The sequence below is a fragment of the Sturnira hondurensis genome, unplaced genomic scaffold (assembly GCF_014824575.4).
Source record: "Sturnira hondurensis isolate 20B ecotype Veracruz unplaced genomic scaffold, ASM1482457v3 Scaffold0015793, whole genome shotgun sequence".
NCBI lineage: Eukaryota > Metazoa > Chordata > Mammalia > Chiroptera > Phyllostomidae > Sturnira > Sturnira hondurensis.
In genome coordinates this window covers 645679-717767 of record NW_028088424.1, presented here as the reverse complement: position 1 = coordinate 717767, position 72089 = coordinate 645679, and the positions used below count along the sequence as shown (strand labels likewise).

Sequence of the window (72089 nt, the reverse complement as noted above, 5' to 3'; positions counted from 1 at the left end):
TGAGGGCAGCAGACACTCTGCCTGTGAACTTGCCTTCCTCTAGAGAACTGGATGGCAGCTTGCTGGCTGAGCTCTGTGCATCTCTAGACCACTTCAGTTGTCTGTGGTGGGTGCATTCCACTCCCAGCCACTCTCTCACCTGCCTGCCCTTGAGCTCCCCTTGCTGAGTCAGCAACAACCCCCTGCTGTCTTAGCATTTTGCAGCCAAGCTAAACCAAGTCTGTTACAGTGAGTTGGTTGATTTGGAAGCTCACATCCTGTACTCTTTTTCAAGGTGAAATCTAGCCAACTGGCACCCATTAATGAAGAGCAGCCTTGGGGATTGAGGCTGGTGAAGACTCATGTCCTCACACAAGCCAACAGCAGGGGCCGTGCTGAAGGGAAGGCTGTCCTGCTGCCAGGCTGTGCTCTCTGCTCCATCTTGGTTCCTGTCTAGCAGCACATGGCTCTGGCTGGCAGTCAGCAATCCACTGCTGGTGCTTGTCGGCGGCTTGGCTCTCCTCCATCTCACCAGGGTATTTGGATCTTTTTTCTATGTTCTGCTTATGGGCTTGGGAAGCAAGCCAGTAGTTCCCTTGGAAATTGCCTTCATCAATGTTATTTACCATCCTAATCCCAAGGGAGGCATGATTCTTTTGTTTTTTTTTCCACACTGACACCTTCTCTTGCTCTTGGTTGAACTGCAGAGACCTCAAGTTATACCAGTGCTGTGGGGAGGAGAAGAGATGAAGGGGCACATGCAAGAAATAAGGTTAGGTTGGTAACCCGTGCTGAATGAAGCTTTAAATCTCCAGACTTATAAGTCAGCCAAGTAGGGAGATATCACAGGCCTCTTTCTTGGAACCTGAGTTGATTGGCTGTGGCTTGTGTCAGGAACCCTCTGGTGCTTCTGTGAGCACCTGTGTTGATGACCTCTATTGTGGGCAGAACTGTGTCTCTTTGCCCTCCCCCCACTTCAATTCATATGTTGAAAACCTAACCCCAGTACCTCAGAGTATGACTACGCTTAGAGTCTTAAAAAAGGTAATTAAGGTAAAATGAGGTCATGGAGGGCCTTAATCCAATATGACTGGTGTTCTTATGAGAAGAGGAGATGAAAGGAAAGACCATGTGAAGGCGCAGGGAGAAGGCAGTTATCTGCATGCCAATGAGAGAGGTCCTCAGAAGAAGCCGATCCTACTGATCTTGATCTTAGACTTCCAGTCCCAGGATTGTAAGATAATAATTATCTGTTGTTAAACCATCCGGTCTTTGTTATGGCCATTTTAGCATGTGATACAATCTTCTCCAGACATAGCAAAGGTTTGCAAAAAGGCCAAGAGAGCAGTAGCTGAGATGATCTCATTTTGACTGATTTCAGGGGGTCTCAAGATTGGCAATATCCCTCTGGCTTCTCTGGTACTCTCCCCTTCCAGCAGCCACCAGCCTCATCTTGTCTGGGTGTTTCTCCAAATGTCGACCATTATTGGTGGCTAATTAATAAAGCATTTCTGCTCTTATTTTATTTCCCCTTTGTGAAAACCTTATGATATGAGCTGCAGAATCTCACTGTCACCCGGCATGGTGAGAAAGAAAGACACGAAGCCCATTTCATGTTAACATGTAGGTGCCATGATAGGGGCCAGCAGAGGGATAGAGGACCACAGAGAAAGGCAGCCTGAGCCTGCCCGAGGAGGTCACGGAAGGCTTCTTGGGGTGATACACAGCTGGAAGCCTGTTGCTTCTACAAAGGCAGAAACTTGGTCGTCACCTTCTTTCACCCACAGATTCTGACACAGTACTTTGCAAATAGTAAATGTTCATGTAGTTTGTTGGGTAAATGACTCTCTCGAAGTACCTTCCAGCTTTATGATTCCATGATTCTGTAACCTTAGAGGCCCACAGCAGTCAGACACTGGAAGGTGCAATAGGCAGACAGTGTGAAGATGAACAGATAGGAGGTCTGTAGTATGCAAAGTCATTGATGAGCAACTGAACTGGAAGTGAGGGAGGAGAGCATAATAAGCTTCCCTTCTTAGCGTTTCTGGGAGAATCCTTGGGCGTGACGATAGGAACCCAGCCAGTGCACCTGCCCCACAGGCATGATCAGAGGCGACATCTCATTCTCCACAAAGCAAAGGTTGGTCAAGCTCCTCACAGCTGTTTCCCGCAGAGAGGAAAGCCCCTAAGTTCCCAGGCTGTGTAAACTGACCGTGTGTTTATAAAATATGCCCCGTGGCCCAAGAACATGAACAAGCCTCAGAAGCACAGACTGGCAGCTGCTCAGCAGGGATTCCAGACTCTTGGGAGCAGCGAGGAGTGTGGAAGCAGGAACGGTTGAATGCCACATCAGGGCGGCTCTTTTCTGGGGAACACCCAAACGGATCTAAAACCGAAGTTCAAAAAATAATAAGCATCAAACCTTTTGAAAACAAATTATGCCGTCTTTTAAAGCTGAGGGGTCGACCCCCAGAGAACACTATGAGGGAGTTGGTGCCGACCACCCGGCACCCAAAGAGGGTGGCTTGTGCTCTCTGTCGGAAGGCTCCAAGGGTTTAGATGAAAACCCTTTCTGCCTGGCTGTTGAAAGATGGAACCGAAAGAGCCACTTGTGAGAGGACAGGAGATTGAGGAGGGCTGTGCCCTCCCTCTGCAGACGGTGTGGGGCCTTCAGATGAGCTGTTTGTGTCACGCTGAGCTGAGCTCACCTGGGCGATGACCACGTGACAAGAATACCAACCTTGGTCCAGATCAGCAAAGAGAGGGCAGGAAGAGGAAGAGGAAGAGAAGCCAAGGCAGCCATGCGAGGCAGTGACTGGCAGAAACCTGGTCAGAACTGCTGGTTAATATTACGTTTAGTCCTTCAATCAGACTTTATAAAACTTTGACAAGGGCAAGTTCCTATAGTTAATCTCTCAGTCTGTAAAAAACTAGCTGACATAAGACAGAGTTGTTGGAATTACCAGAGTCTGTCCAAAATGTAGGACCACCCTCTGGCTGCATGGGGACCTGAACCTCAGGTTAAATTAGCATATGGCAAATCCTGTACATGCTTAAGTCCTCAAGAGCTTCCTGGGATTTGGGAAAGGCTGGGGGAGTAGTTTCCTTGAAAATCTACACTAGAGAATTCACTGTAGGCCCAGTGAGGTTACTGATCTGGGGAAAAACAATGGCAATAGGAATGAAAATATTAATGATTAGTTACTGAGCCCTTGATCTGCTCAGACACTGTGTTAGGCACATTCAATATCTCAGTTAGTCCTATCAAGGGACATTATTATCCCTTTCTATATGTGAGAAAATGAGGGACAGAAAAGTCAAATGACTATGTCAAGTTCATAAAGTACATTGTGGAGCCAGGATACAAATCCTGGAGCTCTGACCCCCAAACCTGTGCTCTTAATGGTCACAGTGTCCTGCCCTGGTAGACATCTTCTGTGCCTCTTGGGAGGTTCAGGGTGTGCTGGGATCTTGAACCAGAACCCAGTGTGCTCTGGATCTCCCTCAAGTACCCCCGATTTATTCCATTCCATCAGCATGACTGATGGCTTCTCAAATCTATTCTTCTGACCGGAACTCGGGAAGCCAGAGTCCCCTGAGATCTGAGGGCCTTAAGTGAGGCACATTACCCAGGACTAAATGTAATACTATATCCAGAGAGAGAGAGAGAAAGAGAGAGAGAAAGAGAGAGAGGGGGAGAGAGAGAGAGCGAGAGCCTCAGTTCTTTCCATCTAGGGGCTTGGAAAGGAACCAACAGAGTCTCTATAGACTTAAGTCCATACAACCTCATTTTTATACCACCAGCAACACATAAACCTCTTCCTTCTCATACTCCCCCAGTCCTCGTGCCTTAATAGCTAGACATCCTAGGTTGCCCAGAATGGAAAATATCCTGAAACTTAATAGCAACAGAGCCATGTTTCATTGTATTTCCAACTTCTTGGCCTTTGTCTCCTCTACACCCTCTGCCCCCACCTCAGGACTGCACGTCAATCCCTTCCAACTCTGGGGCCAGGCACACTTTCATTCTGAAGGCCTAACCGGATGTATCTTTGGAGGCTGTTGGACTGGCCATTTAGAGAGGCCATCCCTAGGTCTCATGAGGCCACAAGCCACACCTGTCTCCTTGTCTCACCATCTTTCACATAAGGAGAAGCATAAAGAATCTCAATCTCTCTCCCTCTCCCCCCCTTCCCCCTCCCCTCAACTCACCCTGACCTCTGGGACCTAACCTAAAGCCAGGAGGTCCTGATTCTTTTTAAATAAAAATGAAATTCCTATTTTTAAATCCTCTGCCTTTTCAAGCCCTCTACACAGTGTTATCTTTTATACTTACACTCTTTGACTTCTCAGTAAACATTAGCATCAAGGTGACTGGTATTACCCCAGTGAATAAAATGAGGGAGTCTGAAGAGGAATGAATGAGAAGGCTTGGAAGTGTAAGGAGTGATTATAATTGGGTTTCCCTACTCTGGGGCTGGCAAACACACTGTGAATCAGCAGACCAGTCACAGGGTTTCACTGAGTGGGGCTAATTCTGCATTCTGCACTGAAGGTGAGGCAGGTGGTCACCACCCCAATTCCGGCTGAGTTCCAGAGGAGTTGGTCCATGTTGAGACCACCTGGAAACTGGAACCTGATTCAGAGCCAGGGAGGAAGTGGGTTTGTGTGCATAGCTGTTTATACTTTTTCACTATTTCTGTCTCTCAGAGGATATACGACTTTGTATTTTTTGTCTTTCCAGAGCAGTCTGCTCCTCTCTCCCTAGGCCTCCACATGACCCCCACAGTTAGTTCTCATCTCCCCTCACCCTCCAGGGCTGGGAAAAGTGGCGGCATCTTCCGCAACCTCAGGCTTGAGTCTCCCTCTGTGAGGTTCTGAATGCAGCCCATGCAAATCACTTTTGCCTGGAGATCTTCTGAGAAGGAAGGGAAGCTCAGCGGCATTGATCTTCCCTGCATTCTGAGAAGTAGCATTTTTTCTTTACTGCTGCTTTTAAGTGACCAAGTGACCCATATCTCATTATAGATACTGACAAGGGGTGCAATTCTGAGGAGGCACCTGAGAAATGGGAACTCGGTTGCTTGTTGCCTTTGAGGATTGCTAGGAGACAACCACAAGCCTGTCTACATCTTGTCTCCTCAGGAAGGGGCAGGAAAACAACCTAGCGAAACGGCTGCTCAGGCGAGAACCCCACCTTGTATCTTCACACTACACACCCACATGTGGTGATGTTGCCGTTTTTTATGAAGATGAAAGCAGAGCGTGAGGCACACCAGGGATTCCCTGAGCCCCCCGGATGGGGGGTTAACTGGGGCAGTCTGGCCAGCCCATGGGGTAGCCCCACTTAGCAGTCAGGACTGGTCACCTCCACCCTGACTGCTCTCCCTAGATGGGGCTTCAGGGGCCTCGGAAAAGCTGTGCTGCCTTCACGCTCTGGAAGAAGCTATCCCTCACCAAAACCTGTTAAATGCATACTGTGTGTCTGCCTTGTGCTCTGGAGAGTCCAATTAAGTACAAGATACTCCTGTCCCACATGGAACTTCAGAAAAACTGGGTTGAGAGCCCAACCACAAAAAAGGGAAAAGTTGAGTAACACAATACACGCACACAAATCACACACAAGAGCTGTTACAAGTGGTACCTGACTCATGGGCACATGAAAGACGAGCTCACTCTCATTTGCCCCCACACTGACATTTTGCTGAACAAATGGAACAGAAGGATAGCACACTGAAGCTAGCTGAGCCGGGGGAGGGCCAGGGCCAGGGCCAGGGTGCTCAGAGTAGGCAGCATGTCATGGTGGGAGCAAATGTCTCCCTGTAATAGAATCAGAAGGACCTGTTTCTGAAATGGATTCAGGGCCGAATTTGCCACGCTCTCGGGAGGCCCTGGTTGTATCTTCCTACAGCACATTAATTATACCTACTCACAGCTGCTCCCTTTCTTTCCATCCCTACTGCGGGAGCTTCCTCCATTACTCACTGTGGCACACTTTGATGCTGTGCATGCTGGCAGCAGCTTCTCTGTTAACATCCAGGCCAGGCCACTCGTTTCTCCGGCCTTTAGGATGGATTTGCACTGAATTATCAATGAGCATTAAATTGGAAGCAAATTGGTTTGGGAACAAAATGAGTCCCAGCTCTGTTGTGTGACTGTGACCATGGGTCTCAATTTTCTCATCTGTAATATGACTAAAAAAGGATATCTTTAAAAAAATTTTTTTGATTTTTAAAAATCCTCACTGGAGGATATCCCGACACACACACACACACACACACAGAGAGAGAGAGAGAAAGAGAGAGAGAGAGAGATTGGTTGTGTCTTGTGAGTGTCCACACCAGGGATGGAACCCACAACCTAGGTAGGTTTGATGCTGACCGGGGATCAAACTCAGGATTTTTTGGTGTGTGGGACAATGCTCAACCAACTTAGCCACATGGGCAGGGCAAGGATGTTCTTATTGTATGACTTTGATGAGGATCCAAAGGAATTGTGAATGTGATGTGCCTGATTTGTGCCTGGACTCTACCATGGTGTGAAAATTCAGTGAAGTCTGTGTCAAAGCAGTAGCTCTCGAACCTGCATGTACATTCAAATCACCTGAGGATCTGGTTGAAAAATGCAGATTCAGATTCAGTGGAACTGGGAGGACCTGAAATTCTCTATTTCTGGCAAGTTCCCAGGTGACGCAGATGTATCTTGTCCAAGGACCACATTTTGAGTAGCAAGGCACTGAAGGACTTTATGATCAGTACCCTGCATTTCCCAGATTTTCTCTGGTGCCAGCCCTTCTGTGTTTCCATTCCTTACTCAGACTCTCCTCTGTGTTTCAAACCTCCTGCCCTGCCTTTCTGGTCTCTATTTTGCCCACCCCTGTTGACTTTTTTGGCACTTTGGTCTACTTTCCCCTCTTGCCTCTGACTCGACTCTTCTCTGTTTGGCTCTGCCCTCTAGAGCGGCATCACTGCTCACACTGACTACTTCCTGCCCTCTTCGGTGTTTCTGGTTTGGTCTCACAAGCTTTCTCATGGAAAGCTTATGAGACTTTTCTCAAATTCCTTATGATTTGCCTGTGATCACCTCTGGCTAAATCCCATCACAATATTTTTTTCCTCTGGGCTGCTAGGAAGCTCATAGTTAAGTTTTGTGTTGAGTTTTAGCAGTAGTCTCTTCCCAAATTTTCTTTTTTAAAAAATATTTTATTTATTTATTTTTAGAGAGAGGGGACGGGAAGGAGAAAGAGAGGGAGAGAAACATCAGTGTATGGTTGCCTCTCATGTGTCCTCCACTGGGGACCTGGCCTGCAACCTAGTCACGTGCCCTGACTGGGAATCGAACCGGCAACCGCTTGCTTCACAGGCCCGTGCTCAATCCACTGAGCTACACCAGCCAGGGCCCAAGTTTTCTGATCATACTAGTTTGCATGGGCCATCCTTTCTTCCTTTAATGACTTGTTTCTTAAAGGGCTTATTTTTTGTTTTATTGTACATGTTGCCATTTGCTAGTTGAGTGATCTTGGATTTAGCCTCCCTGAGATTCAGCTTTATTCCCTGTGAAGTGGGGATTGTAACGGCAGCTACCTCGTAAGATTTTGGGGAGGGTTGAATGAGTAAATATCTGTAAAGTCCTTGGAACAGTGGTTTGCATATGGCAAAGGCAACATGAGTGTTATTTATTGTTGTTGTTACTTTATAAAATGCCTCAAATCCTTTTTGAAAATCAGAAAAACCATGTTGATGTTAATGTGGCAGATAATACATCATGAAACTATTGTTACATTGGAATACTTGAATTATGGGATACCTTATAAGTTAGAAATAAATTTAGAGCAAATTAAACCAAATGCAGTGAATGGTAAACATTAGAGTATATGTTGCCTATTTTCTAAAATTAGATACTTCCAAGATGGGTTGAAATGAAGTGGAATTTGTCCTTTCCCACTCCATGCCTTTAAACCAGAGCAGTCCACTGATGCACCATAAATGTGCTTATGCTGTCACGACCAGAGCAATTTTCTTGAAACTTCTCACTTCTCTTTTGCCCTGGCTTGGCTTTCCAGTCCATTATAGTCCTTGACTCTTGGACCTCGCCTCTCACAGATGGCCCAACTCATTTCTTGAATCTAAAGATTAAGTTCAGCTGAACTGATTTAATCCCTTCTCTGGCTCATTGCATTTCTGTCTGCTTCAGGAAATCATCCCACTGGATTTCACTTCAACTCCTAGAACTTTATAAGATGGCTCTCTGGGGTTCTTGCCATTCCTGCTCGACACACATGATTCACTCATTCATTCACTCAATGAAATTGATTTTATATCTATTCTGGGCCAATCAGTGATATAAGGGCTAGGGAATACAGGAGTAAACAAAGCCCTGGCCCTCATGGAGCTTACATTTTATTTCATTTTTTATGCTTTTTAAAAATATATTTTATTGATTATGCTATTACAGTTGTCCCATTTCACCCCCTTTTATTCCCTTCTGCCCTGCACACCCTCTCCCATCCACATTCCCTGCCTTTAGTTCATGTTCATGGGTCCTACATATAAGATCTTTGGCTTCTATATTTCCTATACAATTCTTAAACTTTCCCTATTTTGTACCTATTTATGCTTCTTATTCCCTGTACCTTTTCCTCCTCTCTCCCCCTCCCACTCCCCCACTGATAACTCTCCATGTGATCTCCATTTCCGTGATTCTGTTCCTGTTCTCGTTGTTTCCTTAGTTTGTTTTTATTGTTGTTTTTAAGATTCAGTTGTTAATAGGTTATTGTCCTTTGACTGTTCATATTTTTATCTTCTTTTTCTTAGATAAAGTTCATTTATCATTTCATATAATAAGGGCTTGGTGGTGATGAACTTCTTTAACTTGACCTTATCTGGGAAGCACCTTATCTGCCCTTCCATTCTAAATAATAGCTTTGCTGGGTAGAGCAATCTTGGATGTTTGTCCTTGCCTGTCATGACTTGGAATACTTCTATCCAGCCTCTTCTTGCCTGCAAGGTCTCTTTTGAGAAATCAGCTGACAGTTTTATGGGAAATCTTTTGTAGGTAACTGTCTTCTTTTCTCTTGCTGCTTTTAAGATGCTTTCCTTCTCTTTAATCTTGGGTAATGTAATTATGATGTGCCTTGGTGTGTTGCTCCTTGGGTTCAACCTCTTTGGGACTCTGAGCTTCTTGGACTTCCTGGAAGTCTATTTCCTTTGCCAGACTTGGGAAGTTCTCCTTCTTTATTTGTTCTAATAATTTTTCAATTTTTTGGTCTTCCTCTTCTCCTTCTGGCACCCCTATGATTCAGATGTTAGAATGTTTAAAGATGTACTGGAGGTTCCTAAGCCTCTCCTCATTTTTCTGAATTCTTGTTTCTTCATTCTGTTTTGGTTGAATGTTTCTTTCTTCCTTCCTTCCTTCTGCTCCAAACCATTGATTTGAGTCCTGGTTTCCTTCCTGTCACTGTCGGTTCCCTATAGATTTTTTTATTTCACATAATGTGACTTTCATTGCTGCCTGGACTTTCATTGCTGCCTTTTTTTATGCTGTTGAAGTACCCAGTAAGTTCCTGGAGCATCCTGATAACCGGTGTTTTGAACTGTGCATCTGATAGGTAGGCTATCTCTTTGTCGCTTAGTTGTATTTTTTTCTGGAGCTTTGAACTATTCTTTAATTTGGGCCATTTTTTGTCTTGGCATGCTTATTATGTTGTAAAGGGTAGAGCCTTAGGTATTCACCAGGGTGGAGTCCAGCAACCCACGTCTCTGTGTTGTGATGCTGTATGTGGGGGAGGGATCTGAGAGGGAACGATGCCACTTGTTCAGCTCTCTACTGGTTTTCAGCCACTTCCCCAGCTACCCACAATCAGACTAGGCCCTTCTGGTGATGATTCCTGGGTGGGTGGGCTTGTGTACATTCTAGGACCATGTGGATCTCTCTAATGAACTCTCCTGTGAGGCTGGGAGTTTCTCTGCTGACTCAACCCTGACAGATGTTTTCAGTCAGAGGCTTTGAGGCTTTTTTCCCTGTACTGGAACCCTGGGTTGTACAGTTTGTCCTCCTCCCCAATTGTTCCTCCCGGTTTATCTGCATGCGAATGTGGGACCACCCAGCCCGCCAGCAGCAGCCTTGCCTGTCCGGGTCCTCCAGCCAGCCCCGTTGTTACGAGTCCTCTCTGCTTAGCTGCTTCTCTCTACCCCTCCTACAGGTCTGGATGAATGTTTCTTTTTTAACTCCTTGGTTGTTGGACTTCAATACAGTTTGATTTTCTGTCAGTTCTGGTTGTTTTTGTTTTTAAATTTGTTGTTGCCCTTTTTTTTTGTTGTGCAAGGAGGCATGGTATGTCTACCTATGCCTCCATCTGGGCCAGAAGTCATGGAGCTTACATTTTAGCTGAGAGAGACAGACAGTAAGCAAACTAATGTGTGCTATGTACTCTATGTTCTTGCTACTCAGAAGTGCAAGAACATGGGCCAATAGTATGTTCAGTTGGAAATACTTACTAGAAAATCAAGGAGATATATTGAGGAGGCAGTTGCTTATATGAGGTAAGGTTTATTGAAGATATTTAATGGACTTTAATGATCACCTATTCCAACTACCTCAGTCTGCAGATGAATAAACTGAGTCTCTCTGAGGCCAAGAGGCTGTGACCAAGGGCACACACTTGATTTGCCATAGGGCATATTTTTGTTTTTTTCTCTTCAATACGCATAATTCTTTTCCTTGCATAGATTCTAGGTCAATACATTTTGAAGGCAAGTTTATTTATTTAGGAGAATTTCCAAACTTTATGGGGTTATGGAAATGTAGGAAAAGCTATCCATAATATTTCCCATTAAAGCTTCATTTTTGGGTTAGAAGGCTCATTGGTTGGCTTCCAAGTGGCAATTCTTGAATTTCTGATCAAGGAATTCTTAGGGGTGAGGGATAGTAATGGTGTAAGTTTTCTTCTAAGACGGTACAAATTGAGAGTAAGAAAGGGTTTCAGAAAGATTCATCTATTTGTTTACAAATAAGGAAATGGAGGCCTAGACAAATTAAGTGACTAATTCAAGATTCCACTACAGGTTAGTAGTAGACAGAGACCAGGGCTATCTTCTGACACACGGTGCAAAACTGAAGACTGAGTGTTGGGAGATCCATGTCTGATTCCCATTGTTTCCCCTAGTCATGCCCCTGACCTTCTGTAGGTCTCCATTTCTGTAGGCATGTGACACTGTGCATCACCCATCCCCGCAGAAATCAGCTTCTTCATTTGTAAAATGGGGTTGATCAAATGGATTAATATACATAAGATTGTTGTATGAAACAGCTTTTTCTTCACTGTTGTACAAAACTGCTTTTCTATAAAACAGCATGTCTTCTGTAAAGCCATTCAAAAGACAGGAAGTCACCAGAATCCAAAATGAGTCCCCCGTCAGGAAGAGAACTCTGACATGGGAGGTGGGAGAACTGTGTGCATCTCACAAGTCTATTGTCAGCTCCTTTTTCAGCTCCCTTCACCTGCTATGGAAGTTATTTATTTATGTATTTAAATATATTTTATTGATTATGCTATTATAGTTGTACCATTTATTTCTCCCCTTTATTCCCCCCCACCCCACACACCCCCTCCCACCCACATTCCCCCCTTTAGTTCATGTCTATGTATCATACTTATAAGTTCTTTAGCTTCTACATTTCCCCTACTATTCTTACCACCACCCCCCTGTCTATTTTCTACTTACTGTCTGTGCTACTTATTCTCTGTGCTTTCTCTCCCCTTCTCCTCCTCCCACTCCCCTGTTGCTAACCCTCCATGTGATCTCCATTTCTGTGGTTCTGTTCCTGTTCTAGTTGTTTCCTTAGTTTGTTTTTGTTTAGGTGTGGTTGTTAACAATTGTGAGTTTGCTATCATTTTACTGTACATTTTTTATCTTCTTTCATAGATAAATGCCTTTAACATTTCATATAATAAGGGCTTGGTGATGATGAACTCCTTGAACTTGACCTTATCTGGAAAGTACTTTATCTGCCTTTCCATTCTAAATGAAAGGTTTGCTGGATAGAGCAGTCTTAGGTGTAGGTCCTTGCCTTTCATGACTTAGAATACTTCTTCCAAGCCCTTTCTAGCTGGTAAGGTCTCTTTTGAGAAATCAGCTGGCAGTCTGATGGAAACTCCTTTGTACGTAACTGTCTCCTTTTCTCTTGCTGCTTTTAAGATTCTCTCCTTCTCTTTAATCTTGTGTAATGTAATTATGATATGCCTTGGTGTGTTCCTTCTTGGGTCCAAATTCTTTGGGACTCTCTGGGCTTCTTGGACTTCCTGGAAGTCTATTTCATTTGCCAGATTGGGGAAGTTCTCCTTTTTACTTGTTCAAATAACTTTTCCACTTGTTGCTCTTCATCTTCCCCTTCTGGCATCCCTATAATTCAGATGTTGGAATGTTTAAAGATGTCCTGGAGGTTCCTAAGCCTCTCCTCATGTTTTTGAATTCTTGTTTCTTCATTTTTTTCTGGTTGGATGTTTCTTTTTTCCTTCTGGTCCACTCCATTAATTTGAGTCTCAGTTTTCTTCCCATCACTATTGTTTCCCTGCACATTTTCCTTTATTTTACTTAGCATAGCCTTCAGTTTTTCATGTAATTTATGACCAAATTCAACCAATTCTGTGAACATCCTGATTACCAGTATTTTGAACTTGTGTACCTGATAGGTTGGCTATCTCTACGTTGCTTAGTTGTATTTTTTCTGGAGCTTTGATCTGTTCTTCTGTTTGGGTCATTTTTTTGTCTTGGTGCACCTGTTACATAGTGAGAGGCAAAGGCTTAGGTATTCACCCAGGTGGGGCAACCCAGTCATTGTGTTGTGACACTGTATGTGGGACAGGGGTCCAAGAGGGAACAATGGCACTTGCTCCTCTCTCTGCCAGACTTCAGTCCCTTCTGCCTCTCCCCCCAAGAAAACTGGGCCCTTCTGGTACTGATTTTGGTGTGGTTGGGTTTGCATACATTCTAGAACCCTGTGGGTCTCTCCAACAAACTCTCCTGTGAGGCTGGGAGTTTCTCCCAGCACTGGAACCCCCCACAGGTGTTTTCAATCTGTGTTTTGAGGCTTTATTTCCCCACACTGGGACCCTAGGTTGTATGGTCTGTCTCACTCCCCAGTTTTGCGTGATTTTTCTGTGTTTATCTGTTTGCTGCCTTGTGCATGGCACCCCTCCACAATCTTCTGCCTTGCTTGACCAACCAGCTGCCGCCTTGCGCACCCGGGGTCCTCCAGCCACCACTTTGCCACAAGCCCTCTCCATCTGGCTGCCCGACTCCACTCCTCCTACCAGTGTGGATGAATGCGTCTAACTCCTTGGTTGTCAGATTTCCATACAGTTCAATTTTCTATCAGTGCTGGTTGTTTTTTGTTTCTAAATTGTTGTTGTCCTTATTCTGGTTATATGAGGAGGCAAAGTGTGTTTACCTACACCTCCATTTTGGCCAGAAGTAAAAGGGGTGCTTTTAAAATGTTTCTCTCTTCCACCATGTCTTCCATAACTCTTAGAGATAATACTGCCTGTTGAATGCCTTTATTTCCTATAACTCCAGCTGAAAAACATTTACGTAAATCCTCCTCCTTCTGCATTGGCATTATCCTGTCTCTTCTCTTGGTCAACTCTAATTCCCACTTACTTTTCACAGCTCAACTCAGATGTCCCTGCACCTCACCCTGTGTACCTCCCTTGTCTATTAGGTTCCTCTTCTGTTCTTCCATAGCACTTATGTGTCCTCTATTGAGCATGAATCCCATTATCTTCCATATTTGTTCACTGGAAGGCCTCCTCTCTAGAATGTAGAGATTCTATTCATCTCTAGTTACCTATATGTGCCCATGGCATGTAGTGTGTTCTCAGTAAATGGTTTTTTTTTTGATAAATGAATGCATGTATGTTGCCTACTTAGGTTGCCCTGAAAATGATATCATTAGCTTCTGTTTTATCATTTCTGGTAGGGAAAAGTCTCCAGGTTGTCCGGGCTGCCTTTGCACCTCCAGCCTCAGGCAGGAAAGAACAAAAGCAGAGCGACTCTGTTTTGACTAGGCCTCAGCTGTGCACATTTTGAAATCCTCTCAGCTGGTGCAGGTGAGGATGTTGAGGACAGCTTCTGGAGGCTGCAGGCCTGGCCTGGTCAGTCACCAGGAGCTCCTGGTTTCCCCAGCAGCAAGCCTGATCAACCACTCAGTCCTGCTGGGAACCTCCCCTGAGAGGCTCAGCAGCCTCTGCCCTCAGAATCTTCCCTCATCAACAGTGAGTCAGGCACATGGGACTCTGAGTATGTTGTGATAGTTTGTATCTCAGCAATGAAGATACCAGAGGAAGTGGGAGAATGTAAGAAAGAGATTAGAAGAAGGGGGATGATTTCTTGCCTCCTGTCACTCCATCAGTCAGGTGTGGTTCAAGCTCCAGAGACGTTGCACAATGATGTCATCCAGGACACCCATCTGGTCTACAATGTGAGCTTGGAGGCTTAGGACAAGTAAGGCTAAGTGTTATATGAGCCTGGCACCCATTCATTCTCTTGCTTGGACAGAGCTTCTTGATTTCAGCACTGCTTTCCTGGGAGTAGAGGCCTCTCTGCTCCTCCCCATGCTAATTCCCACACACTTCACTTTTCCTGCCTTTCTGATCTGCATCAAAAGCCATGTGTCCTGAAGTATAGTGGTTAGTGGCATAGTGGTTAAGAATTGGTACCCTGTAGGCAGTCTGACCTGGGTGCGAATTCTGGCCCCACCATGGACTGCTGTGCAAATTACTTATCCTCTCTAAGGATTTGTTTTCTCTTCTAAAATGTGGCAAATATCATCCATTCATGGGTTTTGTGAGGATTACATTAGATCAGTGATTTTCAACTGTTATGCCACAAGAATTTTTAAAGCATGCAATACATGACTATTTAGTCAGGGACACTGACCTTTTTTTTACCTTAGATTGTTGTTGGGAACTGCTCTGCCTGGTTTCAGGAGTTGTAACTGCCCCCCATAGCTAAGGATGAGTGAGCAACCTCCGGAATGCGAGCCACTAAGGAGACAAAGCTTGTCTCTGGCAGCAGCACTGCTTCTGCTTCATCCATCTCTGCCTCCAACACTTGGTCGGTTAGCCAATGACGGTTAAGACTCCTCAGAGTGGGGCAACCTAAGCCAGACACAATCACTTGGGAGGCCATCAAGGAAGGACTTGGGGGGCTGCAGCAAAGAGGAAGTGATAGACCCTCACCCCCCCGCTATTCTGACATAGCCTGAGTCTCCATTTCTGTGTGGGAGAAGTGCTTCCTGGCTCTAATTCACTTAAGCCTGAAAACCTATGATGGTGCCCCTTTTTAGCTAGAGCAGGATCTGGGGTGATCGAGCATAAGAAAGAATTCCTAAACGTCCTGTGAAGCCTGCTTTGCTAAGAGTGCTTTCACTCATATGATAGGGTCTGAGCAGGAAATGAGTGTCTCCCAAAGTTTCTGCAACCCCCTTTCCTGACAGACACTGACTCAGACTAAGCCCTCAGATTTCTTTGAAATGTTACCTACTGTTTGATCCTTGCTGCCTGTATTCGTTTGTATTACAACCCAGTAAAAGCTGTTGAGGAAGGGGCTCTTGGCCCTTCTCCTCTGAGAGATTGGCCACCTGTTCTCCCCAAGCAGATCATGTCTTGGTAGTTTCACTTTCATCCGTGACAGATGTGGGGACTTGCTGGCAAAGTTGCCCCCACAGATTGTCAAATAAAAAAATTGACAACAGCCAATACAACAATAGAATCTGGTGTGAATGAATCAAGATTAGCAAAAAATATGTTTTTTGTATACTGCAGAATTATAGTAATTAGTTTATGTGTGCTGTAAGATGAAAAAGGTTGAAAATTGCTGTTAGTGCTTATAAAGGGACTAGCATATTTTGAACTTTCAACAAATAGTGACTCTTATGTTGTTTTATAACTATATCTTTCTTGGACCAACCTTGTCAGAAATAATCACTCTTTCCTTGGTATTGCTATGGAACATTTTAATAATAATATATGGTTATTTTAATAATTATATAATATGTGATAGATAAGATATATGCTATATATGCTATATATGTATATTATATACCTACATATGGTATACTATATGTAGTATATATACTATATAGTATATGTATATTATATACTTATAGAGTGTATGTGTAATATACTAGATGTAGTATATATTAATACTATGTTTAATATATATGAAATATATAACAATTAAAATAGTAATAATAACTTTTACTAAAAGCTTACCATGTACAGACATTGTTCCATGAGTTTTATATGTATTAATTCACTGAATTCCAACTTGATAGGTATAATTGTTATCCAAGTTTTATAGGTGAAAAACTGAGGCACAGCAAAGTTAAGCAGCTTGCCTGAAGATATGACGTTAGTAAGATGAAGAGCAGCATTTGAAATGAGGTAAGATGGCTCCAGTGTTAAGAGCTTTCTCTGTGTGGGCTTTTCATCCATCCCTGGGCTGTGAGTCTCGTGGTGCATTGCCTGTGTCTGATTTAACCTTGTAACCTCCCCAGAGCCTTGCTGCAGGTTTGCAGTTGTCTATACAAAGCAGATGACTTCAGAAAACACACCAGCTCTTGAGTAGCTAATATCCTGGGAGGAAGGGTGCCAACTTCCTGGTCCCCAGCCCAGGGGCCCAGTTCCCAAAGCTCTGACCTCCTGCTGATTTCTGGTCCAACTCAATAGGCTATGTCTGAGCCTGGCACCAGATGGCAGATCTTTTTCCCCAGGAAAAAAACACTTAGGGTATACAAGGCAAGTCATACTGAGACAAAATGATCACCAAGCCAGCTAGAATAAGAAAAAATAAAGGTTCATTTTGCAGCTAGGGACTGTATTTGAGGACTGAGCAGAGGTAAGACATGGGCACAAGCATGGAATTAACGATGTGGTGGTCAGCCCGCAAAGCAGGATGACACCCAGGACACTATTTAAGAAAACAACCTATTTGAGCCATTAGGGCCCTACTGAGCCACCTGCTTTTGCCCCACAACAAGCATGGCAGGACCTGACTATCCCCTGAAGATCGCTATCTGCACCATCACCAAGAGACAAAAATGGTGTAGCAAAGTGAGCAAAGGATTGTTAACAAACACTTAGATCTTCTGGTCTTAATTTTTTCCTGATCTACAGCAAGGATAATAATAAAACTTATCTCATGAGTTTGTTGGGAGAAAGTGAAATATCATTCATTGTGGAGAGTGGTAAAGGTACATTATATCTGAAGAATAGCTTTAATAATAATAAGCAAATAACAACAATAGCAAAAATAACATCTAACCTATATATAGCATTTGCTATATGCCAGAAACTCTTCTGAGTGCTTTATGTATGTTTAATCCTCATAAGAGGATTATAATAGGTAGTATTATGTCCATCTTACAGATGGAAAACTGAGACACAGAATGGTTAAGTAAATTGTTGAAAGTCACACAGCTAGTTACTAGCACAGTAGGCATTCAAATGTAGACAATCTGGCTCCAAATCTGTGCTCTTAAATACTCAGTGGTTAAAATGATTGTGAGCATGTGTAAAGCATACCCACATCCATCGTCTGAAGTAACCCTCCCTGCCCGCTGAACAGGGGAACTCCTTGGCACAGGGGAAACTGGGCCATTCTTTGCTTTCAGCTGAGTCTGCCTCTTGAGGAAGTGCCTCGACTCTGTCAGAGATCCCAAACATTAGGAGAGCTTGCCTGATGCTTACAGAAAAGTATCAAGAGGGTCATCTTTGTTTTATAGTTCAGCTGGATAATCTCTTCAAACTCTCTGGATTTTTACTGTTCTGACATCTCAGTGTCCATCAGAGTTGCCAGTAGCAGACCCTGACTGCAGGGGAGGTGCCTCAGTAAATCAGATTACAGCCCTGGCTGGTGTGGCTCAGTTTGTTGGACCTCTTCCTGCAAACTGAATAGTTGCAGGTTCAATTTCTAGTAGGGACACATGCCTAGATTGCGGGTTTGGTCCCAATTTCAGGAGTGTGCAAGAGGCAACTAATTGATGTTTCTCTCTCCATTGATGTTTCTCTCCCTCCCTATATAGAATCAATACAAGAAAAGAAAAATAAATAAATCAGACTACAAATATTTATTAGGCACCTACAACATGCCCAGCACTGCGCAGGGGCATGGGAACAGGGTGAATTAAAGAAGCAGTGGAAGCAAGGGACGGAGGTGGATTTGGCTGGGGTGGGTGGGGAGGGGTGGGGAGAAAATGCAGACAACTGTAATTGAACAACAGTAGAGTAAATTAAAAAAAAAAAAGAAGCAGGGTTACGGTACCCATCTACAAAGAGAAGTGACTTGCTAAAAATGCTGACAACTTTATTACCTGTGGTGGGAGAGAAAGAAAGTTAGTTTTGATTGGATGGAATGTTGGGTGCTTCTCAAATCGCCTCCTCTGCAGCTGTTGGGTCTGTTCCAGAGTTAAATTCTCCACTGAGCTCTCTCCATTTTTCCCATGAATAACAATGGTAACAATGCAGGTAAAGGAGACTTTAGCCCACTAAAATTATCTCCCTTTCCCCCTTTAACGAAAGGTCCCTGGCAAAGAGAGGAGGCTTCATTTCAGTTTTAGTCCATAATAACAGGAGTACCTGGAAGAGAACAATAGAAAATTTTGAGGCTGTGATTCTAAAGCATAAAAAGAGCAGCTAATTACCTTTGGCTTCCCAGACAGATTTCTATGTACACAGTTGTGTTTCATCTTTGTAACTTGAGGCTAGACTTTGAGGGTTTCTGAAGCAGGGAAATTATCCACGCTATGTCCAGAGTCATGCTCCAATTAAAAGCTCATAGGAAGATGGACGGCAATACTGCTTAGGGACCCCACAAGAGAAGCCCTTCTCCGGACAGATGTTTATTTGGTAATTCAGAAGAGTAAAGGGATTCATTCTAAAATTTTTGCTTGGGGCCTCTCAGGTCAAGTTCCACTCTGCAGAGGGGTGTTCAGTTCCGTTGAGTTTCTTCACCAAGTCAACACAAATTTCAATGTGGAAATGAGTGTGTGGAGACATTTCCGTTGTAGTGTTTCTTTTTTGTCGTTGGATAAAAGCACAGTCAGACCTTTGTGCACGGTGTGGATTCTGGAAGGCCATGGGAGGATCTCTAAGGCATCTCAGGGGAACATTTAGCACAAACACAGTACATGCCAACTTGCCTTCGGGCTGGGGGACTGAGAACTTCTCTGCAGCAGCCCCACTCTTCCCACACACTCACCCGAAAGGAACTGGAAGGCATCCTCTTGGCTTGTACGTGAGGCTGATTCATTTATCCATTGAACAAATATTTGTTGGGTGTCAACTAATGCCAAACCTACTGTAGGCACTGAGGATATGGCAGTGAACAAAAATAGGCAACAATTCCTACCAACATAAGTTCATTTTCCCCCAGATTCGCTTAATATTGTTATTGTGCTCTCTCTAGTTTAATGTATGTATATTTAATGTACATATTCTTAGATTTTAAATATTGATCTTAGATTTCTCAGATTTATATATAAATGATACATACTAAAATATAAATTTGATATATAAGATATTTAAATATATCTTATTAGATTATAAAATCCAATAATCAGGGACTGCGTTTATCTGATTATCTGTGTGCAAAGCCCAAAATAGCACCATTCATTCATTCATTCATTCACTCAACACATACTCATACTGAATTAACTGATAGGGATACAGGTATGAACAAGACAGAAAATCTCTCATAGAGGTTATAATGTAATTCAGTGAATATGAAGACAAAGATAGTGATGCCATGGTTTTTGACATTTAATTCAGGTTTAATGATGTACACATTTTAAAACTTACATCTGAAAAAATACATCCAAAGAGTAATGCCGTATTCATTACTCGTTGACCCATTTTCAGCATTAATGACTTTGTCCACCCCATGTACAGTCCTTTATCTTTTAGCTTTTTATTTTGAAGTAATCTTAGATTTATGAAAGTATTGCAAAAATAAAGTACACAGAATTCCTGGATACCCTTCACCCAGCTTCTCCATATATTAAGATCTTATATAATTATAGTACCTTTATCAAAGCTAAGAAATTAATATTAGTATAGTACTATTAACCAGATTATAGAGTTCATTTGGACTTTACCCGTTTTTTTCCCCATTAGTGTCTTTTTTCTGTTCCAAGATTCTATAGAAGATACCCTGATGCATGTGGCTATCATACCTCAGCTTCCTCCTATCTGTGACAAGTTGTCATTCTTTCCTTGCTTTAATGTCTTTGACAACTTGGAAGAGTATAGGTTAGGTGTTTTGTAGAATGTCTCTGAATTTGGGTTTGATGGCTTTTTATTGTTACTACACTGGGGCTTTGGATTTGGGGGAAGAATGTCACAGAAGTGGAATGTCCTTCTCACTGTATTATATCAGGAATGTGTGACATTACATGATTTTTCACTGGTCATGCTGACCTTGGTTTCCTGGTTAAGGTGTCTTCCAGGATTCTCTATGATAGTCATTTCTCCCCTGTATATGCTCTGTGTGATAGAAGTTAGTTACTGAATTTATGCTCAAGGGAAGGATGGATTCAATTCTACCTCCTGGAAGAAGGCTTCCTTTGTTCTTGATTTTTTCCTCATTTGTATATAACATATGAGTATTTGGGATTAAGGGCTTTGAGGATCATATATAGTTTCTCCTTTAAGTGATGTTAAAGTCATATGAAAATTTATAAATTTAATCTGCTTGTATAGCACCTTGTTCAGAAAACCTTCATCATTTAACAGGAATGAGAGAGAGAGAGAGAGAGAGAGAGAGAGAGATTTCTTTGGAGGGTTTGGAAGTTCTTGTAACTTGTAAATTAAATCTAGTACTACAGATGAAATAACCTTTTAAGTTTAACACAGTTGTAACAACTGCTTACTTATTGTGTGTATTTTAAAGTAAGTGACTCAATAACAGTTCAGTTCACATAACTGTGGAATCAGGTAAAACACAAGAATTATTTGGTCCAACCTCCTCAGTTTATACATGAGGAAATTGAGGCCCAGAGGGGAGGTGCTCCTTTTCTGAGGTTGCTCAGCCAGTTACAGGGAGCCCAGGCTTCTGCTTCTCAGGACTTTTTTTCCTGCAAATACCTCTGTCTGGTCTCCCCAGCAGCTGAGGGCATCTGTACTATGTCTCCCCTTCCCCCTCCCAGCTCTTTCCACAGTGCAAGGTCTTCTATCCTTTCTGCAGGTCAGGAAGAAGGCCTGTGTTCAGTCATCCTCAGGACACCACAGGATTAAAGGAAGCACATTTTACAAACACCCTCCTGCCCCACTTCCACCCAGCTCTCATCTTCAGCTGGGGAGCAAGAAGACCTGGTACCCTCCAGCCTCTTTCTCAGCTGATGGCTGGAGGGCTTGCTCTCAGTTTAGCCAGGCTCTACTTCGGGCTGCAGATGCTACAGTTTGAAAGTGGAAACTCTACTAAATGCAGAGTTTTTTCTTAGAGCCTGCTGTGCCAGGGACAAAAGCAATTCCTTAGAAGACTGGGCTGTCTTCAAGCTATGAAAGAGCTAAGCTAAGCTATTTTCAAGAGGCAGTGAGAACTATGTAAAAGTTGGCATTGGGAGAAGAAACTAGAAAAATGTTGCCCTCTTTGCCCACCACTCACTTCAACTGGGGTTAAAGGCAGTGTGATAAATGTGTGACTGAATATACTCAGCTGAAGAGATATGTCATTTCTCCCTGTAAAGTAAGTGGACTTTAAAGTCCCACTCACATCCTATGCACAGGGGAATGCTGAGGACCAAATCCACGTGGAAGTGCTCTCTCTCCAGTATCCCTGTGGACAATGAGGGGAATGTGAGGTCAGGGGTCTAGGTCTCAGTCAGACAACCTGACCAGCTGTGTTTCCATGTTGTCCATTTTGATGGTCTTGGCCACAGTCAATGAGACTTAGAAGCAGAACCAAAGGGAGTGAGAGCCCGAGGAAGTGGCTGCAATTGTAGCATCAAGGGCTCCTCCTGCAAAAAGCTTTCCCCCTCCCTTGGTAAGGCAAGAAAAGAAGGTTTTGACTGCGTCAGTTTCCCTCCCCTTGGTGTGCCTCCTCCGTATCTGTCCCTCTGTCTAGGGTCTTCGGTACCTATGCCTTTTCCCTCCACTAGAATCTCTCAGAAAAGCTTGGGAACTCATTCATACTGGCATGTAAATCACTGATTTCACTTCAGAGTGTCAGCCCTTTAGAAGGACTGACACTCGTAAATAGGCATAAACACCTGCATGTGGTTCTCAGCCTTCCCTGTGCACCAGCATCACGGGTGGTGCACTGGTGAACAGGGAAGCCCAGCACGCACTCCAACTCTGGGCTGTCCACGGCTCCGAGGGTGACTCAGGCATGAGCAGGGCTGAAATCCGTTTCTGGTTTAAGTGAGAGGCTCTCAGTGTGTGATCCCTGGGGCTAGCCGCAGCAACATTGCCCGGGAACTCAGGAATGCAAATTTTGGGGCCCTGAATCAGACCTCCTGAATGAAAATCTCGGGGGTGGGGTGGGGTGGGGTGGGGCCTAGCAATCCATGTTTTATTATCTTCCAGCGAACTCAGACATACACTTCCGTTTGAGAACCACTGCTTTCAGCGAAAGGAGCCAGGTCTAATAGGAACATGTTGGTCAGGAGGTATGGAAGTGTGGATGGAAGGCAGGGGTGCCCTCTGAAACCACACTCCATAAATGGGTGGCTAGTCTGTACCCACTAAAACCATCTCTGGTCACTTGTAGATCGACTGAAGCTGTCTCAGATCCACAGACCATTAGCAGCGTCAGAACCTTTTCTTCCAGTAGGCAGGATAGGTTTTCTTCAAGTGGCCACAACATACTGGGTAATAGTACTGATTGGTGGTGGTTATGTCGGTGGTCATAACTCCCCCTTCCTTCCTCTTCTGCCCCACGAGCCACAGACCACAAGTGAGGCTGGGGGACAGGGCAGAGGCACAGAATAAGGTTGTGGTAGGGGACGTGATTTGATTTGTTGAGCTGAATTGGATTGAATTAGAGGCCATGGAACTCTTCTGCATAGTATTTCTTTACTTTTTAAAATTAAATTTATTGGGGTGACATTTGTTAATAATAATATATAAGTTTCAGGTGTTCATCTTTATAATACAGCATCTGGATATGTTATTGTGTTCTTTAATTGTAAATTTTATCTCAAAACAGTAGTCCGAAAGCACTCACTTGAAGGGTAATGTCTCCATGGCCTGAAACATTGCATGTGGGAAAGATGTCACGAACATTGGCTGAAATGTGGGGACATCTCAATTCTATTCAGCCAGCACTATTCTTGGTACTGGGGATGCATCAGTGAAAAAGGGAGACACTGTCCCCAACCTCAGGATCTCAGAGAGAACAGAAACAGGTGAGAATGCCCTTAGTGAAGAGGTGACACAGAAAGGATGCGGTGACATTTCCCTGCTCTTACCTCTGGAGATCAGGTAAGCCCTCTCGGGGTCAGTGGTTAGTTTTCATACTGAAAACTATCAGTTCAGCTGGAATGAGCCAGGTAAAGGGATTCAGGGGAGGGAAGAAAGAGTGGAAGAACATTCTAGACAGAGAAAGAGCTTATGTAAGTCCTGGGGTCAAGAGATAGCCTGGTATAGAAGTTTCAAGAACTGCAAATTGAATATGTGGGACCCTAGAGAGTGAAGGGGATGAGATGAGGCTAGAGAGGTGGCAAATCCAGATCCCCCAGCACCAAGGAAGTTAGATGAAGAATTTGGACCAGGGCCTAAGGGCAATTGGAAGCCTCTGAAGGGTTTAAAACAGTGCAAGAAAATGACAGATTTGCATTTTGGAAAGTGCATTGGAGGTGGGAAGGGTGGGTATCGAGAGATAGAAGATGTGTGTTTATACAGACTACACTTATGAATGTTTGCTTAGGAAAAATATTAAATGAACTAAAAAATTATGAGACTAAAATGTGTGTTCCTCTTTCTCAGCCCTAGTTTTGTTTCTTTGGATGAAATAGATCTGTAACAGCAATATTCAAAGAGTGCCTGTGTATTTGACAGGCGTGTGGAATACTGGCCAGTGGCGTAGGTCAACCGATGCTAATCGAACACTAGCCACTTGCAAATCACAGAATAAAACTGGACACCATGGGGGAAGTCTAGGAAAGTTTGGTCCTGCCTACAGGAAACTAACAATAGAGTTATGGAAATAAATAAAAACACTGACACTTTCATGGAAAATTCAAGCAGAATGTGATTAATTATCAAAAAATGAGGACGGAATCATGGACATTTTAAAAGGAGTAGTAGGAGAAGTAGCTTCATTGAAGATGTGGGTCTTGAGCAAGGCTTTGAAGGATCCTGGGAAGTGGGTAGACAGACAAGTGTGGGAGGACAGTGTGTGGGGCGGGGCTGAGCCTGAACAGTGGGCATTGTGGTGGGATCCGCATCTGTGGTTTGCATTTGTCTTGATTTTCAGGGAAAGTCAACTGAATCTCAGATGTAATTAAAAAGCACAGCAGCTTTTAGCAAAGGATAAGGGAGCAGTAAGTTTTCCCATCTTAATTAGCGGTCACTTCTCTGCCACACCTGCTGGAACTGCAGCAGAGTAGGAGTGTATGAGTGGACTTGGCTAGAAAGGCATTGTTGATTTGGAAGACACCTGGGAGGGCAGAGGGGCCCTGGCACTGCCTTGGGGAGTTCAGTGGGTCTTCTGTAACTACTGGTCACCCCAGAATTCAGCATGCTCTGGTTTTTAGAACATCATCTAGTGCCAAGGCAGCTTTAAGATGATACATATAACACAAGGGGCCATTTCTAAAGTCACATTTACGAGAAGCCCCAACTCTGCCCCTTGCCACTGAGACAATCTGCTTGTGCAGAAGTTCAACTCTTTTGAAGGATAGACTTGGCTCTGAATTGCTCTCAAGTCCCAGGTACGAGTTGCCACCTGAAGGCCACCTGCCACCACCTTCCCTGGGAGGCAGGTAGGGAGAGAGGTGAAGGGCAGAGTGACTGAAACTGGACCTGTAACAACAGCATCAGGTCTCAGCCAGACTGAGAGAAGACAGGCACAGTCTGGCTAGAAAACAGTCTGCAAGATGGATTGAACTGGGAATGTCACAAGCAGAGTATTTCTAACCCTGGGTATTGTCTGGAGAAGTTCGTGGGGCTGCCTGGATAGAGGGCCAGAGACTTCAAAGAGAGCCTGTGTGCCCTGCCCTGTTTTCACTGGAGTTGGTCCTCTTCTATCTGTTCTATGTTTTGGGGGATCTACTTAATAATTATTTTTTAAAAAAAGGATTCTGATTGCAGAAATGAGTGGAAAATCTTTGTTGGTAGAATATCCTTTCCATGACATGCTGTGTTGGTTCCCCCAAATAGGGAAGGGACTTGTTGAACATCCTGACTCTGGCTCCCACTGGGATGGCAGCACTAGGACCTCAGTATGTGCAAACCAGGTGAGGCTTTGTGGGGGTCGCTGGGGGCAGGACAGGGAGCAAGAGCACCCGGTGCTAGTGCCAGTGCAGGAGGAACAACAGACTGGTGTGTGCTGCCTGCGGGGCCCAGCGGAGCTGACAGTCCACCAGGGCTGCAGGCATGTCTGTCCAGGCAGGAGGTCACTGGGGATCCTGAGCCATCCTCCCCTGGCACACACCCTGACTGCACTGCAGTGGAAGATGGGAGGAGTGGGCCCTGGAAGATGGGAGGAGTGGTTGCCGGGAACCCCGCCCCAAACCGCCTGGCCAGACCAATTCCTTCCTTATTTCCTGGTTGTGTTTGACGACTGTGCCCCTCCGCACTGCCCCCCCCCCCCCCCCCCCAGCTCCTGGAGAGATTCTCCATTAGGTCTGGGATGCTCAGCCTTCTCTCTTAGACACTTGTGGCCTCACTATCCAGACATTCCTTGAGCTGGGGGCATTGAGAACTACTGAGACAGCTTCCAGGAGGAAGGGTCCAATGGGGACCAGACACCTCACAGGCTCTCACTGACATTTTTGTGAAATCAATAATTTTATGAATGTGCTTCTTTTTGAGATGCTGCCCAGCTGCCCCCCAAAGATGGGAGTGACTAATGAGGAAATTCTTCTAGGAGTCTGATGGTGCATCCGAGATTTAGGGCTAAAGTAGAAGATCTCCAGATACACAGTTCTCTAGGTGGCCAGTGTCCAGGGACCCACACTCATGTACTTTTCGGTTTTAGCATGTACTTCTCAGGCATCCATGGGGACTGAGATCCACAGTTAGCTGCTGATGTTGCCTGAAGGCTTTTGAAGGGCTGGACTGGAGCAGGTGGTCAAAAGTTTGAGGTCTCTCATTTGCTTTGCTCAGTCTAATCAGTCCACACTGGCATCACAGCCTTTGACAGGTTGGAGTATATAGCTTCCTAGATTAGAGTATGTGATTCACTGTCATTTATAAACTATGATTTATTAACCTGGCTCCTGAGAAATAACAGGAGAGTGTCATGATAACGTGGACTTGGAGGAATCCTGGAGAGATCAGGATAGTGCCAGCCCATAGCGATCTCTCTGTTCTAACAACCTGTGCACTCATTTATACATCTAGGTGACTATATCATGTAATCTATCATCACTCTGTTACCTGTTCTCATGCCTCTCTGGTCTAGGCAGTACCACAGGACTTCCCTGAGCTACAGGAGCGAGCCCATCTGTGATATCTTAATAGTAACAGTTATCCCTTTCAGATGCTTACTATTTTCTGGCACTGTTGTAGTATTTAGTATACATTAACAAATCGAGTCTTTACCAAATTTTATAATATGTGAACCCAGATTAGATAAGTAACTTGTCCAAAGTTGATTGAGGCAGGATCAAACCCAGGCATTGTTGACCAGTCACCCAGCTATATAACACTGCACAAGCTGGAGTAGGCTGAAGTATTTATTCTCTGCAAATTTCAAAGCCTAGCAATGAGGGGTAAAAGAGACAAGCCAGGCTCTGCTTCCCGAAAATGAAGGCCAGCTGTGGGAGGGGGAGAACTGGGTAAGGCAGGCGTTCTCAGATCTGATCCCTGGACCAGTGGTATCTGCATCACCTCAGAACGTGTTGGACATGCAGATTCTCCAGCCCCATCCCAGAGCTACCAAGTCAGAAATTCTGAGAGTACTAATTCTGATATGTGATAAAGCTTGCAAATCACTGGAACAGGGAGTCAGGGGGCTAGGTTCTAAGCCCGTCTCTGTCCTGGCCTAGCTAGATGACCATGCACAGGTCATTATATCTGTCTGATCCTGGTTTCCAATCTCAAAAATGAAGGGCTCACGGCAGACCTATTCACTTTTCCTTAATTCAACAAACATTTCTTGAATACTTGCCATGTGACACATTCTGAGAACAAAAAGTCACTATGCCTTCTTAACAGAACACAATAATAGCCAGGTGGCTTGATCATCTATGGTCACCACTTGAAGTTCAACCCTAGTTCATTCTTACTGGGGCGATTTTTAGAAAGACTCTTTACCTCCTCTTTCTCCTAACTCCAACATAGCTCCACACTGTTGCCAAAGCCACGTTTAAGAGATGCATGACTCTGATGTTGGCGCTCCTCAGTTAAAACCTTCCAATGACTCCCTGCTGTTTATGTTTTCCAAATGGAACACAATGGAGGCTCAGCCTGCTTCTGATCCTTGGAAACGGCCGAGGCCTCAGACACAACTCTGCTCGCAGGCCCATAGGATGGTTGGAAGGGAGGGGTTGTGGCCAGCAGAGGCCCTAGATTCTACAGAACATGAATCCAGTGGCTGGATTTTCTTTCCAGTGGCTTTTCTTTCCAGAAAAGTAAAGAGAGTAAGATTCTTGTGCAACATTTGGGAAAGTTCTGCTCTTCCTTGGGGCTCATGCAACATTTTCCTGGAAAGCCTAGTTAAATTTCCTGCCGATATTTAAAACTTACAAAAAGTTTGGACCAACAGAAAATGGATGTGTTATTCATTATTAATAGTGATAATGATAACAACAATAATGTCTACCACTTACAGAGTCTTTACTATGTACTGGGCATTGTGTATTTTGGTGGCTAAGTCAATGCCTGGACCAGGAGATCACGGGAACTTGGGTACTGATTGACTGTGAGTATCTGACTTTGTCTCCGGGCTCACTGAGGCCAGCCTTAGCTTACTAGTCTCTCTCTGGTGTTACTGTGGTCACATATACTTCACATAGATTTACTGCTTGATTGAATTAACCACTTTGTCTTCAGAGGCAGATCTTTTTTTTCTTTGAACCTTTCAACATGTCTAAAATTCTGAAAGGTCTTTCTCCCTTTCTTGCCCGTTTCTTCATCCTCCACTTATATTTTAATCTCCTTTTCAACTTCTCCATCTCCTCACTCATTCATTCAAGTTGCTCTCCCACTAAATTAGAGAAGTGGCCGGTAAAAAAACAGCACAGCTGTGCACCCAGCAGCTCCACCCGTGAGTGCAGGCTGCCCAGGAGCACGGCACACATGCAAATAGGCTTGTCTTGACGTGCGAGAGCCTTTCCCGTGTTGCAGTAAACTAAACCTTTGATTAATACAGAAATGGACTTTGGCTTTTTGAAACTCCTATTTCCATAGTGTTTGAAAAATCATGAACTACCCCTGGTTAAAATCCCAAGTTACTGAGGGCTTCGTGTTTCAGGGAGAGGAAGAGGTGGAGGCTCTTTGTTGTATTTTCAGAAGGAAGGATGGTTGACATGAATCACCTCAATCACTGGACAGACTCTCTTCACTTTACTCCTTAGAGCCTGTAGCTCAAGTAGTGTAGAGGCCAACAGCATCCCTGGTATCTGTTGTTTTGGTGGCTCTAGTCTCTTGGGGGTCTTTTAATGCTACACAGAGAAGCACTGAGGCTGAGTGGTCTGAGTCATGGGCATGCAGAGTGGGTGTGAGGTCATGGAGTCCCCTGATCACCATTCCTCAGGTGGGGCATGGAGAGGGGAGACTACCAGAAAACAATTGTCTCTGGATACAGATCATTTATGGTGCCAACCTCCCTCCCATAAGTGGGAGAAAATGGTTATGTGCTTAGCTAGACTTTCATGCTACACTTAAGCTGGAGATTATTTTTCTTCTTAATCATGGCTTTCTAGGGGCATTCCAATGGACATGAGTTTAAAGAGGATAAACAGAAAAGGAGATACTGAGAAAAAAGGGATGCCTAGTTTTTTTTTAAGTTAATTAATTAATTTATCTTTAGAGGGGAAGGGAAGGAGAGAAGGAGAGAAATATCAGTGTATGGTTGCCTCTCATGAGTCCCCTGCTGGGAACTGGCCTGCAACCCAGGCGTGTGCCCTGACTGGGAATCGAACCACGATGCTTCAGTTTGCAGGCCCGCACTCAATCCACTGAGCTACACCAGCCAGGGCAGATGCCTAGTTTTTGATTGCCTAGGTTAATGCTTCGTGAACCTCAAAGTGATGTCACCTGAATTGTTTTTTTTCCTAATTTTTTTACTAAAAATAACCACATCATTGATTATTCAGACCTACTGATTCAGATTTTTTGAGAATAAGGTTCAGGAATATCTCTTTATAATAATTATATAATATGAGTAGGAACTACTCTCTAGAAATTCCTGTGGGACTTTCCATTAATCAAAAAATACCCCAGATTTTTCATACCAGGACTGTGTCTTCCTCACCTCGGGATCCCTAACATCTAAGTCAATTCCCAGCACGTAGCATTTGTAGCTGTATCATGGGATATACTCATCAAAGGTGAACATCAACTGCGCAGGTTCTGGGGGAAGCTGCTATTGGTGGCATGAAGGTAAAACTATCAAATTAAGACTATCAGGGTGTGGTCCCAAATAATGGGAAAGCAAAAAAAGAAAAATGAAAACACCAAGCAACAAAACAAACTTAAAACCCTCCTTGTCTCTTGCCATAGAAGGACCACATGGTGGGTAAATAGCCTAGAGACATTTTCTTTTGCAAAGGCTCTTTTCCAAAGCTCCATGGTGACAAGGGCGTCAAAAGTCACTACTGCCACTAAGGTTTTTTTTTTTTTTACCTATTTTCAAGAATTATTTATGGCAGTTTTAGGCCATAGATAATAATTAAAGACACCTATTCATTGGTTTTCTTATTAGCCAAGTAGGGGCATGGATGTTTTCCAGCTGCCTATGTTAAACAGAGGCGGTCAGTGGGACTAGACTTTGTCTGTCTAGTATCAGACAGCATTCAAAGGTTGCCATAAAATGATCTGGGCATCCTCCTGCTGGCCACAGAGGCTAGGCTGGTACACACAGTAAAGCCCTAGCTTCTGAACCATCCAGGCCACTCTGGTTTGAGTCTGTGCAATCTCTATTTCATCAGAATAAATGTGACTTCCTTTTTGGTCATTCCTTGTCATGACTTCTATGGAAGGTACAATAAAGCTGGAAGTCCCAACCATTAAGCTCATTCCTAGATTAGGACCCACCATGCAGCTGTTAGCCATATTCACAGATGGCGGTTGGGACCTGGGGATGATGAGTCATGGTCAGGATCCTACCACTTCTTTGACATTGGCATTGAGACCTACACTTCTCTTGGAAAAGTACAAACTGACAAAGCTTGAAGGGGTAGGGGCCCTTGTGCATGAATTTTGAGAACAAAAACATGAAAGGGAATTTAGTTATGTAGTTTTTTAATTGGAATGAAACAATGAAAATTAGGGTATGTAGATGACTCTACACTAGACTATTGCAACAACCATTATTACTATTATTATTACTATTATTATTTTGATTTGGAAAAGGAGGAAACTAAAACTAGAAGAGTTTAAACAACTTACCCAAGATCACATTGTTAGCAGTGCAGCCAGACTCCAAACCAGGTTCTCTGACTCTAAGTAATCTCTTCACTGTGCCCTGCTGCCTTGTCCAGGGGCAGATTCGATTGTAGAATGAAATGATATGCATTTGCTGGAGAGATGAGAAACGGGCTTAGCTGACATAGTGCGTCAAGGAAACATGGGAGACTACGTGTAGGCAGCAATAGAGTTTGATATTCTCCCCACATCACTGGAGGCCCATTATTGTTCTAGCTGTAAGCATTTGTAAACATCTTATATAATCTCTGTAAAAATTTGATATCATAATATTTCTCCAAAATAAACAGTGGTTCTTAGCCTTGGAAGTCTCATGAACTCTGTGGACCAGCTGCCAGGAAAATGTATATGTGCACACAGGATCCCTGTTTCCCCTTCCTCCTACTCCACCTCTCTGGCCAAGAATCTTTCTCTAGATACTTGACTTTACAAATTTCTCTGAATTTCTGAGCCAGAGATAATCTTTATAGTCTAGTGGTTGTTCAACCTGTAGGCTATCAACTTTTCTATGCTCTAGTCTGTCCATATCTGCATTTATGACAAATCATTCACTGAAAGGTCCTATAGATTTTATTATCTATCCAACATTAAATATTTGGCTATCTATTGCTAACAGTTTTGGGGTTTGTTTACTGTTGCATTCCTAATCCTGGAACAAAACTTGGCACAACTACATGATATAATCTATATGTTTTATTTTTGTGTGTTTAATATATGTTTCTGAAAATTATTGTGTGAAAAGTGTTTAGAAATTAATTGCATAAATGCAATAGAACAACCTGTTCTTACAAGGGACTTATCTATAATTTCCCCATTATATACATCACTACAGATTTTTGGTATATAAATTTTTCCAAGCTAGAAAGTTTTCTTCTAGTCCTCTAATTTTCTAAGGGGTATTTTTTTTAATTACAGATAGATGTTGGACTTTACCAAGTGTTTAGACATTGCTTGAGGTAATTTCATAATTTTTCTCCTACAGTTTAATGCAGTGAATTGATAAAACTTCTAAGAATAAACCATACTTTTATTTTTGGGTTAAATCTTACTTTATTGTAATGTATTGTCATTGTTATTATTATTATATCATCAGATATTAATTTTTAATACACCATTGAATTCAGCAAACTAATATATTCTTTAGGATTTTTGAATCTATGTTCACAAATTAGATGGGCCTATTTTTTTTTCTTGTATTGACCTTATCTAGTTTCGAAATCAAGAATTATGTTAGTCATTTGTTTGAAAACTACCTGAGGATTTTTGGTTTCTTTTAACTGTATCTAAGAGTCAACATATTGTTGGATCTTTTTAAAAATTTAAATTCAATCCAGGAATCTGTATCTCTTAATTTGTAAACTTAAACTTTTTATATTCATTATAGTTACTGTACTATTAAAGCTTATCCAGTTACCTCATTTCTATTTTCTATTCACTATATATCTTTTACTACACCTTTCCTGTTTCTCCATTAAAAAATGCAATTTTCTTCAGTTGCTTTAAAAATTAAACATCTGTTTCAGTTCTTATTCTAAGAACAAAGTGGCAGTTTCCCCCTCCCTCATCTTACATTCATTTTTCCCTACTGAGTTCTTAAATTTATCAACAGATACTTTTCCCCTTTATAAAACAAAAACATCACTATATTTTAATTTCCTTTTGATTTCTTTGGGGGAAACACATTACATGTCTGCATAAATAAAACAAAACAAAATAAAATAAAATATGAATGGTATCCCCTGGATTGTGCAATCAATATTATTTTCTATAAATTTTGTAATTGGTTCTTATTGATATATTTTCTCTTTTTTCAGCTTTAAGAAAATTCCTATAAGAAACTTTATCCAGGTATTTGACCACCTTTTATTCCCACATTTTTGTAACACCCTCCCAGATTGCCTTTTTTACTTGAGTGCTTCCTCCAAGAGCAATTGTACTGTGAGACCGTGTATGGCCGAGAACACTTTTATTATGTTACAATATTTAAGTGACATTTTGGCTTTACTTAAAATTGTAGGTTCAATGTTCTTTACTTAAATACTTTAAAAATACTTCATTGTTTGCACCAACTTTTGCTATTAAGAAGTATATTATCAATATGGTTCTATTCCTCAGCTATTAACATACTATTTTTCTCAGTAAAGCTTTAGAATTTCCTTTTTGTATTAGTTGTTATTAAATTGCATTATAATGTGTCCAGGTGTTTTTCTTTACCTCTATTGTTTGACTGCTCACGAGCAGTTTTAATGTTACATATTTTATATCTTAAAAAAAATTTATGCATTTATCTTCATCATATTCTCAAGACAAGGACAAGACAAAATAACCACTATCACCATTTCAGGTGACTGGGCAAAACTGTAAGAAAAAAAAGAAATAGAGATGTAAGATTGGAAGAGAAAAAATAAAACTGGCATTGTTTTCTGCAGAAATGACCATCTACCTAGAAAGACCATTATAACAAACAGACAAACCACTAGAACTAATAAGAGAGTTCAACAAGCATTCCAGAAATAAGATAAACTCACAAATATTAGAAATGTTCTATCCTAACAATAGCCAACTAGAAAATACAAAAATTGAGGTGCTATCCACAATGTCAAAAGAAACTATAAAGTAAATAAGACTTAATTTATCTAAAAATATACTAGACTTCTGTGGAGAAAATGTTAAAACCCATAATAAAGAAATAGAATATCATTTCAATAGATGGAGAATTATCCCATGGGCCAAATTACTCTTACGATGATATGAACCCTCCTTAAAGCAATCAATAAGTTAAATAAAAACCAATCAAAGTTTCGGTTCGATATTTTTGAGACACCTGATAAATTTATTCTAAGATTTTAAGATGCACTGTAATAAATAATAATGAAACCTCTAAGGTGTTAGTACAAGAACAGACAATGAGATCAATGAAATAAAATAGGGTTCAAAGGCAGGCCTATATATATAGCATACATATATCTATTAAAAAACACAGCATGAGTCAAGTTAACAGATGACAGAAAAAGAAATTTGCATTGAGTAAAACTGATACTATGTAGAATTTTACATGTAGACTATACAAAAATTCCTGCTAACCAATAAGAAAAACACAGCAACCCCAGTAGAGAAATTGGCAAAGGAATGAATAGTAATTTTGGAAAAGAGGAAATCCAGAAGGTTAGTAAGCATATGAAGAGATGCTCAAATTTATTATTACTAGTAATGTAAAATAAAACCACAGTGAGCTATTACAACACCTATTAGGTTTGCAAAAATGAGAAAGATGAATGATACAAAGTCTGGTGGTGAGGGCAGCCTCGTGAACTGCTGCCAGGAGCCTGGAGAGCATCCTGGTTGTATTTAGCCAATGCAGATATATACCTCTGTGCATATAACCCCAAGACATTTTCACATGCCTCTGCACAAGGATACATATCAGAATGTTTCGAGGCTTGTTTTGTGAAGGGAGAGTTGGAATCAATCTGGTTAAGTAAAAGGCAGTGCTTCCCTTCCACGAAACACCTTCGAGCCTTCCGTATCTTGGTGATTGTAAATAGCACTGTAATGAATATAGTGATGCTTATGCAGCCCATGTGTTCATCAATAGATGAGTGGATAAAACAACTATGGGACATTTACACAATGGAATGCTGCTTGGCCATAAAAAAGAAGAAAATCTTATCCTTTGCAACAGCATGGATGGACCTAGAGAACCTTATGCTAATTGAAATAAGCCAGTCAGAGAAAGATAAATACCATATGATTTCACTCATATGTGGAATTTAATGAACAAACTGAGCTAACAAGGAAAATGGGGACAAACTCATAGATGGAGAACAGATGACAGCTAGGGGGTGGAGGGATTGAGCAAAATTGAGGGAAAAGAATTCATGGACATGGACAACAGTGAGGTGATTGCTGGGGTGAAGGCATGTAAGGGGACTAAAAGGTAATGTAAAAAAATATAATAAAGAAAAAATACTTTCAAGCCTTTAGAAGTAACGGATGAAATGTATACATAACAATGTGGATGGATTTTACAACACAGTGAAGAGATAAACAGTATGAGCTCTCTAATACTATACCATTTACAACAATTAAAAATCCATGTGTGCAAAACAATACACATTTTACAAGAACAGGCTACAGATGTGTTTTATTTATAAAGAAGGGATCAACATCAACCAGATGAGAATAGTTGCTTTAATTGGAACTAGGTGACTGTTGGAGGTGAGAGGAGACATAAAAAAGAGTATGCATGGAAGGTGGGGAGGAAAGTGAATGAATGAATACATGATGAATGAACAGAAGAATAGACGAATAAATAGGTAAGAGAGGGACTTTTTGTAGACCAATGGTGATAAAGTGCCATGAATCAATACCCAAATGAAAAGGGAAAAAATAAGGACTAGTATAGCTGATAACACATAGTGAGTACGTAGTAAACATTTGTTGAGTGAAGGAAGAAAGGAAATCTGTGGTGAATCCTTTTTGAAAAGCTAAGAGCTCTTTTTGGAATATAGATCAGTGCTCTTTACTGAATTATTTTAGGAGCTTTAATTTTGGTACATCAAATGTTTTGAAAGTGTGAGCACCACTACATTTGGAGGCATCTGTATGGCATTAACAGAGCCCCTTTTCTCTTCCTCTGCTTCTTGAGATATTGTAGAAACATGCGCACTTGTCCTCCTTTGAACTATGCTATGTAGTTAGACTTTATTCTGAGTCACAGAAAATGTTTTTCCAGCAAATATTTGCCATTTTGATCAAGTCTTTTTTCCCAAATGGCTGTCCGCATGCTCATTGAAATCCAGGGTCTTTGTTGAGCTGAAATCTGCTTCCTGAACATTGAGATTGTCAGAAGTGGCAGGGTTTATAGATGGCCGTGATCATGGTGGACTTGCCAACTGACTTTTTTTCTCCCCTACTCTACAAGATTTGATTTGTCAGAGCACCACTGAGTTTGTTCTCCTCCTCCCATTTTTCCAGAGAACAAGGATTTATCCCAGAAGCTATAAACTCCTATTGATCTGCTCCAGGTTTTTAAAAACAACATATTTTATTGATTATGCCATTACAGTTGCCCCATTTCACCCCTTCATTCCCCTCCACCCTGCACACCCCCTCCCACCCACATTCCCCCCGTTTAGTTCATGTTAATGTATCATAAATTCTTTAGCTTCTACATTTCCCACAGTACTCTTACCCTCCCCCTATCTATTTTCTCCCTACTGTCTATGCTACTTATTCTCTGTACCTTCTCCCCCTCTCTCCTCCTCCCACTGCCCTGTTGCTAACCCTCCATGTGATCTCCATTTCTGTGGCTCCATTACTGTTCTACCTGTCTGCTTAGTTTGCTTTCGTTTTAGGTGTGGTTGTTAATAACTGAGTTTGCTGTCCTTTCCTGTTCATATTTTTTATCTTCTTTTTCTTAGATAAGTTCCTTTAATGGTTCATATAATAAGGGCTTGGTGATGATAAGCTCTTTGAACTTAACCTTATCTGAGAAGCACTTTATCTGCTCTTCTAAATGAAAGCTTTGTTGGACAGAGCAATCTTGGATGTAGGTCCTTGCATTTCATGACTTGGAATACTTCTTTCCAGCCCCTTCTTGCCTGTAGAGTCTCTTTTGAGAAACCAGCTGACAGTCTGATGGCAACTCCTTTGTAGGTGACTGTTCTCTTATCTCTTGCTGCTTCTAGAATTCTCTCCTTCATTTTAATCTTGGCTAATGTAATTATGATGTGCCTTGGTATGTTCCTTCTTGGGTCCACCTTCTTTGGGACTCTCTGAGCTTCCTGGACTTCCTGGAAGTCTATTTCCTTTGCCAGATTGGGGAAATTCTCCTTTATTATTTGTTCCAATAAGTTTTCCACTTGTTGCTCTTCCTCTTCCCCTTCTGGTACCCCTATAATTCAGATGTTGGAACGTTTAAAGATGTCCTAGAGGTTCCTAAGCCTCTTCTCAGTTTTTTGAATTCTTGTGTCTTCCTTCTTTTCTGTTTGGTTCTTTCTTTCTTCCTTCTGGTCCACTCCATTGATTTGAGTCCCAGTTTTGTTTCCATCACTATTGGTTCCCTATGCATTTCCCTTCATTTCACTTAGTGTAGCCTTCATTTGTTCATCTAATTTGCAACCAAAATCAACCAGTTCTGTGAGCATCCTGATCACCAGTGTTTTGAACTGTGCATCTGCTAGGTTGGCTATCTTTTGATTGCTTAAAAGTATTGGCTCTGGGGCTTTGATTTGTTCTTCTGTCTGAGCAATAATTTTTTGGTCTGGCCACACCTGTTATGCAGTGAGGGGCGTAGCCTTAGGTGTTCGCCAGGGCGGGGCAACCCAGTTGTTGCTGGTTTGTGATGCTGTGTGGGGTGGGGATAGAGAGGGAACAAGGGCACTTGCTGTGCTCATATTTCAGTTCCTTCTGCCTCTTCCCGCAAGCAAACTGGTCCCTTCTGGTGCTGGTTCCTGGGTGGGTGGGCTCGTGTACATTCTAGAACCCTGTGGGTCTCTCCCAACACCTCAGCCCCCACAAGTGTTTTCAATCAGTGCTCTTAGGCATTATTTCCCTTCACTGGTTCCTTGTCTTGTGTGGTCTGTCTCGCTGCCTGTTTTTGCCTGGTCTATCTGCATGCGAATGTGTGACCGAGTCAGCCAGTGGCCTTGCACACCTTACTGGGTCTGCTTGTTCCCTTCCCATGCCCAGGGCCTGCTAGTTCTGGATCTCCCATGCCCCTGGTTCTGCCAGCCACCACTTTTTCCTTCCATAACCCCTGTCCGCGGGCTGCTGACTCCGCCCCTCTTATCAGTCTGTATGAATGGTTGTTGGACTTCCTTACAGTTCAATTTTCTGTCTGTTTTGGTTGTGTTTTTGTTTCTAAATCTTTGTTGTCCTTAATTTTGGTTGTGGGAGGAGGCATAGTGTTTCCACCTATGCCTCCATCTTGGCCCTGCTCCAGGTTTTAATATCAGTGATCTTATATTACCGCTAATAAACATGGCTGACATTTGGCATTCACTGATTTCAACTTAGTGAATACATATTAGTGTAGTTATTTAAAGGTCTGGCTCTAGTCGTATAAACTTGAGTCTGACACTCAGCCGGCCTGTGTCACTGGGCAAATCAAATTTCCTAAAGATGTTTTTTTCTCCGAACTATAGGGACGGAAGTTTCCTCAGAGTTGTGTGACTAGATAATACAGTTAAGGCTTAACATGGACTTTGGTGTGTAGTAAGTAGTTATTAGTACTTCAAGGAAATCATTATGCTAGCTAGGCCTATGAAGAGAAACAAAGATGAACTTTAAAATGTTCTTAACTTTATGAAACTTGGGGAGAATAAGACAGATGCCAAAAATACAGAACAGTGAGGGGACTGGTGAGGTCACATATCCTTCTAAGAACCTGGTAAAACATTCTGAGAATTGCTTCTTCACTTTATAAACAAGGAAGCTGAGACTCAGAAGAGTTACCTGGCTTGGCTAAGGGGCCACAGCCCGTGAGTGGCAGAGCCTTGATGGGGACTACCATCTCTTATGACTGAGCCAGGCCTGAAGGATGTGTCTGTTTCCAGTGGAACCTTCTCAGTATGGCACTAGGCCTGATGGCACTGCTATCTGCCAGGCTGCTGTCAGCACGGGGCCCTCCATGGCCTGAAGTCCAGAGGCTTTAGGGTGAGGGCTCAGAACTTTGCCAGGAGATAGACTTCTCTGTTTTTGAGTAAGTCATATATGTGGTCAACGTTTCTCAAGACCTGCCCCCAAACCAACCCATTAGCAACAGTAATTTATTAAACCCATTACTTCACTAAATGAACATTTACACATATGCTCCATGTCCTGTGTGAGGCACTGGGGAGACAGGTGAGACCTCCTTGAGGAACATAGAGAGTCATGCAGCAGTTTTCTGTCAAATAATGAACAGAGGGCTCCAAGACCTAAGAAAAGAGGGACTAATCTTTTCTGAGCCAGGTGGTTTGGTGGGCCAGAACATTTTTCACCAAAAAAGTTGCTATTTGAGCTAGACCTTGAAAAATGAAGAGATGACTTTCAGGTGAGGAACTGGGGGATGAAGGAACCTGGCAAGAGAAGATAGCAAGGTCAAAGGTGGGGAATTGCCTTGGGGGGGTATGCAGAGTGGAGCTTAGAAGTCATTGGGGACCAGTGGCAGGGATGGGGGTGATGGTGTCAGGGCATGGGGTTAGAAAGATAGACAAGAGCTAGATTGTGAGGGGCCCTATGTGGCTCCAGCTGTGCGGGTGAAGGCAGTAGGTGAAAGCTTTTTAAACTGAAGAATGGTATTATTCAATCTAGGTTGTATAAGATGGCTCTGAGGCAGCTGTGGGACTGAGCGGCAAGACCTGCCCTAGGGGGTTCTCGCCAGGTGATCTTGACCCCAAACTGTGGGTCACTGGGGCCTGAGCATGTGGAATTCACATACACAGTGGCGGAAAGCTTCCAAACTGGGAAGAATCCCATGGCCTAACACCCTAAACACTATCCCATGATGAACCCCATTACTTTCCCTTGAGAAGCTTCATGCTAATGGGTGGGCGCTGGGACAGAGAACCTGTTCATGTGTGCCTGCAAGTTCCTCCTGAGACACCAGCTCCAGCTGAAGAGGATGGGTGTCTTATCCTTTCTCTCCTGAGTGAATTGACCTTTCTCCATGGGTAGATGGACGGTCAGAAGCAGTGTCCCCCATATTCAAGCATGATTAAACCTTGCCGTTTGGGTGGTGGCTCAGGGCAAGGGGAGGGGTTATTATGTTTTAAAATGGAATAAACCGAAAAGCAATATTTAAAAAAATGAGGAGGTTGCTTAGTGAGGCTTGAAGAGACTACAGGTGTTTCCTCCTGCAAATGAGAACCAGTGACCCCTGGGAATAACATTTCTCGTTGAGCAAGACCCATGGCGGACTGAGTCCTGCTGACATCCTGGTGGTGCAGAACCTGAACTGGGACTACAGAAAACCCGGTTTTCCACAGGGCCTTATGGGCCCATCATTTGTTTGGAGAGGTAAAAGACTTGACACATATGCTCACACGGTTCCCACTTAGATACACTTTCACACTCACCCAACGTCACATCACACTCTGTGGCCACGTCTGAAGGACCACGGCTTTGTGTGCTGTGTTGTTGTTCAGATCCAGCTGACTGGCTCCTGGAGTGAAGTGGTCTGTAGCTGCTGGGCCTCTGAGGGTGCGCACTCTGGGTGATAGGCAGCCTGCTGAAGACCGAGTGCACGGGTGTCTGAGGTGGGAGGATGTGATGACGCTGTGCTCCTGCGCAGCGGGAACTTGGGCCTTTAAAAAGCTGAGGAAACTGCCTCTGAGCAAGCAGTGGCTACACTGGAGGCAAGCACACCCAGGTCTCACATTAAAGAAGCCAAACTGTCTGCTTCAAAGAAAAAAGGCAACATCCTGTCACAGGCCATGCTCTGGCAAAAATGTAAGTGGTTCGGCTGTGGCTGTCAGAGCCGTATCAGCATGGGTAGGGGCTGGGGGCTCACCAGTGAGCCTGTCATTGAAGAGGTGGTGGTGGCAAAGGGGTCCACGGGGATCTGTGTTCCCAGGCAGGAAATCAGGGAGGAATGAGGTGGGCGAGACAGAGCCTGGTGGAGAAACCAGCCTGTCAGAGGTGATGCTGATTTTCCAGGTTGGAGGGGAATGAACTACTGTTCCAAGGTGGGACAGCTCATTGTAACTTCACTGCTGTGCATGAATCACTGCGGTGAAGAAAGGGCAATTTATGATTCACAAACAACAGCCAAATGTGATGCTGGTTGGGGGTTCAGAGGGGAAAGCCATGCAGTTCTGTACTTGACTTTATTTTATAAACAGCTACTTTCAGCCCGTGGTTCAATTCCATGGGCCTATTTCTCTTTGAGTTATTGAGCTTGCTTTCTTTTCTCTTTCTTTCTTTCTTTCTTTCTTTCTTTCTTTCTTTCTTTCTTTCTTTCTTTCTTTCTTTCTTTCTTTCTTTCTCTCTCTCTCTCTCTCTCTCTCTCTCTCTCTCTTTCTTTCTTTCTTTCTTTCTTCCCTCCCTCCCTCCCTCCCTCCCTCCCTCCCTCCCTCCCTTCCTTCCTTCTTTCTTTTCTCACCCGAGAAAATGGTCATTGATTTTAGACAGAGGGAGGAGAAGAGAGGGAGAGAGGGAAAGAAACATCAGTATGAGAGAGAAATAGTGATCTCTTGCCTCTTGTACGCACCCTGATCAGGGACCAAACCGAAACTTAGGCATGTGTCCTGATGGGGGATGGAGCTGCAACGTTTTGATTTATGGGATGATGCTCCAACCAACTGGGCCACACTGGCCAGGGCTGAGTTACTGAGCTTTCTGCCTGTCAAAGTGTGATTTGTTTCAGATGGGACAATTTGGAAAGCTGGCTTTGTCAAGCATGTCTTTACCCGCTTCACTGTCTCGCCTCTTGTCAATCTTCTCATTTTGTGGCAAGACTTGGGTATACCAGTGAAAAAGGGCTGCAGGTTTATCTTGAATCTTAATGTTTATTCCTGGCCTTGGATGGAACAACTGAGAACTTTATTTTCCATTATGTGGGACTGAGCAGAGACTTGTGTTATTAATAACTGAAATCATACAGAGATTATCTACAACATTCCTTTCTTGAAATAACAAAGTCAACTCAATGGCTTCATGATTGATGAAGCTTATTGAGGCTCAGTTCTGTACTTTCTCAAGAAAGAAATATTACCAAAAAATTGCTCTATTGGTTTTTTAAAGGTGCTTAGGTCTTTAAAATGCCCTTTAATGAGTTCAGGTATGCCCTCCCTCAAGCAAACTTAATATAAGAGAATTTGGATTTACAGAAAAAGATAAATTAGGGAGTGTATTTATTTTACAAAAAGGTATTTTATTGGAGTTCTTAAAGTTCTGAAAATATACTTTCATTGATTAAAACATAACTTACGGTCACTTTATCACCAATTCATTGTTTCATTATTTCTTGTGTCAACTCTCTGGAATTGAGCTGGTTAATGTGTAATGTGAGGAGTGATTTCACAATTTCTCAGATTGTGAAGTCGCATCATATCAGCAAGATATGATTTTTTTAAAATAAAAAAATGAATTATAATTTGGATCTGAGAGTTATGGAATCCTTCCAAGATAATTGGGGATATTCTAGTGTCAGTGGTGTGCAACTGCTACTTGAAGGGGTGTTGAGCAGGACCCTAGTTTTCGGGGACAATGGCACGCAGCCCTGTGGGAGTGCCATGTGGCTGAGGGCAGGTGGGCGTTAATATCTTTGCTGGGAGCTGCTATGTGTCCCCATGCCATTACACTTAGCACTGAATCAGTGGGTTTTATGTGAGCCCCTGGAGGGACTTCTGCTTTGGTTTCTATCTACTCAGAGCAAGTCACTCTCCTTTACTCTTAATTTTTAGGTCTCTCACAGTAAAATGGGGTAAAATAAAACCTGCTCTGCAGAGCTGTCCTCAGTGAGTGGAGATACCACCGAAGTGATGTTGATGCTCTGGTTGTGCTTCAGTGTCTGAGACAGAGGTTGCTTCCCTGTGTTCATATTCTCCCCCTCTTGGTTACACACTACATTTTTCTTCTTTAATTCTGCCTAAGAGACTGGAAATTTTATAAAAGGGGATGCTGGAGGCATGTTCCCTGCTCATATCCTGGAAGTCAAATCAGAAGCCACGAAACTCCACCCTTAGGAAGACTGCACTGAAAGTTTGTCAGGGGAATACCTGCGTGAACCTTCTTGGTGTTAGATGCACACAATTAAAATGCTCCTTAACTGTACTTTGGCACCTTAAAAAACTTAGGAAGGGTCCTGGGCACTGGACCCCTCCTCTTACCCTGAATCCAAGTAAGGCCCTTGTCTAGAGTACTGAGGGCACCAAGGGCACCTGGGTGACTAAACCCTGTGTGAAAACCAGTAAGACAGGGCAACATTTGTCAGCCCACTTAGAATCACCTGATGGAAGGGCAGGGTTTGAAATCAGACACCAAGAGTGCTGAAAGGGCACTTTCTTTTTTCAGAAAACACCCTCAAGGCATGAGCTGAAATGACTGTACTATGGGGTTCTGGAAAGGGTTAAGAAAACACTCACTTTGTAATTGTTGCCTCCTCCCCACCTGACACATGACCCTCGTTTGTGGACTAAATGTGAACATTGGCTTTTGGTTCAGATCAGCTCAGAACTGCCGGCACACAGAAGTGGAAATCTTCAAGCCCCATCCATGGGCCTGAGATTTGCTTGGCTGATCAATTAAAGAAGTCACTCTACTTGCAATTCTCCCCCTGGCTTCTGCGTTTTGTCCTGCAGGCCTCTCCTGAATGTGAAACATAACATCTACCCCAGCAAGAAGCCCTTGTTAAGGCCATCTACCAACAGTGCCCCAGAGACAGCAGGAGTGATGCACAGGGACAAGTCTGGGTTTGAAAGTTGGCTCTGCAACTGACTTATTTAACCTCATATTCTTAAAAACCTAGAACATGGGGGCAGGGGATCTAATCCCTGCCTTACAAGTTTTTTTTTTTTTTTTGTCAGAGCTAAATTAGAGAATGTAGATGTGTTGTCAATCTCCTGATAACTAATACCAGTAATGAGAGAGCTCCCATCCTCCTGGACACTTCCCATGGGCCTGCCTTGGGTGATCAGGGTTATGACAAATTCCGTCATGTCTATCATTTTCCACACTTTGATTAGAATAGTTAAAAAGTCACAGTCAGAATATTCTTGAATGATAGGCTCTTACAAACTGTTTTCCAAGGGTCTGTCTAAAGCCGGGGTCGGCACACAATGGCTAGGGTGCCAAATCAGTCTTGACACCTGGTTTTCTAAATTCGGTTTTACAGGAGCACAGACACGTCTCATCGGTTACATACTGTCCGGGGCTGTTTTTGCTACAACAGGAGAGAAGTTGCCACAGAGACCCTATGGCCTGCAAAGCCTAAAATATTTACTATTAGCTTTTGACAGAAATAGTTTGCAGACCTGGGGTCTACACCTATGCGGGTAGTTGCTTTGGTATTCGTTTCCTTAGGGCACTCAGCGCCCTGGGGTTGCACAATGCCAGCACCAATGCAGGTAAAGCTTGTAGTCAATTGAGTAAGTGATTTGCACCACGCCTAAATCAGATTTGGTTGACTTCCTCTTCAAAATTAATGAAATCGTATATAATGAACTCAATCCCACCCATTAGAAAAATGAGGGAACAACTGTTTTTTCTTGTTGTTTCTTGTGTTAGGGGAAAGCCTATGTGATGACGAAAGGGAGGCCTGACTGATTTTCCCTGAATTGGCTGGTTGTCTTGATGCCATACTCTGAGCATTGGCATTTCGTTGGTGTAGTTCCCAAGGAGGCGCCTTAGGAACAGGGAATAGTTACTATCAAAGTATACATGTGGGGATGCGCCTTTGCTTTCAGACGGCTTGCACAGGGCAGAGGTTCACCAGGCACATGCAGTAGAGCCTCAAGATTCGCATCAACGCCGGCCTCGGGATTTACTCCAGGGTTCCATGAAATGGCCAACTAATTTGAGGCAGATAAAAATGCAGTTAAAGATAAGGAAAACCTGTCATATGTGTACAGTTTTGGAAACTCTCTCCTGCATAAATTCAGGTAAACTTACCGAAAGAAGTAATTTAGGTTTGTGGAGTGCCGCTTGATATTTCTATTCTGTTACCACCTTTGCTTACTCAAGGAGCCTAGTAAGCACCTTTATTTCTTACCAAGCATATTTATTGACTTGGTGGTTTTTGTTGATAAGGGGAAGTAGGATCTGAAAGACACACAGGGATTCCCAGGCACAGAAAGAGGTGAAATAAATGACATGCATCTACCAGGCAAACAGATTATTGGTAAAGAAGCAGGCGATTTCAAGGTGGGTACTTCACTTCCTGCTCCCTATATTTACCAAAGAAAAATGCCATCTTTGCCTCCTGCTACACCCAGAAAGTTCTCGAGTCACAGATTTTGAAATCTCTCAAATCTCTTAAGTTCAAAGCTGCAAATCTGCTTTATTGTGAGGAACAAAAAGAACCAAGGTCATGTAAAACTGTTAGCTAAATATCTGAACATTTAATTCACATCATTAGAAGTCCTGTAAAGTGTTGTTTTTAAACTTTTTCAAAGTAAAGGTATTAGGTTTTATTTTTCCCTCTGACTTGTATCTAAAGTGTATCTTCCCATAAAATAAGGATGTCCATCAATTTTTCACTTTGAGCCAACCAAACCAAAGTTGGCCAATTGATGATGATCATTAACATAATTTTCACCTTTATGAAATATTTAGCAACACTCCAGTTTTCTCATTCTTGCTCAATAACTGCTTTAGAAGAGAGGGTCTGTCTGGGATGGGGAGGCCTTCTTTGAAATCCTGTGGGCCTGTCACATGAGGCTATGGACAGAGAGCCCATGGATTGTACTTGCCAGTTGTGTGGGCCTTAGGCAGGCCACCTAATTGCTCAGGGTCTCAAGTGTCCAGCAATAAAATGGGACTTGCCTTTTCTGGGCTCAGGGAAAGAAAACTGAACTTTACTGGACTCCTTTTCCAGCTCAACTTACTGAGCTTTCATGAGTGCTTATACAACATAAATACACGTTTTCAAGCACCAGTTCTTGGACAGAAGAAATTCTTGCATCTGCCTAGAGCGCTGCTTTTCAGGCTTGGCTCCATGTTCTAATCCTCTGGGACATTCAACAAATGCAGATGCCTAGTTCCCGACCCAAAGGTTCTCTTTAAATTCCCCTGAACGTTGAGTTTGCAAATGCTTCCCAGGTGATTCTACTGTGTAGTCAGTGTGAGAACTACTGACCTGGAGGTTGAAAGAGCTGGCTTCTAACACACTTTTGAATATAGTGCTCTGTGAGTAGGAAGTGTTCAATTCTCTTCACAGGGATGAATATCAGCTATGGGGCATTGAGTACTTATGTGGTGCTGTGCAGTGTACCAAATATTCTTTTGGATCAGTCTGGATTATATTTGGTTGCTAGTGAGGAGACCAGAAACAACATGGATTTAAATAAGACAGTGATATACATTCTCTCACAAAAAGAAGTTTGTAGTAGGCTGTGCAGGACTGTATGGAGTCTTTATAGTGCCCACAATGTCCCAGGCTACTTCTGTCTTCCTGGTCTGCTGTCCTTGGCATGTGGCTTTTGTCTTCGAGGTTGGCTCATAGTTGCCACTGTAGCTCCAGCTATCACGTCGGTGTTTTGGACAACAAAGAAGACGACAAGGGAAAGGCAAAGAGACTATGTCTCTTCATCATTGCCTCTCCCCCCAATATTATACTTCTGGTGACATTTAATGGACAGTTCTATCTGTAAGGGAGAGTAGTGTAATTTTATAGCTGGGCACATAGCCACCCTCCGCATTGCAGGAGTTATTATTAAGGAAGGAGAAGGCTGATGTTGGGAGTAGCAACTGTTGGTTTTGCCACACTTTGGGTGTATTATCTCATTTAAATGTGATAAAAACTCTATGAGGTAGGCTCTGTTTTATCTCCATTTCATAGATGAGAAAACTGAAGCTTAAAAACTGGGCTAGTAATTCACTCATACAATAAAAATATTTTAACAATAAAAACATTTAACTACAACTACCTGTAAATAAATACATGAATCCAATTTTGAGGCAAATAATGCAAACATAGAATTATTTTCTGGTTTATTCTCTTTATGTAAAGCTTAAAAATTAAAAAAAAAAACTAATAGACAATGTCAGAAGCCATAATACTTATAAACTCTGAAGAGAGAGGAAGGGATGTTTGAGAGGGAAGGTGAGAGAGACTTCGGGGGTTTCAATATTACGCTCCTTGAATTATTTAGTGAATTAATAATAATTTACTGAACTCCATATATATTTTAATGTAATTTTTGTGTATATATTTATATTAATAAGATAAAATGTAAAAGGATATTTGATGTTTAGAATAAAGAAAAATGGAAACAGGTGTAAATGCCTTTCAATATGTTGAAAACTTATTTTCAATGCACGTGTTTCAGTTTTGTTATGGAAGGAAACAAGGTCATTTCCCTGCTGCTATACCTCCTCTATAGGGCTTTTTGCAGATATTGTAGCTGCAAAGCAGGGCTCAGATGGGAGAGAGACACCTAGAATCTCTCCCAGATAACCCAGTTCCCCTGTTTTCTGAGCAGCACTAATGGAGAGTCCTGTGTGGCAGCCTGTGCTGGGAGCCAAGAATTCTGTCTCCTTGGCACTTCCTTCTCCCTTGAACTGTCTAGACTTCAGAAGAGTCAGGCCATCTCTTTTTGTGCATGTCTGCACAAATGCATGTGTGTGTGTGGGGGAGGGGTTGGGGTGTGGAAAGCAAGGGTTTAATACAGAGTAGGGTTTAATTTTAAATCAGAGAGTGACATCTCCATTCTTTCTTTGCCCTTAGTGGTTTAAAGTGAGCCCCTGGGGTAGGCAGACCTGAGTTTGAATCCTAGATTTATGCCTCACCGGTTGTATGATGCTGGCAAGTCCACCAGCCTCACTCTGCTGCTGTTTTCTTATATGAGAATGTGGTTCTTCGTAGGGTCGTGGTGGGTGTTCACAACAGTGCTTGGCATTAAGTCAATACTCAATAACTATTAATTACTGTTCTTATTTTCTCATTTCCTCTTACTTCTACCTCTGAGGACAAATGTTACACAGCTAATTCTAGATTATGACTCGTGTGGCCTCTGAGTTCTGCATTTCTTGTGAAATAGAAGGACACCTATTTCCAGTCTTGTAGTTTATGGTAAGGCTAGTAGTGATCAGGGCTCGTGCTGACAGTTAAGCTGGCCATTCTCTTACTTGGAACTAGGGCCACAATTTCCCACCGGCCTTATAAGGAGTGATGGCAGAAGGCTTGTACTGACTGGCAAACTTGTATTTGTTTTTTTATTTTATGAGATTGAACTGAGGTGTTTATAATCCATCTGTGATGAGTATGACACTTGAGTGCAAAAAATAGCACAGATGATACCGAAAACTGAAACAACAATGTGCTGGCTCTTTTCTTAGTAATGGTTTCATTGGTATCACTTTCTGGGAAGAGCAAGTAGCCAAAACATTATAAACCAGAGTCATTCTCAGACCAGGTGTTGGGACCAGAAAGGATTTGACCACACTTAAGAAAAGCTGAATTACCTTTGAATCCTCTGGGAAGAATCATACATTTAATTGGAGATGAGAAAGAGTCCAAAGTTATAACTTTCTAGAACTGAGAAATCCTGGGGAGAGGGAAAAGAAAGGAAGAAAGAGAGGCAAGAGGATTAAAAATAGGAGCAAGTTTGAATGCCCAGTGAGAGCAACACCAATTCAAGAAAGAAAGATGTACAAGGAAAATCAACCATCCATTTATCATCCTATGCATGCACACATCCATCCAATGACAGAATTATCTTCAACAGGAGGGAAGCAAAGATGGAATTAAGGAAGGTGTCATGGAGGATATGACATTGAATATGAAGCCTCAAGGATAAATGATAATCAGACTTTTTGCACAGATACTGGGAGCAAAGAGACATCTTAGGACACAAATATGAGTGTTTGGAAGAAAATACAAGGATACCTAGATTGACATCTACAACATTTTTGTCATAAATTGCTTTATTCAAACAAAATCTACTGCAGAGTTCCAACACAAAAAAATGGAGCAATTTGGGGGGATATCAGAGCTCAGATTGTTCACTCACTCCTCTGTTTCCTCCTCTTTATTGGCAGCTGCAGGCACCTTTGCTGTATTCCTAGGTTCTTTAAACAACTATAGAAATGATCCCTGAAGGTATAGTCTTGCCAGATTCTTTAGATTACACAGAATGGCAGCCCTGACCTGGAGCAATCCTCCATTCCTTCAGCAAGATCCCTAACACATGGTCACAGGTCCTTGGTTACTTCCAGGGTAAAGACCTCATTCCTAGAGCAAAGTGAGTCACTGTGAAGCATGTTAAATCAGTCTCCACAGAGCTCTGAGGCTGTGAAGATCATGCTTTCTGTCTTTATGGGTATCTTATGAATTAAAAGGGGGACATAGTTCTTAAAGACTGAGCCAGTGACTTCTTTCCCAGGCTTCATATTTGAACAACTTCTCCAGTGTCTTTCACAAGGGAATCCCCTCCCCCCAAACCATGGAGCCATTGGTTAGTAAACCAGAGACCTAGCAAAAAAGTTCATTTTGACTGGCAGTTATATCTCACATCAAGAACCAACAATCAGGGCTACTTCCACTTACATAGGCTATACCCCAGGCTGCCATGGGCCTTGGGACTTGAGTAAGTAGGTCAGACCCAAAATGTACAGTTGATGTTAGGTTTAAAGGGTCCTTCCTTCAAGGAAGTGATCCATGTCTGAGGGTCTAGGGAAAAGCTTATTTCTTTTGCAAAAATCTTTCTGGTCTTGAAAATTCCAAACTAGGTGTTGTTTAAATTAAGGAACAAGCAAGTAAATTTTCTCTTCTCTAGCTGCCTAACCATAGGTTTTTCTTGTTCTATATCAGACTGGCGATGCTAGAACCAGAACACAGGTCTTTTTTTTTCTTTTATTTTTTTTTTATTTAACTTTTGTTCAAGTACAGTTTTCTTTCTTGTATTCCCAGCCCTGCACCCCCCAGTGCTCCCCACCCCCCTCCCATCTCCGCCCCCCATCTTAGTTATTGTTCATGTGTCCTTCATACTTATTCATGTGAGTCCATCCCCTTTTACTCTGTGCTTCCCTCCCCTCTACCCTCTGGACCCTGTCAGCACGTTCTGTATTTCAGTGTCTTTGGTTACATTTTGCCCACTTGTTTGTTTTGTTGTTTACATTCCTGTTAAAGGTGATATCATATGGTATTTGTCTTTCACTGCCTGGCTTATTTCGATCAGCATAATGCTTTCCAGCTCCATCCATGATGTTGCAAAGGGTAGGAGCTCCTTCTTCCTTTCTGCAGCATAGAATTCCATTGTGTAAATGTACCATAGTTTTTTGATCCAGTCATCCACTGATGGGCATTTAGGTTGCTTCCAACTCTTGGCTATTAGAACACAGGTCTTGATCTAATAAGGAAAGAAGTATTTTTCCACCTTCTGTTCCACTGTCTCACTTAGGTTTTGCCTTGCTATAGAATTTGGGTGGGCAACTGGGGTTGGTTCACCCCCTGATATGGTCTTATGCTCTCAGTGTGGGCCCCTCTCCTTTTTTCATCCCTGCTACTGTTAATAAACCTGAGACTATACGGGATATGTTAGCCAGAAGTCTGCCTTGCCTTAGTAGATGATAAAAGTCCCTTTTCTGACCACTGAAGAACCCTTTGAAGAAGTATCTATGACCATGGCCTTAATCTTGGCTACATCCCTACCTTTTTGGAGATATATACAGGTTCTTTGAGAGGCCACACCTAATGTCAGGACAAGGGCATGCCACCTTACTTTGTTTGCCACTCAAAAATCCCCAACACGCTTCTTGTTGGACTCATCTTTTCAAAAGTCAAATCTGCAACAAACCTAATCCTCTGGTGGCTTCCGAAGAAAGAAGCCCTGCTACTTGGCTTATGGCATCTTTTACAAGAGGCCAGTGTCAGGATTTTGACTCCTCCTGTCCAGGCTTGTTCTATTTGCAAGTGAGGTCTTTGACCAGTCTCTCTGCAGCATCATTGGCTTTCTTGTGTCCTAAACAGAGCTGTCCTGCTGCTTGGGGAAACCAGCCCCAGGTATCTGAGGGATGGCCTCTAGGAGAACAATGAAGGCAGGCTGAGACAGGCCCGGCTGGCAGCAGAGCGCCCTGAGTGTATCGAGGAGAGTGTTGTTCAGTACCAGGATGTCGCAGGACTGGGCAAAGTTAGGGCCACTGTCAGGGCTACTTTTCTGAGGAATGAAGGGCCAAGGATTTTTGGCTGAGATCAAAGGAGAATCAGCTACTTGTTGAGCAGCTATTATGCGTTAGGTGTTTAACTGTGTTAATTTTATGCTGTCCTCATGATACTCCAATGAGATGGACATTATCTCATTTTACAAATAGGGAATACAGGTTAAGTGATTTGCCAAGAATCACACAGTTATAAGCTACATAGTAGCTATTTCAAATGAGGTCTGCTTGAGTCCCAAACGATCCCATACCACTTCTCAATACCAAGAATTTTAGGGTTACATTAGATGCTTCTTTCCCTCCCAATGGAAATACATCCACCCTTAAATGGAGGTGGGCTCTTATTTCATTGGGGGTAGTCTGAGTCAAAAGCCCCTGAAAATTTGAATTCCAGGATATTTTATTTGAGAATCAGTATAGAACCTCTGGAGCCAGCTGATTTTCATCTTAGAATCTGAGTTCCTAGGACTGGTCTTCTCCAGTGGGCTAATCAGCCAGGAGGGGGTAGGGCCAGCTGGTGAATACATCTTTGGGTTTATTCAGGATCTCTGGGCTAGGGAAGGACTCTGGACATCTGGGGTTGTGTATCCTGATGTGGGCTGAGCCTGGCCCCAGAGCAGGCTCTCTGGATTGGAACAGAATGACTATGGCTCTTTTCTCTATGCACAACTTCTACAGACTGGTGCACCCAGCTCGCTGATCATGCAAACCCCACTGAAGCAAGTGTAGGTGGAAAGCAGCCAGATGAACCAAACAAGCCAGAACATTTCAACTCTGAGGCAGATGCAGCTCTGTTAGAGTTTGTGATTCTAGGCTTGCTTGTGCAATTATTAGATTAGCTCTTTATACCCCACCAGATTCAATAATAAGCTCCATGATAGAAAGGACATGGCTCAATCTGCTGAGCAAGTGCTTGTTCAATGAGTGCTCTGCCAGGGGTCTCCTGGTCTTGCTCCTACCCTGGAGCATGATGCATCTGAGATGGGAGCCCTTTCTGCTCTGGTGACCCAAGTTTCTATAAAAGGTGGGCAGATGCAGCTGCTTTCTCAGGTGGACCTATCCACTGTCATTTCAGTCGAAAATACCAAAAATAAAACTTTGCGGGAAATTGTTTGGGTCTTTCAGTTCTCGTCACTCCTCATGTGAGCAGACTGCTGGTAAGCTTCTCATGGACTTTTTTCTTCTCTTTTGGTTTGTCAACACCATTTCTTAGGGGAATTGGCCATCAAGGCAGGCTGAATCAGGGTGGTCCAAGCCCAGACTCCAACTGAGGGAAGGAGGGTTAGAATAGGACAGTGGACCATTCTACAGCTGACCTCCATTGTTACCTAGAGAAATAAATGTGACTTGCCTGGGTGGGGGGAAGCAGGCAGGGAAGCAGAAATGGACTATACTTGGAATCAGAGGTCCTGGGTTTAGTTGATTATTGTTATTTATAAGCGCAGTCCTTGGGCAAGTCACTTAACATCTCTGAGCATCACTTTCCTCATCAGTGGAAAAGAGGGTAAGAGGAAGAGCTGCCTGGCTTATTTCAGAAGTCGTGGTGAAGCCTCACATGAAATTATTTGTGTCAAAGCCTATTTGAGGCACAGGCCATTGCAAAGGTGAGTGTGGTTACTTCCGAGTTCCTGGGAGTTAAGGTCGTAGGTGAGGAAACACATGGACTCTTGGCATGGATTTATTCAACATACTTGAGTCTCCACACAGAAGAGGCATTACACTGACACTGTCTCTGGGAGTAGAGAGAATGCAATAGCTTTCCCTGTCTTCCTAGTCTGCAGGATGCTTAGAAGGAAGATGGATGAGTGGTATGAAAGGTGCTAAGAGCTCTCTGGAGGCTGGATGCCTCAGCAGCAGTGTCTGTGAGGAACCTGGACACTACAGGCCTGGAACTACAGGCCTTTTGACTGAGGCTGCCCAAGGTCATGTATGGGGTGGAACATTCAAAACATTTGGGACAATCTATGTAATTCTGAGACTGCAGAGCAGGGACATCTTAGGCAGGAGCTTGGTGCATGAGAGTGGTCTGTGGGTAGACAGGCTCTCTGCTTAAGCCTAAAAGAGTTTGAGAGGAGTGTAATCACTGTGGGTATCCATTCCAGGCTTGCATTGGCTTCCTTTTTGTAGGGGTCACTTGGCTTTTAGACCCTTTTTGTCTGGGGCTCTCTGGTTCTAGAACAGAACAATCCTCTGTAGTCATCCTAAATGTACTTTAGGAATGTCTCCTGGCTCCTCTTTGTCAGGGTGTTCCCTGTAGGTCCTTTATACTTGCTTAAAGTTCTGAGAAATTCTAAGGGCCCATGGCTCTCCTTAGTCTTTCCCAGTGACCTATGGTTGATGAGTGAGCTCTGTGAAGGTTGATGGGAATATGTCTCATAGGATGGGGATGCAGTGAGGGCACAGGTCCTTCCTCTCTCCAGTCAGACCAGAGACATGGAGTCAGCCACTATCTTTGGTCTTTGAGATCTTCAGACAGAGACATCAAGACATTAAGACCTAACTCCTCCTGGGCTGTCCCGGCAGTCTTACAAGCAAGATCAAACTGCAATTCAGTAGAGGTTCCACTTTTCTATATTTTTGGAACACCTTCTTTAAAACCACCTTTCCGCCTCTCTGCCCTGGGATTTATCCAGATTGCTAGAGTATATAGTGTTGATATTTCCTGGCTGCAGGGGCCTTTCTGTTCAAACATTGGCAAACAGAAAGCCTACATTGACATGCATATGGCTTCTCTTTGTTGGCCTACATTAAAAAAATTTAACTACAATCTAGTGTAAATTGGTCAGGAAAACTTTTTTGTAGCGTGTCAAATCCAGTTTTGGCCAAAGCCCAAGTTCTTTCTTCCTGTTTGGAAAAATATCAGCCATTGTCCATGAATGGAAAAAGCAAACTTGAAAACTTGGACACTCAGACCTTCACTATAGAAACAACACTCACATTAGTGTTTAAATTAAGGATCTCAATTATCCTTTAGCCAACCTGAGCTAAACTTTCCCAGGAGGCCTCAGTGATCATAGGCCTAGAACACAAACAAACTTCTTTATATTAAAGGGAAAAGTGTCAGCTACTTTTTTTTTTCAGTTAGGAGCTAGGGCAAGTTTGTTGGCCCTAGGCTTGAATTCCTATTGTTCAATTATTTGGTTTTGGTTTTGCTACAAGTAAAGAGAAAATTATTTGTATTTCTTCTTAATGGGTCTTTTAATAAAAATAATACTGGAGATTCAGCAGCAAGAGAGAAAAATATTTACTGTGGTTACTTGGAATGATTAATAGTGAATCACCTGTCCTTCTGGGTAGGGAGGGTTTTGTCTTTCAAAATGGCCCTGTTCAGTGGCCTTGAGCTTCAACCAGTCAGTTGTAAATGGATACCGGTTTCAGAGCTAGACAGTCAAGATGGGTGGGAGAGGTTCGTCTTCCTGGTTCCCTTGTGAGAAATATGTGGGCTTATTCTGAATCCCACCTAGCCCCTACAGCAGCTGGCCCAACTGGTGTTCAAATTACTGCCTGGCTATGGTGGCTCTTTAGAAATCTGTAGCAGGACATTGGTTGGGAGGAGAGTCCTCTTGCAAGATCATCTTGACAAGTGTTCTAGCTAGGAACACCTGTCCGGAGAGGCCTCTCTTACAGCCTGCCAGAGCAGAACTTCCAGCGGGCAATGCTTGGGTGTCAGCTTTGCTAGGAAAGCAGTTTCCTCACTTTGGCATGAATGCAGTTTGCACGGGGTCACTAAATAAACAAGTGCTGACAATTTTGCATATTTCCTCAGTGATATTTAGTGTGCCTTCGTCAAGGCACTGGAGGGCCATGTTTATTTAAATCAGTAGAATCCACATATTCCCTAAGCTTGGTGCAAAGCAAGCACAGTGCCTACATATAGCCAGAGCACTGTCTGAGGCGCCCAGTCGACTGGCTTGCAGCTGTCATGGTCTAGCAGAGCAGCAGCTGCAGGACTCTTATTTTTGTGATGCGGAGCATGTCCGGGTGTGTGGCAGGGGGAACCGAAATGTCTTCTGCTGACTTTTTATACCTTTAGATTTTCTCGTTGCTCTTTTTGGAAAAGGGAAGACCTTACTGGGGCTGAAATCATGGGTTTTCTGTAAATGAGCCTCCCCCCCCACTGCAAACTCCACTGGTGACTGATTTCCAGTGGTGGAAAGGCAATATGGCAGAAGTTCTCCGCCTGAAAAATGAGATTCCCAATGAAGGCCAAGAGGCTTGTGTTTAGGTGAAACATTTTTTCTCAGTGATGGATGCTTGGATGCCCACAGGAGACTTACAGAGCCTTCAGAACACAGGATAAATGGTGAGAAAGCTTCAGGCTTTGAGGGGGGGTTACCACCTAGAGCTGCAATTTGATAAAGGGGCTATTAAATTCTCTGGTCAACTCTACTTTGGGAAATTGGATTTTTGTGTTCTGATATTATTTAAATCTCCTTTTTTATTTTATCTGGTTCTTCTTTTATTATTATTATTTTAAGGAATCATTTAATAATCTTAATTTTTTTCTTTTATATATTCTAGTTTATTTGTTTTGAAGCTAGCTCAGTGCAAGGATCCAGAAACTCCATGGCAAAGCAATCATGATTTCTGACAACCTCCTTTCCTTTCCTTTCCTTTCCTTTCCTTTCCTTTCCTTTCCTTTCCTTTCCTTTCCTTTCCTTTCCTTTCCTTTCCTTTCCTTTTCCAAATGTGCATTTGTGGGTTTGTTTCTTGTGCCAGTGGTAGTAGGGACTACATGGTTTATTGTAGAATTAGAAATGCTTATTGTTGCTTTACAAAGGCTGGTGTGAAATGCACCAATCTCAAGTTTTCATCTTGCAAATACACTTGGCCATTGGGCTCCTGTGGGAATTATCTTGAGCTTCAGATTCTGATATTTCCCAGTCATTTTGCAAAGCTACAGACCGAAGCACCTCCCCTGTTGCTCACTCACTGGAGTCAGTTATAAGATTCTGTGGCGGTTGGTGGTGAACCCACTGGTGGGCAGTCAGCACACCCTGGGGAGGGGTGGGAGCTCTCTAACTGCCATAGGTACTGCTCTCCATATGGTGGTTGTGCCAGGGCACACCTGTTGACACTGGGTTTCAAGGAACTCCATACATCAGAGGGTGGTGCCCTCTGCTATAGCACCTCCCCAAACCCTGTTTGTTCATTGATTCCAAAACAACAGGAGGCAGGAAGCTTTTGCTTGACAAGATCCTGGAAATGCCTAGCTGGCCACATTGCAGCCAAGTGTTAGAAGTGTCTATTCCTGGGAGGTAGCGGGAGCGGGCATGCTCTTAGGTCTTCCCCAGAAATGTACATCCAAATCAGGCAGGGGTAGGGGTTAGCTATATACTTTTCTTTGATCTGGTCTGAGATGTGTGTGTCTGTGTGTGACCAAGCCTTTCTTGTCCCCAGCTGAATTAAGAGTGTGGCCACAGTACTCAGACCCCCAAATAACTCTGTGCTCTGAGTTTCCTGAGTGCAGAATGTCTCAGGCTACACTTTGTGCCTGAAAACAGCTGGAAACCCAATTGGAGACAAGTTTGGGTGAGTGATATGGGTATGAACAAAGCTGAAGTGGCCATGGGTGACTATGATTATGAGTAAGCAGTGTGTGGGAGGGCAGGTGCCCGTGTTCTCTGCCATGTCAGGCCACACCTGGGGTCTGGTCAGCACTGGGCATCACCCATCATAAGGGGAAGTGGGAAGTGGAACTTGTGCAGGAGTGATGTGTGTAGAAGGAAGGTTGACGGGATTCAACTTGTGTCATTAAGAAATAGCTGAAGGAGCCCTGGATGGTGTAGCTCAGTGGATTGAGTGCGAGCCTGCAAACCATGCAATCGCGGTTCGATTCCCAGTCAGGGCACATGCCTGGGCTGCAGGCCAGTTCCCAACAGGGGACACATGAGAGGCAACCATACATTGATATTCTCTTCCTCTCTCCTTCCCTTTCCCTCTAAAGTTTAATAAATAAAATCTTAAAAAAAGAGAGAAATAGCTGAAGGAAAGTGATAGTCTTTCAGACTCTGCAGGGCACCTGGTCTCCATCAACAGATGCTGGAATGGGCTGCTAGTGTTACTGCTAGTGATGAATATACAGGGTGGGGGAAAAGTAGGTTTACAGTTGTGAGTATGGAAAATGATACAATAATTAATAAACAATAATAAAAGAATAAACTGTGTTTTGCTTACTTACAACTATAAAGCTACTTTCCCCACCCTGTACTAGCTCACATTGATTTGATACTTACTTGGTAAAAGCTCTATCCTAAGTATTTACATGCAATTCTCAAATTACCCTACAAGGTACACACCACAACGATCATCTTTTTATAGATGAGGACACTACTAATGGATCATGAATTGTGAGTTTCATTGGTAGGTAATGCAAAGGAAAGTGATGCTTTGTTACCAGGAGGCAGGTATGGCAGAGAATGAGATATTGCAGCTTTCCAGGCAGGGTGGGAGTGGGTGGAGGGAGAGGAAGAAGAATAACATGTATTGAACATCCACTATATGCTGGACTTGGCTTGGGAGCTTCCCATGTATTGTTTTAGTTAATCCTCACAAGTATTGTGCAAGACAGGAATTATTATTTCGATTTCACAGATCAGAAGATTGAGGCCCAGGGATGTTGAATACATCCTCTGAATACAGATATTTTTGGCTCTCAAGCTCATTGTTGCTGCTACTTCGGACAAAGGTGATGGTGCACAGGTGGTCCTGGGGCACAGGCAGCAGCAGGCTGGCTCCCTCTGCTATACACTCCCTTTTAAGCCTGAATTCACAGTTTGCAAATGTTTTATTTATGCTGGTCTCTCCCACTGGACTGCAAGGTGCTTGTGGGTGGGGGCCACTCCTATTTTGTTCAGCAATGTATTCTTAGTGCTGAGGGATATCTAAAAGAATGAATGAATACTAGTAGAGGTCTCTCATTATGACAGGGGATGTTAAAAAGAGGAAATTAATCTATTAGATGTTGGAGAAAGTTTCTTGTGTTAGATTAGGGATGAATTATTAGTGGTTCTCATCTTAGCACAGCTTCCAAATTACCTGAAAGACTTTTATAAAATCCTGGGATTCCTAGGCCCTTATTGGGCCCCTAGACCCAGGTGCAGGGCCTGGGCCTCTGTATCTTGTATTGCTACTTGGCCAGGTTAAGAAGCCCTTGTGAATGCATCTGAGTTGGGGGTTCTCTGGCTTCAAACCAAGTGTTCCTGGGGCTCTTGGACACCCCTTGCCATATCCTGCCACCTTCTCTGCCGGCTGAGCTTTGAGGCCAGGCCATGCGTGTGCCTGGAGCACAGATGCAGGCCTGGTGCAGAGTCAGGCCTGGGATCTTATCAACTGGGTGTTTACCAAGCAAAGTTCCACCAGGGCAGTGCTGCAGATCCGGGTTTTATAGATACCCAGGCTTCCGGGCCCTTATCGGTGGATGATAATGAATTCCCACCTGTGAGCCCTAAAGGCCAGTGCTACGTGCCATTCTAGGCTATGGACTGTCTGGGTAGGCAGATTGTCCCTGCCCAGTGATGGCTGCTTTTGTTTTGCTCTGCCAGGATAGAAGGAACCCTATGGTCCAGCTCTGCACTTTGGTTTCTTGGCTCTGATGACAAAAGGCAAAGGGAACAAGTCTGGATGCCCGAGGGTCCATGGATCACCGTTGGGTATTTGTCATGTGTCCTGGCAGCCATGGAGAATGTGGGAACCATTTACTCCAGCCCATGCAAAGGTCCAGGAGATATAAAGGGAAGAGGAATGGCAGATAGCACATTTTAACTTCTCACCCAATCAGTTAATCAACAAGTAACTTACTAAGCTTATTAGGAACATACTACTTGAGAAGGTATAGAGAAATAAAGTACAATATCTGACCTTGAGAAATTCATAATCTAGTTAGGGGGATCAGAAATTTATACCAAAAAAGGTAACAGTATTAAATAGCAGACTAAAAATTAATTGAATGCTTACTCTGTATCTGATTTTATACTACATATACTATGCTACCCATTAACTATGTCAGGGACTCCCTATAACATTCCTTTAATAAGATTAGGAGGCACAGAGAGGTGTAGTAACTTGCCCAGGACTTCGCAGCTACTGTGTTGCAGGGGAAGGTTTAGAGACGTGTTCCATCTGATTTAGACTTCTTGCTCTGACCTTCGCCCTCTACTGCCCCCTGTGGTGAATACTAACCAGGTCTGGCAGCATCTGAGTGACAGACAGCAGGATGAAACAAATCTCTGTGGGCCGCTGGGTGGTCCAGGAAGGTTGCACTAGCCTTAGGTTAGGAAGAATTAAGGGGTTAAGAAAAGTGAGGGGAAATCCTGACCATGGGAAATCCCGAGTAAAGATGAGGAGGTGAGACAGGCAAAGAACATGTAGAGAAGTCTAGATAGACATCTAGATAGGCCTTCAGGCTGGAGTCTGGGTTCATGTCATAGTGCAATGTGGTTGGAAAAATGGGTTGAGATCACCCTGTGGGGCACGTTCAATTCTAGACTAAGGAGTTTGGCCTTAATGGCCCGGGTAGAGGAGAGCCATAGAGGGTTGAGGGTAGGAGAAATACTGGGAGAAATATTCTAGAAAGTCTCATGTGCTCCTCTGCGCTCAGACACAACTTAGGTGGGCAGGCAGTCCCTCAGGCACTCTGAGGTGGGGACTTGTCTGAGGAGGGAGATGAGCCCCAGTGACACTCCTTTCCACAGCCACAGCTCCAGAACAAGCCCCGGCTCCACCCCGGCCGTACCAGGGCGTCCGTGTGAAGGAGCCAGTGAAGGAACTGCTGAGGAGGAAACGCGGCCATGCCAGCAGCGGGGCAGCGGTCACACCTACAGCGGTGAGGGGTCCACTCTGGCCACGGAGAGAGTGTGTGTATGGGGAGGGTGTTGGGCAGGAACACACTTCCCCGCCCCATGGAACACTCACTGGGGCACAAAGGCCATGCATTGCCATGGTGATGGCTGTTGCAGAATGGACTTGGGGTAGAACAAATTGGTGATTCGTTGAAGTGGGATGAGGGATGTGGGCTGGCGTGGCCCACTGAGCAAAGCCATTGCCAGGGCTTGGGTGAGTGAATGACTTGCGCAACCGGGTGTGAATTGGAAACCCCTCAGAAGAGGACAATAGCAGTCCCCTAAGTCCACAGCCTTCTTGCTAAGTGGAAGCAGGAATCCCTCATGGGGTGGGTGTTTTGTTCTAGCAAGGCCAATTCCCCCCATTCTCTCCTGCTCTGGGACCCTCTGAGCAAATTTGCTGCAGAGGGCTAGTTGGAGACGGCTGAACACTGACCCTGGTTTTCTTCTTCCCTCCAGGTGGTGCTGCCGCATCAGCCCCTGGCAACGTACACCACAGTGGGTAAGAGCTCCCCACAGCCCTGGGCTACTCCAGGACTCTCACCTGGCTGGTGCCTGCAACTCTGCAATTTCCTTCTTTCCACAGGTCCTTCCTGCCTTGACATGGAGGTCTCTGCCTCCACAGTGACGGAGGAGGGGGCTCTGTGTGCTGGCTGGCTCTCTCAGCCTGCCCCTGCCACCCTCCAGCCCCTGGCCCCGTGGACACCCTACACTGAGTATATGTCCCATGAAGCTGTCAGCTGCCCTTACTCAGCTGACATGTATGTGCAGCCAGTGTGCCCCAGCTACACAGTTGTTGGGCCCTCCTCCGTGCTGACCTACGCCTCCCAGCCACTGATCACTAATGTCACGGTATGTCACACAAGGCAGAGCTGCACCAACTCATGCCTAGGGCACCCTTTTAGAACATGGGCTGGCTTCTAGACTCCCAATCTTCCTCGCTCTTGATTCCCAGCATAGTTAGGTTATCTAAGTTCACCTTGTCCTCTTGGAAGGCCTGCTATTATTCCCATTGACCTAGAATATCCTCCACAAAGAAGGCTTATGGCCTCCCTTACCATGCTTACTGCTCCCTGGGGTTGGGGCATTCTGCTTCTCTAACCATCCCTACTGCCCTGTGAGCAGTGAATCTGGGTTACAAGTCTAAGTGTTTAGTAAGTGCATACCATGTGAGATCTCAGGGGGTCTCCAGCCAGAGCTAGGCTTTTCTTTCTGTTCAGATAAGTTAACGGGTGGTCATTCACTTAACAGTGGGATTTGCCAGAGACTTCTGGGCTGAGCAACAGGCAATACACAATTTTAGAAAACTATTCTTTTGATGGAGTCTGACCCACATGCAGGGTTATTTTTTGAGTTATGTCTCTAGTATCAAATTGGGCTCAATTTGGGCTCAATTTGAAGGTAGAGTGAATGACTTGGCAACCGGTGTGAATTGGAAACCCCTCAGAAGAGGATAATAGCAGTCCCCTAAGTCCACAGTCTTAGGGGACTGTGGACTTAGGGGACTCAAATCCTTGCCTCTTCACTTACTTTCTGTGTGACCCTGGGCTAAGTGACTTAATTTCTCTGAACCTTGTTGTTATCTATAAAATGAGTCTACTAACAAGAGAGTTGATATCAGGATCCATGGAATGATGCATGTAGAATCCTCAGCATGGTTTCTGGCACAGAAAAAGCACTCAATAAGTGCTAGTTGTTATAAGTGTCTCAAATCAACTGACAATTTTAACCAAGGGCTGCCTTCAAGTGCCAAATAGGAGAGGAATGGCCTGCTCCCCCAGGAATGAGGAAGGAAGAGAAATCGCTTAATGCTAATGGTACCTGTTTGGTTAAAACTGGGTATTCCCTGAGTGTTCAGAGGACAAAAGGCCTATGGTTATAGCTGTGTCCAGCTTTAGTCCAAGGAAAACTGGGAGGTGGACTTGGGGCCTCATGAGCAGTTGCAGAGCCCAGCCTTGATGGTGGAGCTTGCTTTGGTTCTCTAAGACCCCTTCCTTTCCCTCAAGGGCTCAGTGTTGTTCTGATGCTCCCCTGCCCGTTGATTATCATCCAGGCAGGGCCTGCAGCAACCCGCCCACCCCATGCCTGTCTGGCCACCCAGCATACAGGGACTTGTATGATGCTGGATAGAAAGGATTTAATTCAACACCGCTTCCAGGCAGCTAACCCATTTCCATAACAGGGGGCTTGGGCTGGGAGTGGGGGTGGTGGACTTAATGGCTCTCAACCATTTCTTGACCAAGAATTTCTTTCATTATTATCCTTTCATCATTCCCACCTCCTGCTTTGAAAGTTTCTGTGTATCAAACTATATTTACCAAGTAATAATTTATTTGTTCTGCCCTTTTGTAAATTGACCCATCAAAGTTGGTAAGAGCTAATTGGTGGGCACTGCTGATCAGCAGGAGATAAGGCCCTGAGTAATTCTATTCCTGAGTAAAGAAACCTGCAGTTGCAATTGACCTACACAGGTGTAACACTAAAAAATTATGGGTTTCCATTTGGATTTTTGAAATATTGGAAATAATAAGGCATTGTTAGGAAGCTGGAAGGCCTCTGAGGCACTTTCCAGCTCTCTCATTCCATAGGAAAAAACCCTTTAGCTTTGCTACTTAATCTGTGGTCCCTGGACCAGCCACATTGGCATCATTTGAGATCTGATTAGACATGCAGAATCCACGCCCTGCCCCTGACCTCCTGTACTGGAATCTTTGTTGCAACAAGGTCTCCAGGTCATTGAGATAAGCTCTTCCTAAATAACTAATAGTTTAGTCTCAAGACATGGTGGCAAACTGGAGAGAAATATGACAGGGGGAAGATGGGGTGGTAGGGGCACACTTGGGCCCCTAAGGCATCATTCCACGCAGAGACTTTCCTCTTCTGTCTGCTTCCTCAACAGTGGGAGATAGTAAGTGTGAGGGCCCCATCTGTCTCGAAGGCTTGACCTGGGGTTTGCAGGGTGGTCGCTATGCAATTGAGAGGCATTGTTTTAGAGTACCTGGGAGTGTGGTCCTGACCTTTGTAGGTGCCTGCAGTGGCAATAGGGGCCCAGCTCAGAGACAGAGGATGCTGAGGATGGAAGGTAAGTGGAGCTGTGTTGGCCCAAGGGGCCCTCAGAGTGCCGAAGCTGCTGTGTGCAGCCAGGATTGTCTTTATCTCTGGGCAGGACTGTGGCCACCTTTGTGACACAGCTACTGTGCTATGTGATAGTCTTATTGTTGGTATTTTCATTGATTTTAAGATGCACATCCCCACTCTTAGCATTTTAATATCTCTGGAATTGGGATAAATTTTATATCCAATGAAATTAGCTTCAAATATGGAAGTGGCCTGAGCGAAAAATGTAGAGCTGGTGAGTCATAGAGTCAGGGATACAAACTGTACCTGGCTTCTCCCTTCAGGGAGACATTGAGTAGTTGGAGATGGACCCCTCCTGGAGTGAGGCAGCAAGAAAGAGCCTAGTTAGGGGAAATAGAGATCCTCTACAGGACGAGGGTGGGCAGTGAATAATACTTCAGGGCTGCTAACCCTTAGTCCTGTGTCTGCCCCATTACAGACGAGAAGTGCCACCACACCCGCGGTGGGGCCCCAGCTGGAGGGCCCAGAGCACCAGGCACCTCTCACCTACTTCCCATGGCCTCAGCCCCTGTCTACGCTGCCCACGTCCACTCTGCAGTACCAGCCTCCGGCCCCAGCTCTGTCTGGGCCCCAGTTTGTCCAGCTCCCCATCTCGATCCCTGAGCCCGTCCTTCAGGACATGGAAGACCCCAGGAGAGCCATCAGTTCCCTGACCATCGACAAGCTGCTTTTGGAGGAAGAGGATGGAGATGGGTACACGCTCAACCACACACTCTCTGTGGAAGGCTTTTAGGGCTGGTCCCACCTGAGAATCCTGGTCCCTGAAACTGGGATTGAACCTCAGATCTATGTCTGTTGGAGAAAAACCACACTTTTTACACCCAACTAGAATTGTAGACCGACGTCCTTCCTTCCTCCCTTGAACTCTTCTCCCCTCTCTCTTCCTTCCTTTCTCTCTGCCTCTACCTTTCTCATCCCTGCCCCAGCTCTGCGTTTATGTTCCTTTGGGGGAAGGAATTATAGAGATTGTAGAGATAATACTGGATGGCAAGTGTTGCATATCTATGGTTCAGGTGCTTTCATTTCTGCCATGTTTCATTCCTGGGGAGGCCCCTCCTCTGGAGCTCCCACCGCTTCTCTGGAGCAGCAGCCCTGCTGAGCTGTCTTCATCTGAGCCAGTGACGCCCTGCCCTCTGTCGTCGTGAGATGTATGGGGGTGTCCTGTGGAAAACTGGCCCTGCCAGTACCTTCAAGGGCAGACTCAATGCCACAGCTCTTGAGCTGTAAGTTCTCAAGAGTTGCTCCTCTGTTTGCCATTCAAAGTGTTGTCCCAGTTTATAGCCTAGGCAGCGGGGTTTCAAGGCCTGGGGCTCGGTGGAGTGGGGGAGAAAAAGGAGCACTGGGGTGGGTTGGGGCATGGTCAAAGGGACAGAGGAGGGGTGGGTACACGGTGTGTGTAGATGGGGTGTGTTTATATGGTGGGAGGGGGACTGTATGGGGAGGGGAAGGTTGGGTTTTATAGGATAGTAGGAGAGTGGAGTAATGATTTAGCTCCAGATTAGTTGATTATTAAAGAGAATAAACTTAAGAAAAATTGCCTTAGTAGGTGGTTTTGCTACTCTCTTTGACGATACTTGCAAAGAAAGCTCAGCTCTAATAAAGAGGATGAGGGATGTGTTTGCTGTTTCTTCCCATGTCCAGACCCTCTGCGGTGCTATGCCAAGACCCACTGAAGCTCCCTGTGCCTGGGTCCTTGGTCAGTGCTGTCACATGTGCTTCTGTCATGCTTTCAAATCCTTCATAAGCCACCATTATGTGGAGCCAAGTCTTCTTCCCCAAGCACCATACTTCCCAGGAGCCTTGGGAGCCTCGGCCAGAAGTACAGTTAGACTTCTCTTCCTTCCTTCCTTGCTTCCTGCCTGACTTCCTTCCTCCCCTCTTCCTCCTTCCCTCCATTCCTCCCTTCTTTCCTTTTTTTTTTTCTGGAGGAATGTAAGATTTGCAGGGATCTGGGGATAGTTGTCACTGGGTGTGCTTAACTCCTGAGAGTGGCTGTGTGCTTTGGGAATTGGTCTATCTGTCTGCTAATGACATAATTATTGAGCAGACATACTAGTTGGTGGAATATGGGTAGAAGTAATGTCTTTTTCTGGGGAATGATGGTTCCTTTGACACTTTCTCTCTTTTTTTGCTTTTTAAAATAAAAACTCTAGAGAAAGTTGCCTTAAAATTTTTTTTCCTGGTTTGGATTTATTTCAACCCAAATTTCTCACTATCAGACTAAAATCCCAAAACAAATATCTTGAATTATTTTTATTCAGACTTAATTTTTAAATGTAAAAACTTAAGACAGCATTTCAGATAAATGATTCGATCTTTCTTGCTAGTGATGGTGAATAGGCCCTGGTGATGATTGAAAGCCCTGGTTTCATTCTGGCCAGGTTAGTCAGTTGGTCAGAGTGTTGTCCGTGTACCAGTAGGATTTGGGTTTGATTCCCTGTCAGGGCACATGTTTGGGCTGCAGGTTTGATCACTGTTTGGATGTGTACAGGAGGCAACTAACCAAACAATGTTTTTCTGTCACATCAGTGTTTCTCTCTGTCTCTTTCTTCCTCTCTCTCTAAAATCGATAAACATCCTCTGGTGGAGATTCAAAAAAATGAAACAAAATCCTGGTTTCTTATAAAAACACTATGTAAATTTCTCACCTTACTGTTTGAAGATTTGACAGGACTCAGAAGCAATCTCCATAAGAGCATGTAAATTGGCAAGAACTGGCAAAGCAATAAAGTATTCTACATATTTACTAATATTTAAATGGTGTCTTTTTTCTTGTTATCTTGAGGTAAAACATTTCGGTTGCATTAGTCACCTAGGTTTCTTCCCGTTTTGTTTGTCTAAGATGGGAACACTTTCAATAAAGACTTGGTCAGACTTTTCTGTGCTGAAGTGTTTTATTATCAAATTAACCCCCCTTAACTTGCAGTCCCACGTCTGGCAGTGTCATTACAGGAAGGAGTTTACCACAGTTTTATTGATTTTTGCAACTAGATCTGCTGCAAGGGAAGATAACATCAACCTCATTGTTCCTTTAGCCCCTTTCTCCCAAGCAGAATAGATGAGGCCGGTCAGTGGGTCTCCAGGAAAGCAGGGGTCTGAGGAGAGGAAGGAAAAATTTTAACCCCATTGTTCTTCCTATTAGTCATGTGCCTGGGGGACTTCTCATGATCCCAGTTGTCCCAGCATAAGTTCAACCATTGACATTTCCACAGCAGGCTCGAATAGCCCATCTGTCAGAACCCAAGGGCCTGTGACAGGATGCAGACACTGTGTCCAAAGGAAGCTGTCTCTTAGGGCCAGACATCACATGAAATGGAAATTCAGGAAGCCAGCCAGTCCCTTCTAACACCAATCCTTGGACTGAATAATGATTTGGAGGGGGCTCCTTTTCTGCTGATTTTTACTAAGAGCTTCTGTGTTCACTGCGTTCATTGTTAATCTTTACTAGGTAATTATTATTAAAATCCACCTTATCCTTCCATAGCTCTTATTTTCAGATTTTTGGGGATAATATTACATCTAGTTATTTAGCTAATTTTGGATGATCAGAATTGTCTTTTTTTGCTTATTCTCCATGTTAATCATAATCCAGAAAAAAGACATGGAAGAAAAGGGATTTGAGATTCCTGAACCCTCAGCTTTGTTGAGGCTCAAATGTAAGACCTTTGAAAAATGTGAAGGAAGTGTGAAGCATTTGATTAGCACATGAGGAGGGTGACCGGTTTGGCATAGATTGGTGCTTTGCCGGATACTGGTCCCTGAGTCTGTCCATCTCCAGCATGAAATAGGGGAGCAAGAAGGAGATGAGCATGTAGTGAGATGAAGACGCCGGACATCTACTGAAGAATGAACTCACACCAAGGGACTCAAATTCTCCGAACATTAGTCTGCACCCATATCCGAGTGGAAGTTTGAAGACGTATGCGAAAGCTCAACATGATTTTCTTACAATGATAAATCATAGATAGCTTATTTCACATTAATGTACTTTAATTGTGGGTCAGACATGAGGCGCTCAATAATTCCTCATTGAATTGATTTAAGAGGTTCTCTATTATATTCCATTTAGGAAACACTGATATGGATGATTGCAATTGATTATAATGATGTCTCCTTTACTAGACTTATAGATATATGATGCTTTTCAGAAGATTTTTTCCCCCCTGAATGGGTAGAAAAGTTTCATAAACAACTGTTCTTAGTTTACTTGTCAGTTCTTTCATCTATAGCTATGGCTGCTGTGTAAAAGCTTTAATTTTTTTAATTAAAAATTTTTTAATTAAAATTATTTAAAAAGTAAGAACACAAGAGATTTACCTTAACACATTTAAGTGTACAGTATAATATTGTTATCTATAGGCACAGTGTTATAAATCAGATTTCTAGAACTTACTCATCTTGCATAACTGAAATTTTATGCCTGTTGCCTAGTACCCCTTACCCCCAGCCTCTAGTCACTACCATTTTATTCTTTGCTTCTGTGAGTCTGACTATTTCAGATGCCTCATATAATTACAATCATGTAGTTTTTGTCCTTCTGTGAATAGCTTATTTCTTTTTAAATATATTTTATTGATTACGCTATCATAGTTGTCCCATTTTCCCCCTTCACTCCCCTCCACCCTGCACACCGCCTCCCACCTACATTCCCCACCTTTAATTCATGTCCCTGTGTCATACATAAAGTTCTTTGGCTTCTACTTTTCCCATACTATTCTTACTGCCACGTCCCCTGTCTATTTTCTACCTACCATCTATACTACTTATTCTCTGTAACTTTTCCCCCACTCTCCCTCTCCCACTCCCCTGTTGATAACCCTCCACGTGATCTCCATTTTTGTGTCTCCATTCCTGTTCTAGTTGTTTCCTTTGTTTTTGTTTTTGTTTTAGGTGTGGTTGTTAATAATTGTGAGTTTGCTGTCATTTTACTGTACATATTTTTTTATCTTCTTTTTCTTAGATAAGTACCTTTAATGTTTCATATAATAAGGGCTTGGTAATGGTGAACTCCTTTAACTTGACCTTATCTGAGAAGCGCTTTATCTGCCCTTCCATTCTAAACGAAACCTTAGCTGGATAGAGCAATCTGGGATGTAGGTCTTTGGATTTCATGACTTGGAATACTTCTTTCCAGCCCCTTCTTGCCTGTAAGGTCTCTTTTGAGAAATCAGCTGTCAGTCTGATGGGCACTCCTTTGTAGGTGACTGTCCCCTTATCTCTTGCTGCTTCTAGAATTCTCTCCGTCTCTTTAATCTCAAGTAATGTAATTAGGATATTCCTTGGTGTGTTCTTCCTTGGGTCCAACCTCTTTAAGACTCTCTGGGATTCTTGGACTTCCTGGAAGTCTATTTCCTTTGCCAGATTGGAGAAGTTCTCCTTTTTATTTGTTCAAATAAATTTTCCACTTGTTGCCCTTCCTCTTCCCCTTCTGGTACCCCTATAATCCAGATGTTGGAACGTTTAAAGATGTCCTGGAGGTTCCTAAGCCTCTCCTCATTTTTTTGAATTCTTGTTTCTTCATTCTTTTCTGATTGGATGTTTCTTTCTTCCTTCTAGTCTGCACTGTTGATTTGAGTCCCAGTTTCCTTTCCATCACTGTTGATTCCCTGTACATTTTCCTTTATTTTACTTAGCGTAGCCTTCATTTTTTCATCTAATTTATGACCAAATTCAACCAATTCTGTGAGCATCCTGATTACCAATGTTTTGAACTGTGCATCTGATAGGTTGGCTACCTCTTAGTCACTCGGCTGTATTTTTTTATGGAGCTTTCATGTACTGTTTGGTTTGGGCCATTTTCTTTTGTCTTGATGTGCCTGTTACATAGTAAGGGGAAGAGTCTTAGGTGTTCACCAGGGTGGGGCAATCCACATGTCTGTGTTGTGGGGAAGGGGTCCGAGAGGGAACAATTGCACTTGCTTGGCTCTCTGCCAAATTTCAGTCAGTTCCCCCACTTCCTCCAAGCAAATTGGGCCCTTCTGGTGCTGATTCTCATGTGGGTGGGTTTGTGTACTTTCTAGGACCCTGTGGGTCTCTCTGACGAACTTTTCTGTGAGGCTGGGAGTTTCCACTCCCCCTTTGTTTTGCCTAGTTTATCTCTACGTGAATGTGGGACTGCCCAGTCTGCAAGCTGCAGTCTTGCACGCCCTATTCCATAATCTGCTGGCTCACTGGGTCTGCTAGCCTCCACCATGCCAGGAATCCTCTCTGCCCTGGCTCCAGGACTCCACCCCTTCTCCTGGTCTGGATCGATGTGTCCTCTTTAACTCTTTGGTTGTTGGACTTCCATACAGTTTGATTTTTGTCAGTTCTGGTTGTTTTTTGTTTTTTAAATTATTATTGTCCTTCTTTTGGTTGTGTGAAGATACACAGTGCATCTACCTATGCCTCCATCTTGGCTGGCTGTCCTCTGAATAGGTCATTTCACAGAATGTCCTCAATGCATACAGAAAAATATGGTATCTGCATACAATGAAATCTTATTTAGCCTTAATAAAGAAAACTCTTCAGTATGTGACATCTATGAATCTTGAGAATAAGTTCATTTATTCATTGAACATATATTATTGAGCACCAATTCTGGGCTAGACAAACATCAGGAATTATTACAGATTTCTGCTCTAAAATAGTTTTCTGTCTCAAGAACCTTTATTTTTAATATGTGTTAAGTCTTATACATGTGCATTTATTTACTTATAAATTGTATTCCTAAACTACTCTATGAATAAACTATCCATTATAAAAGTCATAATAATAGAAATTTTAAAACATGAAGTATAAAAAAGATAATATTTTAACTATTTCATTCATTAATGATGGAAAATCCTTTGACCTTATTATCTATAAATAATATTTAGAAGGAAGAAGGTTATCCAATATATGTAATTGCTTTAAAAATGCCAATTTGAAGGTTTGGGTTTAAGTTCCATTGATATTAGTACTCTAAATGGTTGTTGAAAAAGAGGCAGCCCAAAGCCATTTAGATCCAAATAAAAATAATGTATCATTGGTTGTGGTAAATACTCTAAGAATCATTTTAAAATTTCTTCCATCAATTATGCAAAGGTTGTATTTTAAAATTTGGCTAATAAATTTGCATTTTAGCTGATGTCAACTATCCTTGTAACTGATTGAATGTGTTGCCTTTTTATATTTTTAACACATTGAGTTAAAGGCATTCAAATGATTTATTTAGAAAAATTTTAAACAAGCTGAAAAAGTATTCTACTACTTTTTAAGAAAAGTGTGAAGATACTAGAGTTTTTATAGATGACACACACCTATATTGTTTTTGGCAAAAATATCACAGAATAACAGAAACATTCCCAAATATCCACTGAACTTCTACTTTTTAAGTGTTTTCTTCATTGCATGGGTTTCCAAAAGCATCATGAAAATGTTGTCTTTATCTTGATAAGCCAGATTAAATGCAAATTGTGTTTATTATTTCAAAACTATCTGGAGCCTTCCCTGGCAGGTATGGCTCACTCGGTTGAGTGTCATCCTGCAAAGCTAAATGTTTGATTCCCTGTCAGGGCACATGCCTGGGTTGAGTTTGGTCAGGGACAGGGGACAGGGCATGTACGAGAGGCAACTGATTGATGTTTCTCTCTCTCTCATTGATATTTATTTCTTTCTCTTTCTTCTTCCTGTCCCCTCTCTCTAAGAATAAATAAATAAATAAAAGGTATAAAAAATATCTGGAGCCCTGGCTGGGTGGCTTGGTTGGAGCATTGTCCTGTACATCAAGAGAGCATTGGGTTTGACCCCTGATCATGGCACGTACAGGAGGCATCTGATAGATGTCTCTCTCTCTCTTTTCTCTCTCAATCTCCTTCCTCTCTCTCTAAAATCAATGTGCAAATAAACATATCCTCAGGGAAAGATTTAAAAATATATATCTGGAGGTAACATTTTTGGATAGTCAACTTATAAAACAAAAAGATTGGCAAATGTAATATGATACTTGTATTTTTAAAAAGTACATAATTTATATTTAAGTTTGATCATTTTTTGAGGTCTTTTACCATGAGAAAGTCAGTGATTTTCTTACTATTATAAAGATGGTATCATTTAAAGGTATGTGCCTATAAAATTAATCACACTTATAATCATCCTGTAAACCTCAATATGTTGGGATTGACAGAGTGCATCACCATAATCACCCCTCCTCCTCCTGTAAATAACTTTTCCCTTGTCCCTGGGGACACTCATGGAACCACGGATCATACGTGACCAAGTTGGTTCACACTAGTGTGACCGATTAGTCTTGGTTTGCCTGGGACTTTCCTGGATTTGACATTAAAAGTCCTGCATTCCAGGAAATCCTTCAGTCAGGGGCCAACTAGTAGCATGGGATACACAGTCATTCATTACATGCCTCCCTAGAATTAAAATTGAGTTTTCATAAATGGTTTTCTTTCTCCAACCTGGTCCTAAAATTATATCTATATTATATGATATATGTCCTAAAATGACATCTATATTATATGATATATGATATCATATATGAATATATGATAATCTGAACTCATCTGGGAAAATCTTAAGAGAAGGTAAATACAGTTTTTTATTTTATATATATTTTTAGCTTTACTGAGATATAATTGGTATATATTATTTTTTGAGATGGGAAATTTTATTTATATTTTAGTTAAAGTGTAGTTGGTATACAATATTATGTTATATTAGTTTCAGGTGCACAATAAAGTGATTTGATATTTTTATACCTTACAGTGTCATCACCCACTAATTCTAGTAATCATCGGTCTTTGTGCAAACTTACCACAAAATTATTGGCATTACTCTTCACCTTTTCACCCCTCACCTCTCATATATTCTTATTTAATTTTAAGGGGTACAGTGTGTTGATTTGATACATTTATATATTACAAAATGATTTGCTGTCATTCCTAGCTAACATCTCCATCATATCACATAGTTATCATTTATTTGTGTGTGTGTGGAGAATATTTAAGATCTACTCATCTGGCAATTATAAAGTATGTAATACAGCATTATTAATTATAATCACCATGCTGTACATTAGATTTTCCAGAACTCACTTGTCTCATATCTGAAAGTTTGTGTGCTTTGTCTACTCTGCTAACTACCATTCTGGTCTCTGTTTCTATGAGTTTGGCTTTTTTTTTTAGATTTTACACATAAGTGATAGCACACAGTACTCAAATTCTTTTCATAAGGTCAAGGTGTCATCTTCTCCCCCCAATTCAATTAGGTGGGAAACTGTAACAGCAGTTGTGAATCTTGACTCCACATTAAAATCACTTGGGGAGCTCTAAGTATCCCTGTGTCCAAATTATGCCCTAGACTAATCAACACAGAATTGCTGGGAGTGGAAACCAGGCATCAGGAGTCTGTAAAGCTCTCCAGATGACTTCAAAGTGCAACTGAAGCTGAGAATCAGGGCTCATCTACCCTTTCCCCTCCAGTGGTATTGGGACTGTTGTCCGGTCTGAATGCTGAAAGAGATCTCGGATGCAACTTATATGTGTTGG

At 43.1% G+C, this 72089-nt stretch overlaps 1 protein-coding gene and 1 long non-coding RNA gene across 2 annotated transcripts; one reads left to right on the top strand and one right to left on the bottom strand.

Moving 5' to 3' along the window:
• Positions 1-18331: 18331 nt before the first annotated feature.
• LOC119000509 (uncharacterized) lies at positions 18332-30850 on the bottom strand. Its single transcript, XR_005069337.1, has 2 exons — positions 30755-30850; positions 18332-18616 (listed from the first exon to the last, which is right to left on the bottom strand). It is a non-coding gene; the product is annotated as an uncharacterized LOC119000509 (long non-coding RNA).
• A 9180-nt stretch (positions 30851-40030) lies between these two features.
• Positions 40031-63364, top strand: POU2AF1 (POU class 2 homeobox associating factor 1). The gene is given in 6 exon segments (XM_037065545.1): positions 40031-40099; positions 40102-40225; positions 59287-59417; positions 59893-59935; positions 60020-60285; positions 62990-63364. Coding segments are annotated over 6 exon segments (933 nt in total). The 5' UTR covers positions 40031-40045; the 3' UTR covers positions 63305-63364.
• Positions 63365-72089: the final 8725 nt, after the last annotated feature.